Here is a 72089-nt window from a genome sequence, read left to right as displayed (position 1 = left end):
AGAATGTAACATATGCTTATAGCCTCCTAATTATAATGTGGCGAGCAACACACTTTTAAGTAGGACTCTACTAGGCACGATATAAATCCTTCAAAGATGCCCCAGTGTTGAGTTATGGGGACACTGGGGTGTAGAAAGGAATATGAGATTGTGAAAAGAGTAGATTTAGTAGAGTTTTAGCGGAGGATGTGAAAGAGAAATTAACCTACGTCTCACGTGTTTGTGGACATAGGCGGAATCGAGTTCGAGAGTAGATCCGTGACCTTTGCTTGTGAGTTTGGTATTCCTCTTCAGCAAATTTTTCCCAGTTCACTGCGTAAGATAAAGTTCCACGTTGTGTTGCGTCCCTGAAGGTTGTATTTTCTGCCAAAACTGAAATTCATGTCAAAATTAGTAACAAAGTTGAAATTATAAAGAGTGTAAAATGATAGGAAATATGAGTGTGGGAATGAAAATGAAGCCGTGTGAAAAATGTTGTCTCTTGTTGTCTTCAGGGACTTGAATGAATGCGTGATGTGTATGCTGAGGATATGATAAGGTCTCTAGTTGCAGTTGAAGATGATAGTGATAGGGCCTCTGGCTGTCTTCCGGGACTCGATGATAAATGATATCTGCGAAATTTAAGGTAAATTCGTTAAAATAGGTAAAGTAGATGATGAAAACAAGAAATGAAGTAAGGAGTAAAGTAAGTGTATAGCCGTTTGGCTTATGCAGGTGAGGCCGTGTAGCCATGCGATATCTCCGGTTGTCTTCGGGGACTTGATGATATGTCTCCGGTTGTCTTCGGGGACTTGATGATGCGTCTCCGGTTGTCTTCGGGGACTTGATGCTGCGTCTCCGGTTGTCTTCGGGGACTTGATGCTGTGTCTCCGGTTGTCTTCGGGGACTGGATGTTGTGTCTCCGGTTGTCTTCGGGGACTGGATGCTGTGTCTCCGGTTGTCTTCGGGGACTTAATGTTGTGTCTCCGGTTGTCTTCGGGGACTGGATGTTGTGTCTCCGGTTGTCTTCGGGGACTTGATGCTGTGTCTCCGGTTGTCTTCGGGGACTTGATGTTGTGTCTCCGGTTGTCTTCGGGGACTTGATGTTGTGTCTCCGGTTGTCTTCGGGGACTTGATGCTGTGTCTCCGGTTGTCTTCGGGGACTTGATGCTGTGTCTCCGGTTGTCTTCGGGGACTTGATGGTGTGTCTCCGGTTGTCTTCGGGGACTTGATGCTGTGTCTCCGGTTGTCTTCGGGGACTTGATGTTGTGTCTCCGGTTGTCTTCGGGGACTTGATGTTGTGTCTCCGGTTGTCTTCGGGGACTTGATGCTGTGTCTCCGGTTGTCTTCGGGGACTTGATGCTGTGTCTCCGGTTGTCTTCGGGGACTTGATGTTGTGTCTCCGGTTGTCTTCGGGGACTTGATGCTGTGTCTCCGGTTGTCTTCGGGGACTTGATGCTGTGTCTCCGGTTGTCTTCGGGGACTTGATGTTGTGTCTCCGGTTGTCTCCGGGGACTTGATGATATTCCTGTAAAGTTCCAGGTAAATCGTTAGAGTTGATGATGTGTAGCCGTCTGGCTTATGCATATGAGGCAGTATAGCCGAGCGATGCCCGGTTGTCTTCGGGACTTGATGATCTGTCTCCGGTTGTCTTCAGAGATTTGATGATGCGTCTCCGGTTGTCTTCCGGGACTTGATGATGTGTCTCCGGTTGTCTTCGGGGACTTGATGATACATCTCCGGTTGTCTTCAGAGATTTGATGATGTGTCTCCGGTTGTCTTCGGGGACTTGACAATAATTCCTGCGAAGTTCAGAGTAAAATGGTTAAAGCTGGTAAAATATATGATAAAGGTAATTGGTAAAGTATGGAGCAAAGCGGTAGAATAGCCGTTTGGCTTATGATGTTGATGGTATCGTGATAGGCTGAACTAATGACGTGCAATCCTGATTTAATTCGCCTCCAACTTCGTCAACCTACAAAACAGGTATATAAAGTCATAATAAAATTAAAGATAGAGTTAGAAATAAAGTCGTTTGGCTTTTTTAGGCGAGGCCATATTGAGCCAGATGATGCTTTTCTGCCATGATTGATAGACTTGACTGCTGATCTTGCGGTCCTTTAATTCCTGCACTCAAAGAAAAATTCTTAGTTTGGGAGGGGGGAAGTTGATTCGTGTTGACTCGAAGCTTGACGTTGTTGGTGCTCCATTCGTCTTGTTTCTTGTAATCTCAGTTCAAGCCTCGGTAGGTGAACAGTAGTGAAACAATTGCAAGTGTTTGATTTGAAAGGTAGGTATGTAGGTATATGTATAAGGAGATGTGACTATATGTGTATGAGTTGTGAAATATGTAAATGTAAGTGTATTGTATAGATATATGTAAATAAGTTGTAAAATATTCTGCCAACTTCGGACTGTGACATTTCTAAAGCAATTGGTTTATAATATTTCATGTCTGGTAGCCTTAATCTTGTCAATGTCCCCGTTCTATATTATTTCCCAAAAAAAAATATGCCCCAGTTTTGGTTCTGAAGGGTGTACTAAATTTATGTTGCGGTGTGACCGAACCTTATATAGGTTGCCTACGTATCCGCAGAGGAACCTGGTCAGAACGTAGTTTGTAATGCTGAATGGTCTGAAGTTTTCTAATAAAGGGACCGAACCCGATGTGGATTGCCTACGTATCCCACCAAGGGAATCAGGTCGGCGTAGTTCTGTTATATAAATGGTAAAGGGTTTGTTGGATTTTATCTAGGTGTGACGGATCTGTATATTAATAGTGTACGAATCCCGCCGAGGGAATCAAGCCCATGTGTGGTTTTCTTTGTGTAAGGATTTTTTGATTTTCTGTTATAGCACAACTGAACCCTATGTGGGCTGCCTACGTATCCCCCTATGGGAATCAGGTCAGCGTAATTCGTACTGGTTGTTAAAGGAAAGGTTGCAAACTAGATGGTCCTACCTAATGTCGTCCTTTGATCTCTTCTTAGATTGCTAGCTTTCAGGCTTATGTCATCACCTATCGGCTATTTCAATTCTTTTGAGTGGGATCTTGTCTTGTCCCCTAGTTTCTTTGTTACTCTCTCGGGATGTATGTTGTGTATTTGTTCATTTCATGTCACAATCGTAGAGTTGGCAGATTTGATAATTATTGTAGAAAATAACAATAATAGATGATTAAGGAAAAAAAAATGCATTCATAGTTTCCGCGATTAAGCTTCCAAAAGATGAAGCAAAGCAAACAAAAGTTTTGAGCATGATTCAAGCCTTTAAAAAATAAAAGTTCACTACATGTTCAGTCTACCAAGACTCCTGGCGAATCAGGGACGGAGTACAAGTCCTGTTCTTCAGAGTCTCTCCAAGTTCTGCACCCTGGATGGTTGGTGTCTCAGTAGTTGTTACAGCAATCTTCACTGGCACTTGTTTTCGGATCATCCCCACAGGCGCAACGAACGTTGATGACATGCCTCTCTCCATCTTTTCCAATTGGCGCAACGGCCTCCTTCCGATTCTTAATCTTTCGATAATTATCATGTTCACGTTGGCGTTTTCGTGAGTAGGCAAAGGGATGGGGATCTATAATGGGTCGAGCTCCAGTGAGCTGGATCGCTCCTTCCTTAATCAAGGTTTCGATTTTGTTTTTGAGGCCATAGCAATCCTCAGTGGCATGCCCAGGAACTCCAGAATGATATGCACAATGTTTGGAACTATCAAACCATTTTGGAATAGGATTGAGAATTTTCCCTTCAATAGGTTGTACCACGCCTGCCGCTTTCAGTCTTTCAAATAGTTGAGCCAAAGGTTCAGCGAACCGAGTGTAATTACGGGTGTTTTTTACTACAGGGTTTGGACGGGCTCTATGTATGGTATGTGGCCGGTTTTGGTAAGTGGGAGTTAGAACAGGTGGGTTTTGATAGTGAGGTGCTCGAGGTTGGCGGTAATTTGCTTGAGTATTGTAGACAGGGTAGGGGAATAGCGGAGCTTGGTAGGGTTCAGCATAGTAGTAAGGGTAGAAAGGCTGTTGTGGATGGTCAAAGTATGTAATGACTTGGTTTGATGGGTTTAGAGGAGTAATTATAGGTGGTGGATTAGCGTTGGTGGGTAAAGGAATGTGAGGAGTATTACCTAGTGATTGATTTGGCGGGTTGACGAGTGGTGGATCAGGAGCGGCATAGGTAGTGTAGGTTAGAGGTAAGTTGTTGTTGGTAGGTACAGTGTTTTGCGGAGGAAAATGTTCAAGGACTGGAGATTCAAGTGATGGAAAACGAGGCGGGTTTGGTGCGACGTCCCTAGGTTCAGGAGGTGGACTTTGGAGTGTAACAGATGAGTTGGTCATGTTCCTAACCCGATTCAGTTCTCTACGTAGATCCTCAATCTCTTGAGTTAGGCGGGCGATATGTTCATCCCGTTGGATAGTAGTGCCATGTTCAGAAGTCTCAGGGGGATCATTAGAAACCATGATGTTTTCCGGACCAGTTGAAATAAGTGCAGCTGGATCAGACGTAATATTTGCCTTTTCTTGAACAACCCAGCTGCGTTGAGGTAACGATGATGTCTTTGACCTTGTGATGTAAGGATGGTCGGCCATCGAGTGTCAACACGAATCAACTCTCTTTTGGGAATAAGAAACATAAAGTATAAAACGATGTTAGTCTCGTGAACATATCTGGGTAAAGTCATGATCACGTAAAGTCAAGTAAGGCATGTGGCAAATAATTCATCAAATAGAGTCAAACAAGTTGTCAAACAGATGTAAACGATTATATCAAAAAATAATAACGCTTCCTAATATGCATTTGACCTCTTTGTGCCAGAGGTAGGCCTAACGTTTGTTTGAAGGGTAAAGTGTGCCATAATATATCATCCCGTTGCTTTGATTAATTAAACAGATTCTATTTCTCAAAAAATAAAGTACAAAATAATGTAATATTTATTACATGTCAAATGAATACAACATAAAGTGTTTCCTAATCTAAATAAAGTAAATAAAATTTCTATGCCTAACTTCTAGCTCCATTTGTGATGCCCTTGATCTTCGTCATTTGTTGTACTCCGATGCAAATGCATACCTGTCATAGAAACGTTAGTCATTCTCTCCTTCCTAAAGTTTAATTAATTAGAGCAAATAGTTAATATTTAGGCACAGTTATCCTTCAAACGTGCATATAAAGTATGATTGGTGTCACTCGGGGTCGTGAACCCGCTTGGACGTTCGGGTAAAAGTCATCTAATGGGCTTAATACACCAATGGTATTAAACCTCCTAGGTTATGAAATGTATGTTCTTAATAAAGGGTGTTGGTTTAGCTCTATCTTAGGCTGACTAAGAGTTGTTTTCCTATGACACAAGGTTCACCCAAGTGGACAACTTGGGAGTGGAAAGTCTGTGGCCGTCGACTGCACCGCCGATCGACTAAATCCACAAGATCAATCCAACTAAAGGGGTAATTTAGTAGTGCACGGGCGCGAACCGCGAAGCCGTTTTAAGTGTGTGAATATGTGTGAGTTTTCCAGGAGTGGAAGAAATATGAACGGAATGACAATTTTATCAAAGCAAGTAACACAAGCAGTTTATATCAAACAAACAGTTTATATCAAACAAATAATTAATAGCATGTAAAAACAGTTAACAAACAAATAAAGTAATTAAAATAAGCACACAAAGCCTATTTAAACTAAGTCTGTTATGGTTAGAACCTAATTGTCCCCAGCGGAGTCGCCAAGCTGTCACACCCCATTTTTAACCCCGGAGAATTAAGGTTAGAAGTATGACGTATTGGAGATTCCTGTTATTTGTTTGTTTATTTTTGTTTTAAGGAGTCGCCACCTAATTATTTTATGGTGAATTAGGACACCTAAAGTTTATTAAAATTATGTTTTAAAGTTAACTCTGTTTAAGGTCTGCGAAACTTAAGATTCTAGGTAAGGGTTCAATTAGTCTAAAGGGAAGGTATTAGGCACCCTTTAAGACCCATTAACAATGGTTAACCGACCGGACTTAAAATTAATTAGGCTAAATATAAACATAATATCATAGAAAAAAGGGAAAACAATTTTGTAAGTACGGCTAAAGTTATAGATAAATATGTACTAATGCTATTTAAAATAGAACTTGTAAAAAAAAAATATATATATAATAATAGTTTGTATAAAAGTACTTCTAGTGCTATTTTGAAATACGACTTATAAAGGTCGTTAAATTCTAAACGAGAGTATAATAGTTTGTTTAAGATACTACTTGTAAAAAAAACACAATAATTTACGTAGAAGAAGATTCTAAATGTTAAATGAGACTTAAAGATATTGCTAAGACCTTAAATGAAAACATAATAATGTTATTAAAAAAAAACATGATTTGCAGAAAATAAGATAATTTACCTATGAATAATAACCTTTTAAAATATGATTTGACAGTATGATATTTAGGTAAAGATGATATTATGTGAATATGGTGGTGTAAAAATGCCTAGACTTATATTCTTAATAGGAGGCAAAGGAGGTGAATTTTATTTCTTACTAACTTATTTAACTAATTCGACTAAAGATATGCATAGTTGAATGTGTCTTAAAAATAATGTTTATAAAGAATACTCAGATTAATAATTTACATATTAGTGACGTTTTGAGAATTCTAAGATAGTAAAATAAGGTATGATTTCTTTGACTTGAAATATGAATTTGCTATCGAATATCAATTATACTAAAAGTAAATATTATGGATTCTATAAATAATTAAAAAAAATGAAACTTCATGGAATTGATTATTATTAGTTTCCTTAAATTAACTACCCATTATCCAACTAAACTCCACTAATTTGCTAAAAAATTTCATCTAGATTAACAAACAAAGAATTAATCATACAATAAAATTAAATGCACAAAGATAAAATAGAAGAGCAAAGAAATTAAATGGGCTCAGTCCGTTAAAGAGTGATGTTGCCTGCTACTGTAGCTGTTCACATTTTTATTGGGCTTTGGCCCAGATTCTGCATTCTATTTGTTGCGGGTTGACTCGAGGGGAGGTTTGTTGGGCTTTAGCCTAACGCCAAGTGCGGAGGGAGAACGAGTCTCTCGGACTCGTATCGATAGTCATGCATAAAATAAAAATAAAGGATTAATATATAATCAATGAATAAGATAAAACATGTGAAATATTTTAAAACAAATCAATAGATTATGTATATATGCTAGATTATGTATATACTGTATACACTCGGGTATGTCTCATGTATACATAATCATAAAGAGAAGATTAAAGAAAACACATATGTACATATTCAGTCATAGGCCCAAACTGCCTTAACCAATTTTAAGAAAAAAGCACTCAATGTTCAGCAAACATAGTCAGCAAACAGCATCATGGATCAAATAAAATATTATGAGGCTGATTAAGCATATAACAAAAAAAAAACACTTAGAGTAATTATAGACAAGTATGGAAGCACTTATAAGATGTAAAAAAAAAAAAACAAATATTAATTGTAAAGGGACATAGTGGTTCTATATAACACTCAGGCAGTAACGCATACAGATTGAAACTAATATTGACCAAAGTTCTAATCCAATTTTCACAAAAGGATAAACACATCTTAGGATCCATTAGGCTAGTCCTTATATTGATCATATTTAGTTAAAGTATTGATAAAGAGGACAGCCATCCTCAGAGATCAAATGAACAAACATATATAGATTCAGGCAAATTCGAGGTGCATGATACACTTAATTCCCTATAATTAGTCATGTAAAACCAGAAGGAATCAGTAGGATAGAATAGCATGGGTATGCAGCAGCTAAGATGAAAGTGTACAAGAACATTAGAGCATGTTTGAACTAAGTTAACAGAGAGGTAAGAAACTTGTATACAGCAAGGAGACATGGGGAGGCCCGAACAGACAATATTTCGCTCAACAATCATGAATGATATTTTAGGAATAACTACAAGACTTTCTCCTCTGTGTTATGAACATCCCCAGTGGTAAAAGAAAGAAGAAGATGGAGGGAGGGAACAGAAACACATACATTTTACTCAACCTTATAAAAACAATAATCGATTTTGGACTTCAAATGTCACAGAGAGAGAGTTAAACAGTTTCAATGCTTAAGCACTTCAGCCTATCATATACTAGCCAAGATAATCAGAGAGCACCAACTGAACCAACGTAGCAACAGAAAATCATGCTGCCTAAACGAAGCTAAACACAACAGTATCCAAAATGACTGAACCCCGACAGTTCAGGCAAACTGAAATGAGCAGATGCTAATAGAGAAAGGTGGATTGAACAGGGGGAACGTCTTTATTGTGTTTTCGAATTAGGAGCAGGTCTATTCAATCGACGAAATGGATCAAAACTCATGCTTGATATACTAACTAATGCCTAAAGAAATTCCAAACCTACACAATGGCACAAAATGCAGGGGGGCAGTAACTAAGGGACTGATTTTACTTGATCTAGGAATAATAATAAAGATATACTAAATACTAAATGGCGCATGGTTCACAAGAAGGAAAATAAGGAAGAAATCCCTGTAAATGGACCATCATCAGCATTCACATGCATGCCTTAAATATCTCAAATCATAAACTCTTCATATGTTAACTCAAAGTAGATGCAAACACCAGTCTGAACTTCATCCACTAAACCTCTAATTCAAGATTCAGTTATTCCTTATCATGAGAAGGCCAATAATAAAATTAACACAGAGCATGTCGAAACGAAATCATCACTTACTAATAAAACTTAGAGGGACGACCAGTCTGAATTTCATCTTCAGCTCGCAATAAACATGAAGTTAAATCCAAACAGAAAATGGAAATAACAGACACTAATCATCTAACTTAAGGAGCTAGACAATTAGGACTAGAGAACATGAAACAAAATGCTACAAATGAAAGAAAGAGATATTACACTAAGGGATATAAACGAGAAATCTAAAAGTACCAGATTAGAAACAAACTAAACTAAACTAATCTAACTACATAAATTTACACAGAACAGAGCTGAACGCAGAAACAAGATAGAGATCAGATCAAATCAACAAACCACATCGACATAGGACATAATCATTTCATTATATCCAAATTCGAGTAAACTAATTATATATCAGAATACATCACTCAAGACAAATAGAGCAAAAGAGGGACAGTACTGACCTGCTTTAATTATATACATGATATACTTAAGATATACACAACCCAGTGTGTATATCGGACGTATAGCGAATGTATACATTCGCCTTATCTTAATAGTTCATTGTATACCATAGGTATATTTAGTTCTAAATGGGTTCTGAGTTTTGGGAAATCAGTCCAGACATCCGAATTACGGTATATATTTCCAAATTCATTTCGGCGATTAACGTTCTATCCTAACAGCACCCAAACATCAACAAATAACGCGACGACAAAGAAAATCACACAATCGACAAACGTATAGCGGTATGCGCCAAATTTTAGCCAAACAGAAATTAAAAAATAAACATGACAAATGTATCGAAATTTACCTCGTTTTTGTGCAGTGAACTGAGATCGTCGGAGTTCCGGATCTACTCGAGGACGACGAACAAACACTTCTTGCGATTAAAAAAAAGATTTTTGATTATGTGAAATATAGTGATTTAGAACGATGTCCGGTTAAAGTTCACCGGAAAGAATCCCCTATTTTTTTTCGATCTGTTCTTGTTTGTTTTTTTGTCTCCCTTTTCTGATCTCGTCTCCCTCCTCAAAACCCCGAATCCCCCCTTTGACAGAACAATTCGTCCTCAATTTATAGGGCTTCGTTTGGTTTAAGAAAGAGAGGAGCGTGGACAGAGAGTGGGGGACAACGACGAGTGGGAGTGGTGTCGGGTGAGTGGAGGCGGAGTAAAGGAGAAAAGGAAGAAAGAGAGATGAGGAGATGAGAGAGGAAAGAGGCGCGGCGGCGAGGAGAAAATGAGGGTTTGGGTGAGGGAGAAAGGAGGAAAGAAAAGAAGAGGAAAAGAAAAAGAGGCGGAAATGAAGGGGAAAAAGGGTTTCCCTTAATTTGCTGAAAAAATGAATTGGACCCGGTCCATTTGTGGACCGGATCAAATTTTAGACTGGGTATTTAAAAGAATGGACTAGTAAATTAAACATGGACTGATCTAAAAATTGAGATAAAAATATGGTCTAGTCCAAAAAATATTAGGAATTAATCGGACTTTGATTTGGGGTCCGGTAAGTCAAAATACGGACCGAGTGCAAGAAATAGTTTGGCTTCTAAATTTGAATAAGAGACACATTTTGGTTAACGATGTACTAAGGGTGCCAGAATATCACCTAATACGGAAACATGTAATTATAAAAAGACCCGGGTAAAAATTATATGATGTCGCAAATGACCGTGCAAATAATATTTAATAACAAACGCTATCATTTAAATGTGCTAAATAAATGCGATGTGTGTGCGGAAGTTGCAAATCTCAATAATACTAAATAATAGTAGCGAATAAATAGCGGTAGTAATACTGCTAATAATGATAACAATAATGACAATGGTAATAATGATAATGCTGATGATAATGGTGATAAAAAATAATAATAGATATAATAATAATAGTAGCTAACAAATATGGATAATTAATAACAAAATCACAATAAGAATAATTAATAATAATAATAATAAATAACAATTATTGATAATAACAAAAATGATAATAAATTAATAACAATAATACTGGTAATAATAAAATAATAATATAATAATAATAAAAAATAACAAATGATGATAATAATAATAATAATAAATAAAAATTATTGATAAAACAATGATAATAATTAATAATAAAATAACGATGATAATGATGATAAATAATTCATAACAAAAAATAACGCTGATAATAATGACTAGTAATTAATAATAATAATAATAATAATAATAATAATAACAATAATAATAATGGAAATAACAAGAATGATAATAATAAATGACAATTAGTAATAAATGATAATTTAAGAATAATAATAATAATAATAATAACAATAATAATAATAATGATAATAATAAACTACAGAAGAATAAAAGACTAATAATTATAGTAAAACTTAAATGCATATTTTTTAATTTCTCGAAATACCAGAAGTATAAATAGGTATTTCGGAGGAGACGCGGGACAAAATTAGGTGTCAACAGTATATAGAAAGTAAGGATTTATAAAATGTTTGTCTTGTAATTAATTTAACGATTCCAAACCCGAAAGTGAAATGACGATGAACATTTAAAATTTGTGATAAATTAATACTTGTAATGTTAAAATAAAAGTGGCGAATATAAATAGCAGTGAAAATGAAGTATCTAGCTTGTCAATAAATTTAGACGTCCGAATGAATAGAATTAAATAAAGGATGGACAAAATTGGGTGTCAACAGGTATCATTCATATCAATAAAATGACTTTGGATATCTATCAACACCATGGGTAGAAAAAGAAAAGGAGTAATAATAGAGCTTACTCATGTTCTTCGAGCCCACATCTAGAAAGATACTTTCCGCTACTTTTCCTGTGCAAGTGAACATCACCATCCATGATTTACAGATCTGTTAATATGCTACAGATATATGGGTAGATATATGGTGCATAGAAACTTCCCTGAGAAAAATAGTAGAGGAAGTAGCATAAAAATTACAGATTTAACAAAATGCTTAATTTAGACTTGTGTATAGTCCATCCAAAAGCATGATCTCTTAAAATTACATATGCTGAAGGAGAAATCACCAAGGATCATGACATCAATCAACAATGCTTCTCACTGGAAAAAAAAATATGAATTCTTTGGAAACAAACTGACGCTGAAATATTCTATTCCGTAATCACATTTTGCTCATGTACCAAATAAAAATTCAGCATACGTTGTGTTGCACAATTCAGCATTCTTTAAATATTTAGCTTCAAAAACTTTATCTTTGAATTATAATTTTCTTGTAATTAATTCTAAATTATTATTTGTTAGTGAATTTCAATATTACATTTCATTCAAATGTCAAAGGATAAGAGAACTTATTACTAACATTGTAATATTAAAGAACAATATTAATTAATTAGGATAGAAGATGATGGGTATCATTCATATCAATAAAATGACTTTGGATATCTATCAACACCATGGGTAGAAAAAGAAAAGGAGTAATAATAGAGCTTACTCATGTTCTTCGAGCCCACATCCATATACTTTCCGCTACTTTTCCAGTGCAAGTGAACATCACCATCCATGGTTTACAGATCTGTTAATATGCTACAGATATATGGGTAGATATATGGTGCATAGAAACTTCCCTGAGAAAAATAGTAGAGGAAGTAGTATAAAAATTACAGCTTTAACAAAATGCTTAATTTAGACTTGTGTATAGTCCATCCAAAAGCATGATCTCTTAAATTACACATGCTGAAGGAGAAATCACCAAGGATCATGACATCAATCAACAATGCTTCTCACTGGAAAAAAAAATATGAATTGTCCGGAAACAAACTGACGCTGAAATATTCTATTCCGTAATCACATTTTGCTCATGTACCAAATAAAAATTCAGCATACGTTGTGTTGCACAATTCACCATTCTTTATTTTTAAAATTGAATTATGAAATGAAACAACAATATAATGGCATGTAATAGTCATAGAAGCCAATCATTATTATACTTCAAGTTCGGCAATGCAAGATTAGTAAGGATTGTATTTGAGTATGGAGGATAAATATATTGTCTGTTACTAAAGACTTTAAGATCAGTTTTTGAAGGAAGTGGGAGACTGCACGTTGTTTAAGGAAAGCTATTCCTTGGGTAAGTGCATGCAGTTATCACAAATTGCATTATTTTTATTTTTATTTTAATTGGTGATTTTTTAAATACTTTTTTTTAAAAAATATGAATAAACTAAGGTAGTAACAAATTATTCTCCATAGCTCATATTTGTGAATAAATATTATTGCTATAAGTTAGGAGCAAAACGTGGAAGTTGCTTGGCTATATCTTGGGTATTTCATTTTTTAGATTTAAATTCATATTTTTAAATTTAGATCTTAAAAAATATAGATATTTAATTATTTTTAAAATTTATATAGGCAACTGCTCCAAACGTGCTTCATTTGACGGGATGTGATGGTGAGCAGGAAATGGGGGAAGTGGGGTGATTAGTTGGTGTTTTTTTTTTTTGTTTTTTTTTTCTATTTTTTTTTTTTTTTTCTATTTTCTTTTCCACTAGTTGGTGGTTTCTAAGTTTCCAGTTTTGTTGCAATATTGCAATTAACTGCTCCAAACGTGTTAAGATGTTGAAATGTGGTTTCTATGTTTTTAAAATTGTAATTATCTTTAAATTAAAATTTAAAAACAATAACCAATAACTAATTATTAACTAATTAACTAATTTTTGTCCTAAAACTATCCTCTTTTTAAAGATATATATAGATTTTGTTTTATTAAATTAATATTTTAACTACATTTTAATTTTTTTTTATAACCGGTACACTAGTATTCCATAATTTAAATACTATGAAAGTGGTGAAAGGTAAATAGTTCAATTTTTTTTTTTTTTTATTAACCCTAAATAATGGGGGCAAATTAGAGTTGAGCACAGACCAGAGAGTTCAAGAATGGTCAGGATTATCTAAGTGATATTGGTCTGTACATCCATTAGCATTCTGACCTAAAGTGCTTGATTCTGCGAATTTCTATAACATCAAGTTGGTTATTACTAATAACTAATTTTTTATACTATATATTTTAGGCATGGATTCGAAGTTCATACATTCGACTAATATAGATTCTTGTCGAATTAGACCCACTAAGAGGAGTTAAACTCTCCCTATCAAGAGATTTTTCATTTCTAGGCTCGAGCCTGAAATTATATCAAGATTACTTTGGAAATGCTAAGTAGTCATTTGGATAATATTTGGTTGAAAATGAAGGCATGTTTTCCTTTGTTTTCCAGCGCCGTTATAATCCATTTTGTTCGAAACACCAGTAGAGATACAATATATTTATGCTGGTGTTACTAAGTAGCATTACGCTTTTAAAATAATATATTCTCCAATGATTTGTGACACCACCTCACCTTTCGTGCCACCAGAAAAACTCCTCTTGTTTCAAAACAGATTTTTTTATTTTATCGAGGTGATGTTTCACGTTACAGGAAGCTCATTTTAATGGCAAAATTGTGTCATGCTCCAAAGCCTTACGATAATCTTTTCACATGCTTAGATTCTTTTTTTTTTTTTTTTTTTTACACTGGAAAAATACTAGAGTATATCTTGATGGAGTCATGACATTTTAGGACCGAAGCAAGAGTCGTGGGATTGTGAACGGTCTATCTATAACGGATTAGGTACGTGAAGTCGATTATGGACACGAAAGCACAAAAGTTTTAAGAATTAAAGGGACATTATATAGGTTTAAAACTATATATAGTCAAACCTCTGTATAATAGCATCGTTGGATTCGAAAATTTTTAGCTGTTATAGAAAATGGTTGTTAGACACTTATAACAGCATTGACATTTAAATAATATTTCGCTGTTATAGGCAAAAAAGATGCATAAAATATAATTTTCATTTATTAATTGTCAAATTCTAAGCTTAGTCACACTTTGTATAACGAATGAAAACCGTTTAATGATGAAAATATATATATTCATATGATATTTCTTGTCATAAATATTGTATTAAATGGTCAAATATTTGGTCAAAATCTCTACACATATTATTGGTAATCATATATATTCTATTTTTATAAAGATGGTTAATTATTATATTACCACAAAAAAAGAAATAGCTGTTATATGGGGGGTAATTTTACAAAGAGCGTACTGTAATAAAGTTGGTTGTTGCTATTATAGGTGAAATGCTGTTATAGAGAAGTAAAATATAACATAAAAAATCGGTTCCGAAAAAATTTGACTATCATAGAGAGGTGTTGTTATATGCGGGTGCCGTTATAGAGAGGTCTGACTGTATATAGTCTTAATAACTTGCTCATTGCAAGTAGTATCACTAACCAAAACAAATGCAGAAAAACATTACAACTGTCAAGAGTGAAATTGAAGAAAAACAAGAGGGACAGAACACTGGATCTTTAAAAGAAACAACAACAGCCAATGAGGTAGTTAAGTTAATTCGTGTTACATCCATTATTGTTGTGCTCCAAGTGCTTATAAGCAGTTTTGGCTAAACGTCAAGTCTTGGGCCATCAGAATATTGTAGTTGACTTGCCAATGAATACGATATGGATAAATGCTTTTAATCCCCTAGAAACAAGATAGAGACAATAATTGTAATTTACTTAATTGTTGCCAGTAGACGATTAATTTTGTTAACCACCATTCATTGTTCACAGATGATGACTAGAATTGCACTACTTGAAAAAATGTGCTCTTATTTATATATTCTTAGCTAACCTAAGTGCAGTAGTTATAGCTAGTGGAGGATAAATCAATCAATTAATTGATTACATCTCAATCCCAAACTAATCGAGTTTGTCTATCTGAATAGTACTCTATATCTATATTTCAATACTCAATAATTTGTTTTTTAAAGACAAATTAAAAAGTTTTGTAATATTAGAGGTTCTGTAAATCTGAATAACTCTAGTTACTTGCCTTTTTTTTTTTTCTTGTTGTTGTTGTAGTAGTTGTATACAAGGTCGATATCAGTATACATATGACAGCAATGCAGCACTCTTTCTTCCTTCACAAAAAATATACTTGTTTCCTCAGAGTGATTGACATGTCATGCAAGTCCAACTTATGCATAAATTATCCAAGTTGAATTAAAAATGATGATACCAAGAATCTGGAAAGAAGTCTGGAGAAATACTTCTAATTTTAAAGAAAGGGAAAAGGTGCAAATATACTCCTCATTTTTGCAAATTAGAACAGATATACCTCCATTACAAAAGTGGTATATACACACCCTTGTCATTATAAAATGATGCAAATATACTCTTTTTGCTAACAACTTTTTTTAAAAAAAAATCATTTAGTTTATATTTTAATTAAAAAAATACCACGTGGCTTTTAAAAAAAGTCTACCCATTTTTTCGAGTAGACATATTTTTCTAAGGCCACATGATAAATTTTTTTCTGGTGGGTCGGGTCTGGTTCTTTTAAAAAAATTGGCAGAATTTTTTTTTAAGCTATGGAGATATTTTTTTAAACGAACTAGACCCGACCCACCAAAAAAAATTTATCATGTGGTGTTAGAAAAATATGCCTACTCAAAAAAATGGGTAGATTTTTTTTTTTAAAAGCTACATGACATTTTTTTAATTAAAAAATAAGCCAAAAGTTTTTTTTTTTTTTAAATCCTGTTAGCAAAAAGGGTATATTTGCATTTTGCACTATTTGTGTAAGGGCAGAGATATATTTGCACTATTTTGTAACGGCAAGGATATATACACCACTCTTTAACGGGAGTATATCTGCTCTAAATCCCAAAGTTGAGGGGTATATTTGCACCTTTGCCCTTCAAACAATTCTACTGTCAGCAAGTAGCTAGTGTAGATTTTCCAGTAGTTGTTCAATTCGAGCACTAATACCTCCTTATTGCTGGCATTCGTCACTCCTCATATATAGTTGCCACTAGACAGTGTAGTGCAGCGGCTGCTAAGAGTTTCTTAATGTGCACAAGTGTTATAGGTTCTTCCACCATCTTTATTTTTTCCCCTTTCCGATCAAAACATTTATTGAAGTCCTCTTAGATGGAGCACTTATTAATTATGTACAAGATTGCATTCTGGTACTTTGAGTTGCTACTTTGGTATACGACTAGAACGAAAATCCTCGAGCACGGTTTACTAATACTCCTTCAGTCCTTCTGATGCCTTTTATCTATTACTTCGCAAAAATAAATTGGTCTAGAATATTTATCACCTTAGAAAACCAAGAAGGCAATAACTATCTCTTCGCAATTCTAGCCTTATTACTACAAAAAGGCAATATAGTTGCTAATTACTCGTTTGAGGGAGAGATAAAAGATAATTAAACCATGAACGGAGAAAAGCATGATCAGAAAAAAGCATATTGGCTAGTGATTGTGAGGCCCCAATGCCTTGAGGGGACACCGAAAGCCTTTGACTTCTGTCCCGTGGATAGATACAGAGGGAGGGAAGAGCTTTTGGTTTTTTTCATGTTGTCAAAGATTACGAAAATAGATGGTGAATGTCTGATCGAATCGATCAGGTTATGAAGGAACAAGTTCAAGTCTACCTTAGAAGGCCTCAGCTGCATGTATGATACATAACTGCACTTCCACTTGACACCTATTGTAATAATAAATGGCTCGTCTCGCCATGACCTTCTCTTGAATTCTCAAAAAAAAAAAAAAAAATTATCGCTCCATTCCATTAAGGGCAGAGAACTCGTCATTTGTCTCAACTATGCTACCTGAGGCCAAGGGAGTCAGAATAGGAGAGCACTCATTTTGGGGTGGGATATACTACTCAGATTCTTTCACCGCTGTGCACTTGGCTACCTAGCGTTTACTGTTGGCACGATAACTATTACACAAAAAGTGTGTCCTTCGTCAAATACATTATATGATTTAATGCTATTAAATGGTTTCTTAAAGGTATGACAAAATATTAAATAACTGGAGGAAGAAAGAAACTGTACTACCAAAGAAATGTATGAGTTCCAGTTGCCTCGCAGAAGTAGAGAAGTCAACTTGTGAAGTACTTTATTTCTATCAGTTTGCTCATTTTAAAAGGCTTGCCTCATCCTGCACTCACCTATACATACTGCTTTATTTTAGTATAGAGCAGCTGATAATTTTTTAAAGACACATGGATTAGTACCAAACTTAACTGAAAGAGACTTCTTAATTAATTCTTAGTGGCCCTGTCTCATCCTGCACTTATAAATAGCAAGTACTACTTACTCCTGATGTTATAGTGAAAAGAGCAATGTTTACTACATCTCCAATCATGAACACAAAAATCCATAAGCTTTTAACTTGCCCTTTGTTTTGCTTCTTGTTTCTCAGTTCCTTTGTGTATGGCCAACTTGATTACAAATATTACGATTCCACTTGTCCCAACCTCAAAAGAATTGTTAAATCTGGCATCTGGTCTGCTATTTCAAATGACACTAGAATGGCTGCATCTCTTTTGCGCCTGCACTTCCATGACTGTTTCGTCAATGTAAACAGATGAAATCATTTTATGCATTCAAAAAACTATAGTACTAAAAAGCAACAATATATTAAGAATATAGCTAATGCTAATTACTGTTTATGTTGTGTAGGGATGCGACGGGTCAGTGCTACTTGATGATACTAGTACATTCACAGGAGAGAAGAATGCATTTCCCAATCGAAATTCAGCCAGAGGATTTGAAGTCATTGATGCAATAAAAGCTAACTTAGAGAAAGCTTGCCCATCTACAGTTTCATGTACTGATATACTGGCTCTAGCAGCTAGAGAAGCTATCTATCTTGTAAGAACTTTCCTGATCTACAGTATATAATATACTTTGCCTAAACATTTACTCTTATCAAATTGTTTGACCCTATGTAATCGATCTAACTTGTATCTATACAAATGTTTTTAGTCTGCAGGCCTCTTTTGGTCAGTGTCCTTGGGACGTCGAGATAGTCTTACTGCAAGTCAGAGTGCAGCTAATACTCAGCTTCCATCACCTTTCGAGCCCTTAGAGAACATTACTGCAAAATTTGTTTCTAAGGGTCTTGATGTAAAAGATGTCGTGGTGCTTTCAGGTAAAAAATATGCACTGAAGTTAAACTGGACTTTTCCTACTAAAAGAGCCTTGTGGTTTTTCTAACTAAGAAACCTGGCTCTGCTTGCAAGATTTTATTGAGCTTATTCGTCATATACTGGAATCTGATTTTTCTCAAACTTTAATTCTTCCCAGAAATTGGTTCTCAATTGCCAAGATTAGTCGTTTACAAAGTTGATCATCCATATGTTTGGTGCAGGTGCCCACACAATTGGATTTGCTCAATGTCGCACGTTCAAGCGAAGGCTGTTTGATTTTGATGGATCAGGCAATCCTGATCCAACACTGGATTCATCATCGCTAGACAATCTACGAACCATTTGTCCGAACCAAAATGATTCAGATTCTAACCTGGCCCCTTTAGATGCAGTCACAATCAACAAGTTTGACAATGTATATTACAAGAACCTAATGAACAATTCAGGGCTTCTTGAATCAGACCAAGCTCTCATGAGTGACAAAACAACTACTGCACTGGTTTCAACCTACAGCAAGAATCCTTATCTTTTCTCTAAGGAATTTGCAGCATCAATGGTAAAGGTGACCAATATAGGTGTGCTAACAGGACAAGATGGAGAGATCAGAAAGAACTGTAGGCTGGTGAATTAGAAAGTGAGATTATTAGCTATGCTAGCTAATAACATATCTTCAATGTTTGTTTGATGTAGTATAAGAAACCATCTTGGATTTAGTAGAAAGTAATTCGTTGTCACATTTTCATTGCTTTAATCCGGAACTAAGTTATATGGATACAAGAACCTGGAATGCAGTATGCAGACAGGGCCGAATCCATATGTAAAATATGGGTCACGTGAACATATGGTCACCTGACTAAACTCGGTATGGTATGTATATAATTCTCAAAATATATCTAATATTAATTGAAGGAACACATGGTCAAACTAGACTAAGTGGAGCACTGGTTAAGTGTTGGGTTTAATCCCTCAAGGGTGTGGGATTGAACCCTACTAAATGCACTTTTGCATCTTTCTTTTTTTAAAAAAAAAAAATAAAATTCTAAGGTGAACTCATCCTCCTGAAATCCTGGATTCACCTCTATATGCAAATATGCAGGGGCGGACGCACCCTATGTGAAGGGGTGTCATCCGACACAGCTTTGTCGAATCGTTTTTGTAAATATTTGCATATATGTATAATCTGAAATCTAGAACACGTGCATCTAAATATAATACAAATGACACTACTTGACTGAAAAAGCTTTGTGGTTCACTGGTCAAGTGCTCAGCTAGCGTGGAATTTTGCCCGAGTTCCAAGCGCAGTATCATCTTATACTTTTAGTTTTTTCATAAGCTCCTGCCTTTGTCTAAAAAATTAATGTTGCTAGTAATGTTCGAACTCCCGAATTCCTATCTACTTAGGACAAAATAAACCAAGTTAACTAAGACTCAGTTTGGAATTTTGGATAAATTGTTAGAAAATAACTTCCTTATTAGTCGCAACTGGATTACATAAGCTCAAAGTGATGGTTATTTACTTGAATTATATTTTATTAATTAATATGATTTGAATTTTTTTTATTATTAATACAACATTGTTATAGCAATTTATTCAATTATTAATTTTTTCAAATATCGACACCACTTACGAAAATTCCTGCTTATGACACTATAGATATGGGCAAATGTGTCACTTTGTGGAGACAACATATCACAATCCATGACATGAACTAACAGATACAAGAACGGCAGCAAATACTTTTGGTTGTCTTTGACCAAAATTGGTACACAATACATGAACAGAGCTATCTCCACTCGGACCAAGATAGAATTTTTACTTATTCAAATAAAAATTAGGTGAAACAGGGTCAGGAATAACAAATCTCTTTATAATAAATAAATTCATTTAGCATGTTTGTTATTATGGTAATTCACGAAGGATCGAGCTAATGACGTATACGATACACAAATTCTCGTTTTACACATGAAAAATGTTTTTTTTTTTGCTAGTAATGTTAGATAACAATCACTAGCCCTTACTAAATGTTGTTTTTATCGTTGTCTTTGAGGGTGTGAAATAGGCGGGTTAAAATGAGCTGAGTTCTTAAGTTGACCCGTCCAAAAGTACTTGAGCTGTAATGGGTTAAAAAGCGGATCATAACCGAACCCACCCAATTGTTATTAGTACTAAGTTTTAATCTTTTCATTTGTTTTTGATATTTTTTTTTAAAGTACCTAATAAAATATATTTTTTCTTTACATTGGCTATATAAAACATATCAAATAAATAAAAAATATCTTTTTGAAAATATTTTGACAAAATTTCTCATGATCAATTTGAGACATATTTTGGCCTAATTTTTAGATGGGTTGAAATAAAAAAGGAGCGGTTCCCAATCCCAAACTTGTAACGGTTGAGCGATCATGCTTTTATGGACCAATTTAGACACGGTTAAAAAAAAAAGAAGTGAAATCTTTTTCATAATTTTCAAATTAAGTTCTTGATCCTCAGCACAAAGAAATAATATTTGCAAAAAAATATATATATATATATAAAAAAAAAAAAACTTTTCTCCAAATTTTATTTTCACATAGGATGCGAAATGTTATTGAGCGACAGAATACAACAAAAAGCAGAGTGCATTTGGCGCTATTAATACTGACAACGTGGACAGCTGGCATTACGAAAGCAAATGGGCCTCGGTCGCTTATTAGTGGGCCCATGGGCTCGGCCCACAACTGCAGTTCCTCCACACTCCACTGTAATTGACAGTAAGCAACAAAATAAAAAAAGCGCATGCTACAGTAGCATAAACCGCTCTTTCAAGGGTTTTGTGTGTTTTCCATTGAAACATTTCTCTAAAAATGGCGAATCCAAGGTGTTATTTGGACATAAGTATTGGTGGAGAACTTGAAGGAAGAATGGTCATTGAACTTTACAAAGACATTGTTCCTAAAACTGTTGAAAATTTTAGAGCTCTTTGTACTGGTGAAAAAGGCATTGGACCTCACACTGGTGTTCCTCTCCATTACAAGGTCCTTATTTTTCTCTTTTTCCATTTTCCTAAGTGTAAATGCTTATTTGTAGTTTTTGTTCCTATTTGTAATCTTTGTTTATGGCATGTTGCATGTGTTCGTATTGTCCGGGTTGATGTTGGTTAGACTTCAAACTATTTTACTTAATTTTGTTTTTCCATTTTCCTACGCGTAAATCAACAAATGTTTAGGCATTTGTTGTTTTTTTTTTTTCCCCCTTAACGCGCAAATAAGTGAGTTTTGTAGAATGAAATGGGCCTAATAGAGGAATGTATATGGACATATTGATGATTCATGCAGTGGAATCCCAACTAGTTTGGAATTGAGGCTTATTTTGTAGATTTGTTGTAGTAGTTGTTGTTTTTGTTGGGTGTATTTTAGTTTTTCTTTGTTCCTAATTTTTTAGTTTCCTATTTGTAATCTATGTTTATGTTGTCTATGTTGATGAGTCAGATTAGGGCATGCTGCGTGTCCATATTGTCCGAGTTTATGTTGGTTAGACATTAATACTAATTTACTTGAAAATAGCAGTATGTGTCACTCTGTTTGATATTTATGAATCGTGTGTGCGTACACTCTACTCTCCCCAGACCCCACCCGTGAGGTTAAACTGGTAATGTGTTTGTTGCTGTTGTTTCTCCGTGTTATTTTATAGTTGCACAAGGAATTAGTGTATATGAATTTATTATTAAGCTTAGGGAAAGAATAAAGGAAAATGGGGCTCATCCCACAACTTCATGGATTGTTAATCAACATTCTCAGCTACCAAGAAAATGTGTGTGTCTTTGTGTGTGTGTATATATATATATATGAAAAAGGAGGAAAGAAAGACTTCTAAAGCAACTGTCTTTGTTACTTCATCCTTTATCCTATTTAAATCTATTTTTTTTCAGTGGCCCAATAATTTGATTCTTTGCATGTGAATTTCCATTTTAACCTTTACCTCTAGCTTTTTAGTTACATTCATTGTATTGTTGTTTGCTATGCAGGGTTCTTGCTTTCATCATGTCGTCAGAGGCTTTATGTTACAAGGCGGGGATATATCTGCTGGAAACGGAACTGGTGGGGAATCAATTTATGGCTTGACATTTGAAGATGAAAATTTAAAACTTAAACATGAAAGAAAAGGGATGCTTTCTATGGCTAATTCTGGTCCAAATACAAATGGGTCTCAATTTTTCATCACCGCTTCTCAAGCACATATTCTAGATGGAAAGAATATTGTGTTTGGAAGAGTAATCAGGGGTTTGGGGATGATTCGTGCAATTGAACATGGTAAAACAAGTGAAGATGGTTTTCCTGCTCTTCCTGTGACAATAGAGGATTGTGGAGAAATTCCAGAGGGAGCAGATGATGGCACGATTAACTTCTTTAAAGACGGTGACACTTACCCTGATTGGCCAATAGATCTTGACGTGAAACCAGATGAAGTTGCTTGGTGGATAAATGCTGTTGACTCTATCAAAGGCTTTGGCAATGAACATTACAAGGTATTAGTTTAATGGGTGTTTCCTGTTTGTTTCAAGTATACCTTGTCTTGTTGTATAAGTTCACACAGATATGTTTTCAAAACTAGCTTGATTGATAGCCTGTTCTTATCAAAAAATAAGATCTCCTGCAGAACATAACTAAATAAAATATGAGAGAGAGAGAGAGCACTCAATGTAACACCATTTCTTCTCTACTTTTGTGTAGTCTTTTATCCATGGGCTAAGACTTAGACGCTCATTTTGTCTATTTCAAAATGAGATTGTATGTCACCTTCATATTTGTCATTGACAGAAGGAAGACTATAAGATGGCTATCAAAAAGTACAGGAAGGCTGTTCGTTATACTGACTTGTGCTGGGATAAGGAAGACATTGATGAAGGTGAACTTTCTAATTGCAGCTATAAATGACTGTCTGATTTGCTGTGCTTCTATCATTTAGAGCTTCTCATAACTAGCACATCTGTCTGATGGAATTATTTGCCTCATTCTACAGCAAAAAGCGAGTATTTGAGGAAGACAAAGTCCCAGATACTTGCAAATAGTTCTGTAAGTAACCTAAATTCTCTTGCAACTATTTGGTATTACATAATGATTTTCTTGTTGTTAGAATCTTGTAGGCCTTAGTAGGACTTCAGTTACATAAAGTAAGAACTAGTCTTTTCTCTGAGCTTTATGGTGAGATGTAGAACATATCCTGAGGATATAACTTTCCTGAAGAAATCAGCTTTGTTAATATTACTTCCATATAAATATATAAAAAGCAGCTTTGTTTTAGTCTATATGCATTGAAGAACATCAAATATTTCTATTAGTTAGTTAGATGTCTTTGAGATGCCTTCAACTTCTTCTTTTTTTCTTTCTGTGATGCCTTCAACTTCTTCATTGTTGATCTTAAGTACTATGGTCTTTTTAACATCTTGAATTTCACTTACCATGTATATTCAGACTGATTAATCATAAATATTTAGACTTTGTTCTTGATTCTTGACTATGTAGCATATGCTTTCGTCTTGCTCAGCTAATTCATGTTCACATTCTTGTTCAGGCCTGTAAACTGAAGTTAGGAGATCTAACTGGAGCATTGTTGGATGCTGATGCTGCAATTTATGATGGAGAAGACAATGTCAAAGCTTTTTACCGCCAAGGCCAGGTTGGAGTTTTGAGTTATGAAATATAGTCGCAGTGGCTAGATTTCCCGAAGGAAAGAAACCATGACTTGATTTGTAAATGGAAAGAGAATAGCGAGTAGTATATAACATGATAAGGAGCGCCTTTTAACATCATTCTCCTCAATGTTCTTGGACTTAGAAGTCTAAATGTAATGAATTAACTTTCAATGTACCTTCCAATCTTCATCTTCCATAGGCTAAACAAACTCCATTTTCCTTTGCCTTCTATTTCTTCCTAGTTGGAATTGATTTTTTTCTTTCATGATGAAGGTGATTAGGCTTCACTAGGATATGAGCTTTGTACCATAAGTCCCTTTCTCAAGCTTGTCTCGCATTTTGTTTGTTCCTTTTAGTGTTGGAATATCACTTTGCTATGTATATTTAATACGGTTAGATATCAGAGCATAATTAGTACATTCCCTGCTGTGAACTGCCAAACATAAGTACAGCTTCTGTCAACTCCATGTTCTGCATCCTCTTCTAGTCCATTGAACAGAAGTTAGGCTTGCCGTGAAACTTTAATTTTACGACAAATTTGGCATAAATCAATCTGAGCTTCGACACCTGCTAATCCTCATTAAACAGCTCATAGCAATATATCTGTTATATTCTTCTAATCCCACTGGAGATATAAACGCTAGGTGATTTCTTCCCATCTGTTCGAGCCTTGGTAGACAGAGTTACCAGTACATGTGTTGTTTGGAGGTAACAGGTACCTTGTGGAATTTGTTGAGGTGCGCGCAAGCTGGCCTGGACACCACAGTTATCGTAAAAAAAATCTCTTATGTTTCTTTCTACTGCTTGCCTTACTCAATGGTGTAGGATTACTGATTCATTTCTACGTTAATGTCTTCTTACTTTAATGTACGGGGTATTATACATATCCAAAACTTTGAACCGTCATTTGCTCTATTTCAGGCATATCTGGCAATGAATGCTATAGATGCAGCAGCTGAAAGTTTTAAGAAGGCACTGCAGTTAGAGCCAAACAATGGTTAGTGATGTACAATTTCATCTTTGACAATTTAAGGGAAAGAACTCTGGCAAACGTTGAAGTATAAATAGTATATTTTGCTGCTATGGTTAATACATGTGTTGCCGTTCCTTTTTTCACTTTCTTCTGTATTACTTCTTGGCTACCTGTGCATCTATATATTTTAAGTTGTGTTATTCGATGATTCTCTCAGGAGCCAAACAAGGTTGCAGTCTTTAGCTGTGAATCTCAGGCTTAGTAACTTGGATATCCAAACTTGCATATAGAAGTCCTTTATGTCTGGCAATTAAACTTTTAATCCATAAAAGGAGAAGTAGGAGTTGAAAAAGTGTGTGTTAGATACTGTTTTGCCTAAACTGAGTATATAAATACCTCAGAGATACTCAGTTTTCACATTATACTCTGTTTGACTGGTTATATTTTGTACAAATAAAGGAAATAAATATCTTTCGCCTCTGGTCTTGGTATACATCCTTGAGTATCAGCCCCGAGAAAGTGTCATCTTATTTCTTATATTTTCACTTTCAGGTGGGATAAAGAAGGAGCTCGCTGCTGCAATGAAGAAGGTTAGTCATTATCAGATCAAAATATTTGATGCAACATCTTCACTTCCTTTTGCAATTTCAAGTATGTAAACACAATACATGTTTTCTAATTTTTAACAATTATAACAGATTACTTATAAACTAGACCAGGAGAAGAAGGGTTATGCTAAAATGTTTCAGTAAAATTTCCAATGGTATGCTGAATTCTTTCCTCAAACCTCAACCTGCAATCATTTTTCAATCAGTTATCCAAAATTTATGATGCTCTGAGATATCAAATGCAGGCTGTTAGTAATACTTGTTAGTTGAATCTTTTGGCACAGATCACAATAGACATATAGTGGTGCAGGTTTACATCCTGGCCTCAAACAAGCTAGAATCAGGTATTTGGCTCTGATGTGCTACCTGCAATTAACAAATTTGTTTTACCATTACTACTGCTGGTGCTCCCACTTCATCTTCTTTCTCTCTATTTTAGGCTATCACATCCATCTGTCAGTTTTTTGTATATCCTTCAATCTCATTGATCTTTTTTTTCTCTTGAATTTTGAGTTCTTGCAGGGTTTTTTCTCAACTTCTCATGGAGTACAAAAACTAACTATGGTGAATCAAAGTTTGAGCTGATTTTTGACTTGACTTCTAATTCTGCTAGTGGGAGTTCTTTTGTTGAATACGAAATATATAGGACTGAATATACCTCAACGTGTTTTGTACAGAAAGGAAAGGCAATTTAATGCAGGAAAAAAAGTATCTTTCCGTTCTAATATATATGGATGTTTGGATTACCCAACTTAGTTACATGTGGCTTCAGCAAAAGCTCTTTGTCTCAGCTTACTTGAATTTTTTTTTAACCTTTTGATGAGCAAATATATCTCTAGTACACAGTCAGTTTCCTGGGTAATTTTTTCTCACGCTTAAATTTGGAACATTACTCTTATTTGCATTCACTTTATATCTTGCTATGGATTTACTAGGAGCTGTAATTCAATTGTGCATGAATCTGTTCTTCCTTGAGGTTATGTATCAATTGGCACTTTACTATAAAAGGGCAGTGCACTAAGCTCTTGCTTTGCGGGCCAGAGCAGATAGAGCATATTATGGCACGGTTCGAAAAATTAGTTATTGCAGCGAGGTCTATGATAGAATTGATAGGAGCTTATGAAAAAAAAAAGGGGCTAAATTACATAACTTTTATTTTCCTCCTTGGAGGGTTTATTTTGATATTACAACATGGCATACTATTTAGGAGCTTAACTATTGGAGGTAAAAGAATATTTTTATAAATTGTTTGTCTTTTATTCATTGAATGAATTGTGTTAAATTCTAAGAGTATTTCCCAAGTGAGGGTGAAGTGTGAAAGCACTTTCTTAGTTGTCCATTCGGAGCTTCTTTTCCTCTGAAAGCAACTGAGCAAAGCGGACTATAGCAGCTTCATTGGTGCCTTCCCCAACAACTGGTTCGTATCGGCCTGTTTCTAAGTTGACCCTCGACACTGGCTTCTTCAATAGGTCATTACCAATCTGTATAAGTGTCTCCATGTTTTTTGTGGTTGCAATATCCATTGATGCAGCCTCCCCGGTCAAATTATCATCCTGAACCAATCAAAAAATAAAATAAAATTGTAGTTGATTTCTTTTCATCGTGTATATTGAATAAACTTTCCTTGCGGGTTGAATATACAAATACTAAGAAAAGTCGAGTCATTGTTACCTGGATCCTGATGTAATTCTTCTCACTGCCAAAGGTCTGAAACATGGTGGAAACGTGTATATCTACCATATCAGCACTTGCATCACCATAAACATCTATCAATGGGGTGGCACCATTGTTGAACACCCAGCCTAGCATTCCCCATCTGGAAGCCATTGTAGCGTTATACTTCTCTTCGTGCTTGCCTGTACCCGTGCCCAATGACAGAACCAACATTTTCTTGCAGTCCATATTTTCCATATCCTCGTATTGGAAGTTGCCCGTCATGATTTGTTTTGAAACGTGTGTTATTGCCATTAAGGTCTAAGATAGAGAAAAAATTGGATGTCAATACTAATAATATTTTATAAACAGTAAGATATAAATTTAACTTTTGTACTGACAATATGATTAATTTGCTAAATATAACGGCTACTCACTGGATTATTTGCTGCTACACCTCCATCGACAAGATCAAATGTACGTATTTTACCCTCAGCATCCTTGGTCTCAAAATAATGCACTGGGAAATAAGTGGGTGCGGCTGAGGTACTAAGGCAAATGTCTGACAATTGCGCATTCTTAGAGATATTTGCTTTTGCCTGTTGACAAATCAATTTGAATAAATTATATAGGATATTCCATCATGTTCTTTCAGCAGAACATATGATATTTAGATTAAACATTATTGTTCGGTTAAGGGTAGAGAAATTTACATCAGCAGTACTGAAGATAATTGGTTGAAGGCGTTTGATATCAAAAGTTGGTATGACTGTATTAGTCAACGTTTGCTTCATTGTAAGATTGCCTAATATTGAGTTGATTATTGTTCTCAAGTACTCGCCATCATACTTTGGCCCTCCAAACAAATTTGTGATCCTCCTCACGAAGCTGTTACGCCTGAATAATAAAAATACTAGCCTCTTCAGTATTAAGCAAAATAAAAAGGGAAAAAATAACTCTGGTTTATTCACTGTTTTAACCTGCTTTGAGGAAAAATTTGAGGGCCATGCTCCATGTAGAAATTGGAAATGTCTTTTGCTTGATATAAAGGACGGTTATCCTTGTTAGGAGCAGTAAGCATAGTGGTTACTAATCCACCTGTACTTGTTCCTGCTATCACATCAAAATAATCTGCAAGTCTTGCATTTGGTCCATCAAGTTCCTAGCATACATAGATAAGTTCATGAGAGAAGAAAGTAATCTACTACTTACTTACTTTGTTTTATAAGGCACCGCTTGGTATAGCTGGTTGGTGCAAAAATTGTTGCTATGTTTTGTAGCACTAGACGGGTGTAATAGCATTTGACTTCATTACTTTTGTCAGGATTAGATTCTTGGAAAGGAAATTCAAAACAAAGAAAGGGAGGGATAAAACTCACATTTTACTACGACTTCCGTATCTTTTGGCAGATTATTTTAGTTGATCGTGCATAACTACAAACTATATTAGGTATGGACTAGAAAATATAATACTTATAAAGAAATGTTAGTTCTTCCCAAAATTCAACTTTCATCAATTGAAAATAAATGATATTCCTTCAGTATAATTTATTCGGTAGCAATTTTTAGTATGATTTTGCTTTCCAATGATATACGTAATAGATATCAGTTACCATTCATGAGTTTGCATTCCTCTAACTTTAGTGTTACTCGCACAATACGCACATAGTCTAATAATATTTATGTCGTTTTAAATATTTATACCGATTAGCATGGGATACACGTGCAACACACGTGATCAGAGATTAATATATTTAAAAACTCTTTAACTTGAATTCTCTCATTTATCCAGGAAAATTGTAACCCAACAATGCCTAGACCCTATATATATATATATTCAGAAATCTATTAAATATTTGACTAAACTTAATTACATTATAATATTAATTTCAGGTTGTTGTAGAAACTCTTAAATTGAATCTGCCTCTGTGTTTACCCTTTTATAGGCATAAATTGTCATGATATGTTTAAGTCACAAAGTTTAAGTGTACTTTTGGTATGTGAAAAATGTGTCTTTTTAAAAAAAAAAAAAATCTTAATGTCCAGTTGAATACCGCTATATACAATAAAATGGACGAAGTATATAGTATAGATAATTGATAATAAATACCTGAAGTTTGGATTCAAGGAAGGCAAGAAGGGTGCCGGGAATAATTCCTCTAATACCACCTCCATCGACACTCAAAACTGTTACCATCTTTCCTTTGGTAGCAGCAGAAGCCATTAATGGAGGTTGTAAAACCTGAAGGGTAACTAACAAAGCCATTGCTGCAGCTATAATAACCATCCTCCCCATGTTGATTTACCAAACAAAAAAGTTTACTGTGTGTATTTTTTGGTATAATTGGGGGAGAGAGGGAGAATGGTTTAAGTTATGTTAAAAGAAGAAAGCTAAAACTTAGTGATTCGTCTCTTTGTAGGAGGCAAGTATTTATAATAGCCCATTGCCTCTCTTGGATGCGTAATATTTGCCAAGTGACTTAATCAAAGTCTTTCCTCATGTCCTGACTTTGAATGAGCACTTTTATTTCACATGTAATTTTATCCGGTTTTGGCTTTATTTTTTTTATTTTTTTTCCTTTATGTAAGGAGTCTCTTATCTCATCCTCGTTTATGGACTTTTGGGTAATTTTAAAATGTGAAATTTCATCCTCGTTTATGTCGTTGTATTACTTTTATCTCTTGGTTGTACTTATGCTTGTAATATACTCTTGCCATTCAATTCTGATTGTTAAGTATGCCTAAAGTACTTTTTTTTTTCTTTTATTTGATCACTTTAACCAATTGCAATTATAATTATTTTCCAAACTAATTGGAATACTAGTAATAGAAACTGAGTAATTTTGTCGTTATAAAAATAGTTTAGTATTTTTAGTACAATAAATTAAAATCTAAGTAGCAATCTATGAAATTAATCTCATAAAGGTGCACTGTAACAATAAGCATATAAACTAATTTAGCAAGCTCAAATCACTAAAGTCTTGTTTACCTAAACAACTCTTCTTTAAATTATTTTCCACCAACTACTTAAGAGTTCTTTCCAATAGTATCAAACTGTATTATTGTGGTGATAACGACAAATTACAGGTTGGTAAACGAGTCTCTTTTGGAAAGTTAGTTGCAGTTCACATATCCACTTAATTATTCCTTTTGCTTTGTAATAGTTGGAAATCCCACTTATTTCCTTTACTTTGTAAATCAACAATGTATATTAATACTACAGTGTGGTCATTAATGGGAATAAATTCGTAGTAATTAATTATATCCATCTTAAATAAAATATAGAGCATGGTCACCTGAGCATTTTTTTTAATCCAAAATCAGTTCGACTCTTCGTCTTAGTAGTACAACAACCCCATGGTCTAACTTTTCATTCATTCCACGCGTCAAACGAGAAAAAAATGGGATCAGAAACTTCCAAACAAGTGCCAGCCTCCTAACTTGAAACAAAGAGAATGGACCAATTGAAATATGGAAAGACCCCAGAATTTTGATTACTCCCTACGTCTCATAATAAGTATCATCTTAATAAAAAATATGCATATTAAAAAATCAATAATGTAATATAAAATTTACTAAATTACTTCTATATAATAAAAATAAATTATTTTTTCCTCTTGATTAGAGCATGCACATGTAGTAATCCTTTTAATATTAAAAATCTAATAAAATTAAGTTATTATGTGGCTTTTCTAATCATTATTTAGATATTACTTCAACTTGTCTTTTTTTGTCTAAGCGTAAAAAAAATTAGCTAATTTATATCTTATTTTTTTATTAAGATGACATTTATTATGAGACGGAGGGATTATTTGATCTTGCGCTCTGACTGCTTACAAATTACGCGTGTATATAATTGAGAAAATGTTGAATTCTTGATTATTCAATATTTAGACCAGCAAAAATTGTCAGGTCCTCTTTAAGAGTAAGATAATTCGTACTCTCTTTCTATATATTTTATTTGCTGGACATATCCAATGATAAAACGAAGCCATCGACGCTTTTTCCTCTTTTTCATTTTCCTTTTTTGTCCTTTTCTTTTTTCTATTCTCTTATTGTTTGTTCTTATCTAGAATCTATTAGCTACTAGATGCCCTATGCTCAGCGCACGGACCCAATACTTTAGATTATAGTATATTTATGTATATGTAGTTGTATTTGGATAATGATAATATATATATATATATATATATATATATATATATATATATATACACGAAACATGGATTTTGTGCTCCGTATCTAAAACTTTATTATATTCGTGTTTGCTACGAAAATTTATTAATACTTTTTAAAAGAGAAGACTTGTTTAAAAGAAAACTATTTTCCTCTCTTTGAGATAAAACAATAGCAATATTTAAGCATCAGTTGATACTTTCAATTTTAATTCGATTAATTTAAAGGTGTAAAATAGTTATAATTTTTTTATCAAATTTTGATTTGGATAATTCTAATTCTAATTATTAAATTAATTTTACATGTTTAAAACGAAACAAAGTAGAAATTGATTTCTATTTAAACGAAGAAATGTTATTTTTTAAGTTTGGTAAATATTCTCGGTTTAGTTCATTTTACTTGTCATTTTGTCTTTTGCATGGTTTTTTAAGGAAACGTGAATTAGAATTATAATTTGACTAATTTACCTTATTCATTATTTGATCTCCATTTGATATTAATCTCTATTCACATTTATTAGAGTAAGAATAAAAATGAAAAATTAATTAAATTCTATCTTATTTTAAAATATAAATATTTTAAGTATATTTATTTTAATAATCATAACAAATAAATGACATGGCGGAATAGCAAATACAACAATTAAATATCTAGATTAGATCTCAGACTAATATAAGAAACGAAAGGAAATTGTATGTATTTGCCTACTAAACCTTTTGAAGAAAAACAATAATATGGAGTCCATGTTTTTTGCTGTGCAATAATTTCATTTGCTCCCACTAATGGGTTAATACGCATGTAGCAATGAATCCACTATTATTGACTTAATGGGGATACTTTGAGAATTACATAAATATTGTTTGATTTTTTAATATATGGGGTGCACGTTTTTTTTTTTTTTTTTTTTTTTGACATTGCTTGTTTTTTTTTAATATGGGGTCCACCTTTTTTGTGAGTTTGGAGAGGATGGGATCCACTTTTTTTATGAGTTTGGAGAGGGTAGGGTCCACTTTTTTCCTTTTTTTTTTAAACTATATAGAAGCATTTTTTTTAAGAATGACTGACGACGAAACATGGGTAAACCGATGCTTCTATATAGTAGAAAAATAAAAATATAATAAAATATTTCTATCTACTTTTTAAAAGAGTTGGTAATATAAAGTATAAAATGTTATTTTTTTTTTGCCCTTAAATAAAAAAGTGGGTGGGACCACAAAGGATTTTTTTGCCCTTAAATAAAAAAGTGGGACCAACGGACGGACGACGATCTTGCTTATAAACCGGCTCTTCTATATAGTAGTAAAGTAATATATATATATATTGTTCAAAACACGATTAATATAACATTGTAGTTTGTGCTCCATATCCAAAACTTTATTATATTAGTGTTTGCTACGAATACAAAGTTGGCAAAAATTTGTTAATAGACTTATTTAAAAGGAAACCATTTTCCACTTTTTGAGATAAAACAATAGTAATATTTAAGCATCAGTTGATACTTTGAATTTTAATTCGATTAATTTAAAGGTGTAAAATATTCTATTGTTAATGTATGTAGATTGGGCCTAAACAATACCTATTATTTTTTATCAAATTTTGATTTGGATAATTCTAATTCAAATTATTATATTAATTTTACATGTTTAAAATGAAACAAAGTAGAAATTTGATTTTCTATTTAAATGAAGAACTACTATTTTTAAATTTTTGGTAAATATTTTTGGTTTAACTCATTTTACTTGTCATGTTTTCTTTTGCACGGTTTTTTAAGGAAACGTCAATTGGAATTATAATTTCACTAATTTACCTTATTAATTATTTGATCTCCATTTAATATTATTTTTTCTTTTATGACATTAATTTCTTTTCACATTTATTAGAGTAAGGAAAAAATAAAAAAGTAATTAAATTCTATCTTATTTTAATATATATATAAGTATTTTAAGTATGTTGTTGTACAATAATTTCATTTGCTCCCACTAATGGATTGATACGCATGCGGCAATGAATCCATCATTATTGATTTAATGAGATACTTTGGAAATTACATAAATATTGTTTGATTTTTTAATATGAGATACACTTTTTTTTTTTACATTGTTTATTTTTTTAATATGGAATTCTTTTTTTTTATATTGCTTGATTTTGTTAATATGGGGTCCACTTTTTTTTCCGTGAGTTTGGAGATGGTGGGTTCCACTTTTTTTTAAAAAATTGGTTGGTGTTTAGTTGGGGCCCACACTTTTTTTTTAGTGGAAAACGGACGACGAAGCATGGGTGCAATCCCATGCTTCTATATAGTTTAAATTTTGCGCTGCTGTTAAATCTCCCGTTTGGCTAAATTTTTAAAAGAGAAAAGACATCATTTGACCCTTGAACTTGGCACGAAAACTCTGTTTGACAACTAAACTTAACTTGTATTTATTTACCCCCCTTAACAACTTTCATCTAAATTAAATACAACCTCAAATGCTGATGTGGCAAAAAAAAAAGTAAAAAAAAAATTAAGAGAGTGAAAAATATAAAAAGGTGGGCCAACTGATATATATATATACTAGTTTCATCAGGCCCGTGCTAAGCCCGGGCCCAAACTCATGATGTAAAAGCAGACATTTTAATTAAAGAAATATAATTTGTGTTACACTTTTTACTGTATAATAATAAAATTTCAAATAAGTAAATTTGTAATATATAAAAGCAAGACTTTCAATTCAATCCTTTTAACATTTTAACTTTCATTGTTGAAACTATTTACTTCAATCAATCCGATTAGGAATCAGGCTTTGAAGTTTCTGTGTTTTGAATTCTAATCTTTTCAAGTTATTCGGTTCTATATTAACAATCAATACATCACCGATGAATTTTTAAGACAAACATAGAGTTTTAATCAAAGTTGCCAGATCTGATCAAACTCGCCGACTCCCTAACTTTGCCCTGCTTCAAACTCATTTTGTGCTTATCTTAAACCCATTTATGATTTTAATGATGTATTTTATTCTCACCTGTATTAGCAAGTACTCATCCTTTCTCTAGAATCATCTAACATAATAAATTCTTTCAATAACTCTGAATTTATACTACAATATTTATTACTTTAGTTTTGAGTTTTACACAAATTAACCTAATGGTCTTACAAGAATATTAATAAATAATAATTAAAGTAAATAAAGTAAAATATTTTAAAACTATAACTAAAAATAATTTTAGGACTTTATAAGCACGTATGAGCTCACTAAAGACACAAAATATGGAAAGTTTAAAGATAAAAAATATAGTAAGACCCAATAAATGCTACAGTTGTTAAAAAAAAAAAAAATTGGCTCCAAAGTTGCTTAAACTTAACCGGAATGTATAGGACAAATAATAAACTACCCCCGCCTAAAAATATTTGTCACATTTCATTTTTTGAAAGGTAATTTGACTAATTTTTAGAGCTAAATTGAATTAGATTAATTTAATATTTTAAAATTAAAATTGAGATATTCGAGAATTACATGGAAATAGTATCAATATAGTGGTTTAAAAAAAAGATATATTGATTAAAATTTATGTAACTTGACCATCGATAAGTGAAACGTGACAAATATTTTGAGATGAAAGTGTAAAAAATATCTAAGGAGCTAAAAAAACAATAATCACAAATAGGTACTACTCCAATATTGACCGATTACAAAGCCACATGTGAAAATGTCTTGAGAAAGGGAGTGGTAGCAAAAGTAAAAAAATTGCAGGGGAAAAGCAAGCAACAACCACGTGACAGCTTAATCCCCAAGAATTGTGGAGTCAAATAGTTCAACTTTCACAAAATAATGTACAACAACAAATGCATAACTAAATTCCAATTCTAGCCAAATGCAAATCCTTGTAGTTAGCAAATAACCCAACCAAATGGTTGAGATGTAATCAGGGACGACAAAACCCATTTGATTCTCCCTTACTATATATATAGTAATATATTATTATATAATTAAAAAATAAAATCAAAATGCACCCCCACCCCCACCCGCTCCTTTCCACCCCACCCCACAGCCCCGGCCCTCTTCTTCACCAAACAACCCCGCCCCCACCACCATCTTCTTCTTCACAACCCCCCACCCCACCCCACAGCCTCGCGCCCTCTTCTTCACCCCACAGCCCCGTCCCCACCACCTTCTTCTTCTTCACGGCCCCTCACCCCACGCCACAGCCCCTCCCCCACCACCTTCGTCTTCTTCACAACCCCCACCCCACGCCACAGCCCCGCCCCCACCACCTTCCTCCTCCTTTTTCTTCTTCACAAATTCCTCTTTCTCTCTATATTCTCATCATTCTTTTCTTACCATTTTCACCATTTTTCGGTTTCTTGATTTTGATTTTTGTTTTCTTTCAAAAATAAAGTTATGGAATAATGATTATGGAAGAAATGGGGTTGCTAATAATAATATCCAACAATAACAACCAAAATAATCAATTTGGTTGAATTTGAGAAGGAATGAGATGAAATTTGGTGGGGTGATTGGATGAGGAGAAAGAAGAAGAAAGAGAAAAATAAAAAATGAAGGGTTGGTAATTTTTGACATGGCAATGACGTGGTGAGGATGACGAACTGAGCTATGTTCAATCATGGCGGCGTCGGCGGCGGTGCTGCGGCGGATGCAGTGGCGGCGGCAGCGGGAGGGTTGAGGAGAAAGAAGAAGAAAGAGAAAAAATAATAAAAGAAAAACAAAAAATGAAGGGTTAGTAATTTTTGACATGACAATGACGTGACAATGACATGACAACGATGTGGCAATGACATGGCGCGAGTGTAATACACCTTCCATTGTGAGAGTGGTATTATTTTTTCAGGGTGGTAAATAATTGAAATGAAAGCTGTTAAGGGGGGTACAAGTTAAGTTTAGTTGTCAAACTGAGTTTTCGTGTCAAGTTCAAAAGTCAAATGATGTCTTTTCTCTTTTTAAAAATAACTTATTTTAAAAAATATTTTTTCTAAAAGTACTTTTTAAAAAAATACTTTTGGCTAAAAGCAATTTGTGTTTGACCAATTAATTTAAAAAGTACTTTTGAACAATAATTAATCTTTGGTCAAGCTTTAAACAGTGCTTCTTTGTATATTTTTGTTAAAAGTACTTTTCAAAAAAGTATTTTTTGGGCAAAAATTATTTTTTTTAACTTTTGAAAAACTGCTTCTGCTATTCCGCAAAGCACTTATTTTCTCCCAAAAGCTTGACTCACCTCGCTTTTCTTAAAATAAGCACTTATTGTAAAAATAAGTACTTTTGGGGGGAAAATAAGCTTAGCCAAACAGGCTATTAATAAGGGTTTTACAGATTTTTTAAAATTTAGCCAGCAGTTAAAAAATACTCCCTCTGTTTCAATTTGTTTGAACCTATTTCCTTTTTAGTCCGTGCCAAAATAAATGACCTCTTTTCTAATTTGGAAACAAATTCACTTTATGAATGATTTACAGCCACATAAATTTTCAAGACTTATTTTGAACCATAAGTTTTAAAAGTCTTCCCTTTTTTTTAAATATTGTGCCCAGTCAAATGGGTTCGTATAAATTGAAACGGAGGGAGTAAATATTCACTTCTCTTCTTCTGTGCTTCTTATATGTCTTCTTATTCTTTACACAAACAAGAAAGAAAGTGACTGCACATACAATGTTTCAATCCAAACTTAACTTCAAGTACTTTCAATTTTAGGACAGGTAAATCAATAGCAATTGAAATTTCAGGACGGTTCCTGATATTCAAACTTCACAATCCAATTTTTCTGGATGATATGTCCGAATATGACAAGCTTTCATATTTGTCATACTCAAATTATATTATACAGATAATACAAAATTAACATTTAGTTTGAACTGAAAAAACTGAACTTCAAGACATTAAAACTGAAAATCCTAAAGTTTAAAGTGAAAAAACACTACTTAATAATATAGTGTCCTGAAAATTTGAACTGAAAAAATTGCATACAAATACACAGCGTCCTGCAATTATGAATCAAAAAATCTAATACTCTATAAGTTTTGAACTGAGTTTCAAGAAACAGTGTCCTGGAATTTGAGGAAGTAGAGAAGAAGAACAACAATTTATATTCGCCTTTTAAGTTGCAGTTACACTTTAAAGGCCAATTTGCACGAATGCCCCTATCTTGCGGTGGTCTTTAATTGTTGCCCCCTAAATCGTTTGGACTTTGATTTTTGCTCTTCGGCACTCTAAGTAACAAAAAAGTGGTCGAGAATATCTTTGATATCGAAAAAATAAAAAAAAGAAATTTGGTACAGCATAAGTTATGTAGGAATTAAGTTATTCAACATCACTTTATTTTTACAGAACTTATGCTGGGACAAGGTAGAACTTATACCACACAAGGGAAAGTTTCTATAAACTTATGCTGAGTAAATTAGTTACTACACAACTTATGTTGGATAAATTCATTTCTACAAAAGTTATGTTAGACAATTTATGAAACGTTACCTTGTGATTTTTTTTTCCGACTCTGCAGAGGATTGAACTCAAAATCTCTAATTTCGTAGACCAGCGAATAAAGGTACTTTGGATTAGGGGTGGAAGTTTGGTTCTTTGGTTCGACTATTTCGGTTTCGGTTTTTTCAATTCAATTTTTTGATATGATATTAGAGGCGATTCTATTTACACTAATTCATATTCTCAAAAGCAATAAAACATAAAATTGATAAATTGAAATCATAATTAAACAAACAGGAACATAAAACCATAACCATAATATAAGATTAGTAGGCGTTATATACATACAGTAAGAATAATTAAGAAAACACATAAATAACATACATTAATCCTAAAGACACATCCTAGTCACCTTCCTTTGATAAGAATATTATAATTGGATTTTTTGGGCTTGTTACAACTAGATTGTCTTAAACTTAATGGGCCAGGACTATTTTATTTTTTTTGGGTAATGTATTAAATTTCTATTTAAACCGAAACACCGAACTCTAAAAGCTGAACACCGAAGTTTCTGAAAACGTAAACCAAATTGAAAAAATGAATTAATTTAGTTCGGTCTGATTTTTTGATTTTCGATATTTATGCCTAGCCCTACTTTGGCTCACAAGTTTTCTTATTTGTGAAACGGGGCCAAAAATTAAAGACCAGCGATTTGAGGGATAAAAATTAAAGACCAGTCCATATGTAGGAATCCATGCAAAAAATAAAAAAACATTTTTTTTTTGCCCTGATTATCCTTCATTTGGGGTGGTCTTTAATTTTTGCCCTTCAAATTGGTGGTCTTTAATTGTTTCCCTTGGCCTAATACCGTAAGGTTCTGGGTACGAATTCCAGCTCAGTAAAAAAGAAGAAGAAATTCTTGCAATAAAACTCTGTCTTGCGAATCCAAACTTTACCTTGCGAATTTTTTAAAATTTTTTGACTGAGCGGAGGTTCGAAATCGAAACCAAAGAATTTTTAGTGAAGGCCAAAAATTAAAGACCACCAATTTGAGAGACAAAAATTAAAGACCAACCCTAGCAAAGGGAAATCCTGCAAATTGCCCTTTTTTTGCCTTAATGTAAACCTCTACTTTAAGGTTTGCAGTCACACTTTGCCTGATAAGAGAGAATTTGCTGTCAAACTCTGTTTGATAAGGTAGAATTTGCAGTCAAACTCTGCGTTGTGAATTTCAAACTCTGCCTTATGATTTTTTTTTTTAATTTTTGACTGAGCAAAGATTCAAATCCGAAATTCAAGAGTTTTATGCGAAGAGCAAAAATTAAAGACCAACACCTTTTAAGGTCAATCCGTGCAAAAATCCTCGAGCCTAGCCCAGATTAGTGTTCGATCCATTTTCATGTTACATTGGGCTAAACCAATCCACTGCCGAAGGTAACTGATTGAGCCCCTGCATTTTTCAAGCTTCCCATCAAATGGTAATTCATCAATCCTCTAATTTCATTCCTTTTTTTTCCCAATGTTTTCCGGTCAAGCGAAACTGATTTATCAGTTCGGTTCGGTTCTTACTCTTTTCAGTTTGCCGATACGTTATTTAACATTCTTCTCTTTTACATGGATCATTAATAATCATTCATTTCAATTGTAGTTTAAAATTTGATCCGTCGGTTATTTTGTTTCCGAAAAAACTTCGGCTTTGTTTTCTAAAGAGAGCAAATAACGGTAACCGAGCCACATTTTTTTTTTAATTCGGTTTGTTTTGGTTCATTTTTTTTTTTTTTTTTTTGTTAGCAACATTGCTAACATTCTTCTATTGCATGGATGTGGAATTGTTGATGAATTCTTAGCTTTGTGCATTGATCAGCCGGTTCAGTTTTGAATTTACATTTTCTTCTTCAATTTTATTTTTTTATTTTTTATTCTTATTTGTAGGGCTGGACATAAATTACCAAAACCCGAATTACCGAACCGCTTATTTCGATAATTCGGTATTCGATATAGTATTCGGAGTAAAAATTTAAAATTACGGTATTCGGGATTGAGTTCGGTACGAGATATTAGTACTGTTTGGTATTCGGTATTTCCCGAATACCGAATTATTTAGTAATACTATGGGGTTTCTTCATCTTTTTCCTCCCATTCCCTGCTCTTCTTCACTTCTTTTTTCCCTTTGTTCAACTTGTCCCAAAACTATACTTCTTCAACTTAAATATGAAAGAGACAGACATTTAGAATTATATGCATTTGCTTTTTCGGGAGCTATGAACCATAAATATTTCTCTCTATTCTTCTCTTTTTCAGTTTTTTTTTTTTTGCTTTCTAAGAAAATTATATCTAGCACACATAATGTTTAGCTGCCCAAAATTTTTGCAATTCCATTAGTTTGTCACCTAATTTCAAATACACAATAGGTGAAAGATGGGTTTGCATTCATGGCCTCTGAAGTAAATGATAATATCTTATTATTAATATTTGCTTTCTTAAATGGTAAATCCCGAATACGAATTTACCGAACCGAATTTTGATTACCGAACCGAATCAAACTTTTACGGTTCGGTATTTGATATCTACTTTCAATTATCGATTATCGAATTATCGAACCTGAACCCGAACTTTAAAAATACCGAATCGGATCCCGCATGTCCACTCCTGTTATTTGTAGATGACACGCATAAAAATAATATATGTGCGGTTCGTTTTTTCGTCTTCTCAAGCCGAAGGAGATAATTTCGGGTTTGGTTTTAAGGATAAACCAAAACCGAACTCTTAAATATGATATAACTGCGGTTCGGTTTGGTTCCTCTTCTTTTCAAACAAAAAGATATAAGTTCGGTTTTTAGGATAAACCAAACCGAATTTCAATAGATAATTTCGGTTCGGTTTTAAGGACAAACCAAAACCGAACTTTTAAATATGGTAACTGTGGTTCGGTTTGGTTCCTCTTCTTCTCTAACAGAAAGAGATAGGTTCGGCTCGGTTTTAAGAATAAACCAAACCGAATTTCAATATGATAACTGCGGTTCGGTTCTGTGCTTCTCTTATCAAATCGAAATAGATAAATTCAGTTTTTTTTTTTTTTGGTTCTCTCTCAACCCGAAATACGTTGTCGAGCATCTCTTTTCTCTTTTACAATCATTGATTTGAACTCTTGGCAGGGGTGTTTAATCAGTCGTTTGATTTGGATATTTCAAAAATTTCAATTCATTTTCCAGTTTGGTTCTTCATCTCTTTGGTTCAGTTTGGAAATTTTTAGATGGGTTCTTTTCTTCACTTTTTCGTATTTCTAGATGACACACCAAACCGAACTTAAATATCATATGTGCGGTGCGGTTTGGTTTTTCCTGCTCAAAGTGAAGCAGATAACTTCGGTTCGGTTTTAAGGACAAACCAAAACCGAACTTTTAAATGTGATTAACTGTGGTTTGGTTAGGGTCCTCTTCTACTCTATCCGAGCTTTTGACCAAAATTATCCGTGTTGTAGCAGCTAAACTTTTATTACATTTTTATAATATCTCATTTGACCAAAAACATCCCATAGTTAACTTTTCCAGCCATTTCTAATGGTGCTTTCTTATCTCATGCACTTTTTTTTTTTAATTAAATTCCCACAACCTCACTATAATACGATAACTGCGATTAGATTCAATTTCAAGGACAAATCAAAACTGGACTCTTAAATGTGATAACTGCGGTTTGGTTCGGTTTCCTCTTCTTGGCGAACCGAAACATATACGTTCGGTTCGGTTTTATGGCCAAATAGAAACCGAACTCTTAAATATGATAATTGCGGTTCGGTTCAGTTGGGTTCCTCTTCTCCTCTAACCAAAGCAGGTAAGTTGGGTTCTATTCGGTTTTAAGAATAGACTAAACCGAATTTTAATACGATAACTGCAGTCGGTTCAATTTCAAGGACAAATCAAAACCGAACTCTTAAATATGATAATCACGGTTTGGTTTGGTTCCTCCTCTTCTCTAACCGAAACAGATAAGTTCGGATTGGTTGTAAGAATAAACAAACCGAATTTTAATATGATAACCGCAGTTCGGTTATCCCTGTATACCGAATACCTTGCCGAGCATTTGTTTTTCCCTCTTTTACATGGAGGTCAACTCACTATTGTTTACCCCGAATTTGGTAAATCAATTGAATTTGTACGCGGATATAGGATATGTGTTTGAATCTCGATATATTTGATGGATACAAGATTCGTATGGTTAAGATGTGAAGAAAACGATGATGCTTAGAGGACCACTGTGGATTTATACATCTACTAACATATAAGTATTATTTGTTTGAACAAGTAATAGAGATGAACACAATGATTCCGGACCAAAATCTAATATTGAGAGAGAGATTTGTATATATCTTCTAGAACAAAAATGTTGTTGATCCCAGGGAGCCCGCCCTTACAAAGGAGGGGGATGTGCTCTATTTATAGTGTGACCTCCATGGGTCTCATATGATGTGAGCTAATAAAATAATAGCAATAAGGACAACTCTGCACGGATTTGGTGGGATTAGACTGACGGCGCCGTCTGACACACGCATGGTGGGTAGTTGACCAGGACAGGACGTTACTGGCGCTTGACCCGCGTGCAACGGCCACCCGGACCAACGGCTACTCGGACCAACGGCCACACGGACCAACGGCTACTCGGACCAACGGCCACACGGACCAACGGCTACTCGGACCAACGGCACATGGACCAACGGCTACTCGGACCAACAGCCGCGAATGCTCGGGTCACCGGGCTTGGTCGTTCGAATAACGAAGAAGACAGATCAGTCGGCCCCCTCGCTTCACCGGTTTGCCTCGCATCCGGTTTTTACCGTATACAACTATGTCAATCATTGATTTGAAATCTTGGCAGGGGTGTTTGATCAGTCGGTTCTATTTGGATATTTCAGAAATTTCAGTTCATTTTCCAGTTCGGTTCTTCATCTCTTCGGTAGATAAATGTCAAGCCGCTATGTGAGTACTAAAATCATTTATTCGAGTTCTGTAAAGTTCAATTTGGTTCTTCCTCTTTTCGGTTAGCCAATACCTTAGAATTTCTTTTTCTTTTTATATGGATGTCAGTCGTCTTATGTCATACTAAAATGTTGATTTTCGAGCTTCTTGTGCCCTTCATTTGGAAAATTTGCATGTGTGTATGACAGGGTTCTGCTGCAATCTGAGTTTAAACCTCGCCTTTAACTTGTAAGATTACACTGCCTAGTCTTATACTTTAATTTGTTGTTTCAATGTCCTTAATTTCCTTCATTAACTTCTGTTAGTAAACAGTTCATAATGCAAATATTAAACTGCCATCGTAGAGCACTATCAATCGCATGAACTTTTAAGTTTGCATTTAGGTTATATTTTGTTCTTTCATTACATTGTAAGTCGACCAAATTACAATTTATTAGTTATTCCTTCTTGTGTTATCGTTTGGTGTCAAGTATTGCAATGCGCCTTCTTATTTAGCTAGAAAGTGAAAATTTAGTATATATTTGCTTTGAAATATAGGTATTCTATTTTACTTTTCACCTATTATTTTTTACATGGAAAAACTAGTGACTGACAATTGTTTTTGTTCCTTTTCCTTTGGGTTAATGAATAAAACTCATTAACTTCTGTAGATTTTGAGCGTCTTTTCACTTTGTTATCCATATTTCTAGGATTGCTGTGTGTCATGTATACTAGACGATCTATGCCCGTGCTTCGCACGGGCCCAATATTTTAGATTATAGTGTATTTATGTGTATGTAATTGTTTTTTAATAGTGATAATATATATATATATATATATATATATATATATATATATATATATATATATAATATATATATCATGTTCAAAATACGATTAATATAACATTGTAGTTTGTGCTCCGTATCTAAAATTTTATTATATTAATGTTTGCTATGAATACAAAATTGGCAAATTTATTAATATTTTTTAAAAGAGAAAACTTGTTTAAAAGGAAACTATTTTCTTCTCTTTGAGATAAAACAATAGCAATATTTAAGCATCAGTTGATACTTTCAATTTTAATTCGATTAATTTAAAGGTGTAAAATACTTATTATTTTTTATCAAAGTTTGATTTGGATAATTTTAATTCAAATTATTAAATTAATTTTACATGTTTAAAACGAAACAAAGTAGAAATTGATTTTTTATTTAAATGAAGAAATACTATTTTTTATTTTTTGGTAAATATTCTCGGTTTAGCTCATTTTACTTGTCATGTTGTCTTTTGCATGGTTTTTTAAGAAAACGTCGGATTAGAATTATAATTTGACTAATTTACCTTATTCATTATTTGATCTCCATTTGATAAATTTTTTTTACGACATTAATTTCTTTTCACATTTATTAAAGTAAGAATAAAAATAAAAAGTAATTAAATTCTATCTTACTTTAAAATATAAATATTTTAAGTATATTTATTTTAGTAAACATAAGAAATAAATGACATGGCGGAATAGCAAATATAATAGTTTAATATGTAGATTAGATCTCAGACTAATATAAAAAGAGAAAGAAAATTGTATGATTTGACTATTTAACCTTTTGAAGAAAAGCAATTTCATGGATTGACACGCACGCGGATATTTTTTTTAATATGGGGTTCACTTTTTTTTTTTTTTTTTTTGATATTGCTTGATTTTGATAATATGGAGTCCACTTTTTTTTTTTTCCCATGAGTTTGGAGATGGTGAGTTTCATTTTTTTCTTCCTTTTTTTTTATTGCTCAGTGTTATTTAGTATTTCCCCCCCCCCCCCCCCCCCCCGCCTTTTTTTTTAAGGGACAACGGACGAAAACCCATGCTTTATATAGTTTTTTTTATTTTTTTTTTATATTGCTTGGTGTTGTTTAGTATGAGGCCCACCCTTTTGGACATTATTAGTTTGCACTATTTTTATGCATATATATATATACACACACTATATTCAGAACACGATTAATATAACATTATAGTTCGTGCTCCGTATCTAAAACTTTATTATATTAGTGTTTGCTATGAATACAAAGTTTGCACTTTTTTTTTTACATTGTTTTTTTTTTTAATATGGGATTCACTTTTTTTTATATTGCTTGATTTTGTCAATATGGGATACTATGTTCAAAACACGATTAATATAACATCGTAGTTTGTGCTCTGTATCTAAAACTTTATTATATTAGTGTTTGCTACAAATACAAAGTCCGCACTCTTTTTTTGACATTGTTTGTTTTTTTAATATGGGATTCACTTTTTTATTTTTTTATTTTTTATATTACTTGATTTTGTTAATATGGAGTCCACCTTTTTTTTTCTCCGTGAGTTTGGACATGGTAGCTGTACAATAATTTCATTTGCTTCCACTAATGGGTTGATACGCATGTGGCAATAAATCCATCATTATTGATTTAATTGTTTGATTTTCTAAGCACTTTTGTATTTTAAGTATGTTGTTGTACAATAATTTCATTTGCTCCCTCTAATGGGTTGATACGCATGTGACAATGAACCCATCATTATTGATTTAATTGTTTGATTTTCTAAGCACTATTTTTTTTTTAACATTATTTGTTTTTTTAATATGGGATTCACTTTTTTTTTTTAATATTGCTTGATTTTGTTAATATGGGATCCACTTTGTTTTTCCCGTGAGTTTGGATGTGGTGAGTTCCATTTTTTTTTCTTTTTTTTTTAATTATATTACTGGTTGGTGTTAATATGGGGCCCATAATTTTTTTCATTTGCTCCCTCTAATGGGTTGATACGCATGTGGCAATGAATCCATCATTATTGATTTAATTGTTTGATTTTCTAAGCACTTTTTTTTATAACATTGTTTGTTTTTTTAATATGGGATTCACTTTTGTTTTTTAATATTGCTTGATTTTGTTAATATGGGATACACTTTTTTTTTCCCGTGAGTTTGGATGTGGTGGGATCCACATTTTTTCCCGTGAGTTTGGATGTGGTGAGTTCCACTTTTTTTTTTTTATTATATTACTGGTTGGTGGTTAATATGGGGCCCATAATTTTTTTTAAAATATTAGTAGTTGTTTAAAATATGTGGGCCCACAATTTTTTTTTTAGTTGGTTGACGACATAGACGACGAAGCATTGGTGCAAACCCATGCTTCTAAATATGTGGGCCCACATTTTTTTTTTTTTTGGTTGGTTGACGACAAAGCATGGTGCAAACCCATGCTTCTATATAGTAGTAATTTCGTGGATACGTATTTTGCTATATACTTTAAGATATTGGGCTTTACCAAGCCAATTAACCATCATATTGATCCAAGCTCCACCAGACTCGTACCAGCAACATGCCTCAAAATTTATGAAATAATTAGAATGAGTTCCGGGTGTCTGAGACTATTAGAGAGAAATATGTTTCCAGAGATAATAGTAAGTTTGGATGTATTGAGAAAGGCAGTTGATAAACCCATAAACAGGTATAGATGCACATTTCACTAGGTAGCATCCCTTTGAAAGATCCAGTGGTTGTTTTTCGGGGGGAAGTAAAGTTTATTAGTGGTATATGTGCTATGCTATCTTTGGCGGACTATGTTGTTGGAGTTACTAGTTTTTGGGGACAATTATCCTTTATCTTTGAAGGTAAGCTTAACTTATCCTCTAAATATAACCCTGAACATCATGTGTCCTCTAAGTTTGTATAAAGCTTGAGCAACTTAGTCCAACTAACGAAATGTGGCTAAACCATTTAGAAAACTGACGGAACACTTACTACTCACATGACAAGATAAAAAGGAAGTCACTGCTTGGGTCTTCTTGAAGAAATTTCCAGGACATATCCTAGCACTTTCTATGAAGCTTCCTCCAAATGTATGAATGACAAAGGATGCTTTCTCACACCTAGGAGTCACCTTCCTCTCACCCACCATTGAAGCTTCCTCCAAGCTTCCTCACACCTTCCACCTACCTAGTTTTGGTCCTATAAATAGAGAAGCTTGTAAAGCTTTCTATCATCAGATATTAGATCATCACAGCACAACCAAGAAGAGTTGTGTAATATCCTTGAAAGATTTGTGAGGTGTCTTTTGAGAGTTTTTTTTTGTTAGAGCTTGTATGTCTCTTCTTTCTATTCTTGAAAGTAATAGAAGTATTTTTCTCTCATATTAGCTCTATACTTTAATTACCCCAAAAAGTGGTATCAGAGCCAATGTTCTGTCTGAGTATGCTCTGTGGTTGCAGCATAGTCCGAACTTCCACATCAGAAAAGAATTACCTTGGTGCTCCTGCATTAGCTGCCACGACACCGGTCAGTTTTGTAATTTTGAAAAATTGCAGTTTGGTCCCTCAATTTTTTTTTTTGAAAATTATTCAGAAGGTGAAAAATGACCATTGACGAGTCAACTTCATCTTCTGGAGCTATGATTATGCTCACAGCTACCAACTACACGCTGTGGAAACCTCGGATGGAAGATTTCCTCAGTTGTAAAGACCTTTTTGATCCAATAGAGTTGAAGGGTATTAATCCTGACCCGCCCAAGTCAATAGAGTGGAAGAAAATTAATAGAAAAACTATTGGTCAAATCCGACAATGGATTGACCATAGTGTCTTCCACCACGTTGCACAAGAAATCGACGCTTATGCCCTTTGGAAGAAGTTGGAAGACATGTACCAGGCCAAGACCGCTCGGAACAAGGCCCTTCTGATGAGACGCCTTGTCAATATGAAGCTCAAAAGTGGAACTTCTGTTGCCGAACATACTAGTGAGTTCCAGAGTTTGGTAAATCAATTATCTTGTGTAGAAATGCCACTTGGAGACGAAATGCAATCTCTACTACTTCTTAGTTCCCTTCCTGATAGTTGGGAAACACTAGTTGTGACTCTCAGCAACTCAGCCCCAGATGGCAAACTTACCATGTCTGTGGTCAAGGATGCATTGTTCAATGAAGAGGCAAGAAGGAAAGACGTGAGCACAGATCAGACTCATGCCCTTGTGACGGAGAATCGAGGAAGATCACAAGGAAAACAACAAAGAAACAATAGAGGAAAATGGCAAAGTAGAGGCAAAAGTCGAGGGAGATCATCGGATGGCCGGAAACCTTCTTATGCCTGCCACCATTGTGGTATAGAGGGTCACATGAAGAAGAATTGCTACAAATGGCTAGAGGAGCAAGGCAAGAGCAGTTCTCAACCGAAGAACAAGGGTGGTGAAACGCTCATCACAGTCTCAGGTGATGTAGCGTACTGTACTACCCATGATGAGACATGCCTTCACGTCTCAAGAGAAGACACGGAATGGGTGGTAGATACTGCAGCATCTTACCACGTAACTCCCCACATGCACTACTTCACAACATACAAAGCTGGAGACTTTGGAGCGGTGAAGATGGGTAATTCCAGTTCCTCTGGAATAGCCGGAATTGGTGATGTACAAATAAAGATAGGTACCGGGAGCACAATCACTTTGAAGGATGTCAGACATGTGCCAGATCTTCGGCTCAATCTCCTGTCAGTGGTATCTCTTGACAAACAAGGGTATGAAAACCATTTTAGCAGAGGCACATGGAAAATGTCAAAGGGCGTTTTGACAATCGCTCGAGGACATATTTGTGGCACATTGTACAAAACGCCTTTGAGAATTTGTACAGACAGCCTTAACATTGCAGAAGAGGCTTCTCAGGATTTATGGCACCAGAGACTCGGCCACATGAGCGAGAAAGGGTTGACTACCTTGATGAAGAAGAATCTTATAAATGTTGACAAGAACGCTGCACTGTGTCCTTGCAATCATTGTCTTTTCGGTAAGCAACACAGAGTGTCATTTAATTTCACTTCAACAAAAAGATCAGGGTTGTTAAGTTTGGTACACTCTGATGTCTGCGGTCCTATGGAGGTTGAATCACTCGGTGGAAGCAGATATTTTCTAAATTTTATCGATGATGCTTCTCGGAAAGTGTGGGTGTATTTCCTGAAGACGAAGGACCAGGTGTTCGAGTGCTTCAAGTCATTTCACGTCTTGGTGGAACGTGAAACAGGAAAGAAACTGAAATGTCTCCGATCTGATAATGGAGGCGAGTATACTTCCAAGGTGTTCGATGCATATTGCAGAGCATATGGCATTCGACATGAGAAGTCAGTACCGCGCACCCCTCAGCACAATGGTGTTGCTGAAAGAATGAACCGGACTATCATGGAGCGTGTCCGGAGCATGTTGAACATGGCTAAACTTCCAAAGCCATTTTGGGGAGAAGCAGTCAATACCGCATGTTATCTCATCAACCGATCACCTTCAGTACCACTCAACTTTGAAGTTCCAGAGAGGCTATGGACAGGTAAGGATCCTACATACTCACATCTTAGAGTATTTGGGTGTTCATCATATGCACATGTATCCAAAGAGCTCAGACAGAAGCTTGATGCGAGAACTATCCCATGCATTTTCATTGGCTACGGAAATGAAGAGTTTGGATACAGGTTATGGGATCCTAAGGAGAAAAAAGTGATCAGAAGCAGGGACGTTGTGTTTCACGAAAATTTGACAATAGAAGACATTGAAAAATCCTCGATGTCTCAGAAGTCAAATGAGGGTGCTCAAGTTTCAAATGAAGCACCAGAATTGTTCTTAAGAAATAATGACGAAGTACCAGAAGAAAACTCAGAAGCAGAAGAAGATGAGGAGACAGAAGAGAGTGCTGAGCAAGGGGAGCCACAACCCACCTCACCAGAACCATCACACGACACAGGTGATGGTAGTTCTTCTCAGATGGTTCCAACTGCTCGTAGATCTGAACGAGGCCATATACCATAAAAAAGGTACTCATCATCTGAATACCTTTTGCTTACTGAAGATGGAGAACCGGAGAGTTTTCAAGAAGCTATGTCTCATAAGGATAAAGCAAAATGGCTGATAACAATGCAGGATGAGTTAGAATCTCTATAGAAAAATCAAACTTATGAGATCGTAGAACTTCCTAAAGGGAAGAAAGCACTGAGAAACAAATGGGTGTTCAAGTTAAAGAAGGATGCAAGCGGACAAGTGGTGAAACACAAAGCTCGGTTGGTTGTCAAAGGGTTCCAACAGAAGAAAGGAATTGATTTTGATGAGATCTTTGCACCAGTTGTCAAGATGACCTCAATCCGAGTTATACTTGGCTTGGCAGCAAGTATGAACTTCGAGCTTGAACAGATGGACGTGAAGACAGCATTTCTTCACGGAGATTTGAAAGAAGAAATCTATATGCAGCAGCCAGAAGGTTTTGAGGTTTCAAGTGATAATCTCGTGTGCAAGCTATCTAAAAGCTTGTATGGTTTGAAACAGGCACCAAGGCAGTGGAATAAGAAGTTTGACTCATGCATGAAGAGTCAAGGCTACAAGAAGACTACTGCGGATGAGTGTGTATACATCAAGAGACTTCCAGACGGTACCTTCATTGCTCTTCTACTATATGTAGACGACATGTTGATCGTTGGGAAAGATCAAATAAAGATAAACCAACTGAAGAAAGATCTCTCTAAGTCTTTTGATATGAAAGACTTAGGACCAGCTCAACAGATTCTTGGGATGCAGATCACTCGAGACAGGAAGAATCACAAGTTATGGCTATCTCAAGAGAAGTACATTGAACGGGTACTTGAGAGATTCAACATGAATAATACCAAACCAGTTAGTGTTCCACTTGCGAATCACTTCAAGTTGAGCAAAAGAACATGTCCCACATCCAAGGAAGAGATCGGGGAGATGTCAGCGGTGCCCTATTCTTCAGTAGTTGGAAGTCTGATGTATGCCATGGTATGCACACGGCCAGATATCGCTCATGCAGTGGGTACAGTGAGTCGTTTTCTTTCTAACCTCGGGAAGGAGCATTGGGAGGCAGTCAAATGGATTCTCAGATACTTGAAGGGTACCACGAAGTTATGTCTTTGCTACGGAGGAGCTGATCCAGTCTTGGAAGGCTATACAGATTGCTGATATGGCCGGAGATATTGATAGTAGAAAATCTACTTCAGGATATATCTACACTTTTGTAGGGGGAGCTGTTTCTTGGCAATCAAGATTGCAGAAGTGTGTCGCTTTATCTACAACAGAAGCAGAATACATTGCTGCCGCTGAAGCTGGTAAAGAAATGTTGTGGCTAAAGCGCTATCTCCAAGAACTTGGGATCCAGCAGAAAGAGTACAAGATACATTGTGACAGTCAGAGTGCTCTAGACTTGAGCAAGAACTCCATGTACCATTCCCGTACAAAACATATTGATGTTCGGTATCACTGGATACGCGAGACGATTGATCAACAACTGTTGAGACTAGTGAAGATCAACACAAAGGAGAATCCATCAGACATGCTGACAAAGGTGGTGACACGAGATAAGCTAGAACTATGCAGAGACATAGTCGGGATGCTTGTTCTGAATATGCCTGGAAGGGGAGAATTGAAGAAATTTCCAGGACATATCCTAGCACTTTCTACGAAGCTTCCTCCAAATGTATGAATGACAAAGGATGCTTTCTCACACCTAGGAGTCACCTTCCTCTCACCCACCATTGAAGCTTCTTCCAAGCTTCCTCACACCTTCCACCTACCTAGTTTTGGTCCTATAAATAGAGAAGCTTGTAAAGCTTTCTATCATCAGATATTAGATCATCACAGCACAACCAAGAAGAGTTGTGTAATATCCTTGAGAGATTTGTGAGGTGTCTTTTGAGAGTTTTTTTTGTTAGAGCTTGTATGTCTCTTCTTTCTATTCTTGAAAGTAATAGAAGTATTTTTCTCTCATATTAGCTCTATACTTTAATTACCCTAACACTTCTTTCCCGATACTCACTTTCCTCTGTTCCATGTCTTAATTACTTTGGAACCTTGTTACCGCAATTAAAAGAAAAAATCATTGGCATCTTCATGGATCAAATTCCTTTTTGACCTGCTTTGTTTTTGCTTTATTGTGAGCCGAGAGTCTATCGGAGACAATCTCTCTACCTCCCAAGGTAGGGGTAAGGTCTGCGTACAGTCTACCCTCCCCAGACCCACTTGTGAGATTATACTGGGTATCTTCTTGTTGTAGTTGTTGTTGTATCTTCATAGATCAAATATGAAACTCTAATTTTTTCTTGTATTTAATGTGATATTAACCGGACCCTTTATTAACCACTGCATTATCTTAAGCTAGACGAATAGTAGTTGGAAGTTGGAACTTAAGCTTGTTTTGCTGTAATATCGTGACTAACCTTACAGTACTTGATACACTCAAAAAAAAAAAAAAACTGCTTTGGCTTATAATCTTATATTGTATGGTTTACAAGGTTTCTTTGATGTGTCAGCAATAATGTTTCTCTGACTGATAAAGCATAAAAATGAAGCTATCTTGTTTTCTTTTCTCTTTGTTGGCTCTTTTAATACCAAGCTTTAAAGATTTAAAGCTGTAAACATATAAGGCTGTATTCAAGCTGTAAGCTTTTGTACCTATATATTTCAGTAGATATAAGCTTCATGCACCAAATTTAGTTGCTGTCAACTCTTTTCTTTAGTCACTTTATAATTTAGCATTACAAAGTTCTATAATGAACTCAAAACTCTCAGAATGGTGTATATATATATTCATTTAAAAGCAAACGAACAAGCAAGGGGACATTTATGGAACAAGACACTGCGAATATCAAGAAGGCTAGGTAGAAGTGTTCTTGAAAAATGAGGAGGAAACTTGACTGACTTTGGGGGAGTGAAAGAGAGTTTTTTTTTTTTTTTAAGCAGCTGGTGGTATTTGTCTGTTAGTTTTTCTAACAGAAGTCGGTATTCTCAGTTAGTCATACTGAATGTGCTTAAATGTTGCAAAGTTAAAGGACCAATGGTACTTAAGACTATATTCAAAGAACAAAGTTAAACCAACCGTGGATAATTTTGCTAAAAACTCTTTGTATGACCTATTACGGTAAAATCCGAGTTGTCCCGGTTATAGTTGCAATAGAAAAGTTATGACATTGGCATTTGGATGATGTGAAGAGCTAAACAGAATAAGATGGTGGGGCACACTAGTTGTTTCTCTTTTTCTTTGCAATTGGGATATGGGACATGGTGCCGTCCTCCTGGGTGGAATTCAATCATGTAATTGCTTTGGTCGACGCTCACTTTTAAGGGGAAACTAAATACTATTATGCCTTTGTTATCTGAAATTTACTAGGCCGATTATAATTCAGATTTAAATTGCACAGAGACTAATTATAGGGAAAATACTTTTTATCAAAAGTTTTTCTATTCTGAATATTTGAACTTGAAATCTTAATTAAGAGCGAACGGATCATATATATTCCAATATGCCTTGATAGTTGAAACAAATGTACTTATCTATTAAGACATGACCCACTTTCTTAAGTACGGTGTCTTGAGGCAAGTTAGTGAGGTTATTTGTCAGTTTTTCCTTACACTTAATAGTTAGTTGCTTGATTATCAACCACAACCACAGCTAATTAACCTATTATCACGACCAAACTCCAACCATAGTCCTAATTAGATCATATAACTTACGTCATTACTCATTACACACGCGTTGTTACTCATGGCATCAAATGCCAGGTGACCAGGCAAGGTTTCTCTTTGCATCACAAAGTCAGATATTACTCAATATAGTACTCGCAAGTAAATCCTTAATATATAGTGTCATCTTATTTAATCATTTGAAGTAAAATAGTGAAGTATCAAAGCCTCACAAAAGAAAGCTTGTGCAATCTAAGATAAAGAATCCTTATTGGAAAGTGCGTTTCACCCATTCTATCGCCCATGCCCCCACCAAATGATTAAAGAAAAGTTCCAAAGATTTCCCTTTGTAAGAAATTTTATTAAAGAGAAACCCAGATTCACATACTGAGCTTGGTAAATGAATAAAGGAAGCAAACTCCGTTTTCAAATATCAAATACCGCTCTCAAATCCTTAAACTTTTTGACCTAATACGTTGATTAGTATATCTATATATGCTTTAATCCCAAAGTTGCTTTTTCCTACCAAGACATGCATACTTATGGAAAAAAAGAGAAATGAGAATGGAAAAATATAAAGAAGAAACTGTGCTATCCATAAAAATAAAAAGAGATCCTTAAGAAGAAAAAGAATAACAAAGCAGATGAAACTGAGAAAAAAGTGTGGGAAAAGGACAAGGAAGCAAAGAAAATCTCCCTGGACCACTTTGATTTGTCACAAACAGCACATATATTAATTTTAAATCGGGAGTTAGCGTAGCGGGCAGCAGCAATGTATCAATACTTGTTAAGTATTCCATCTTTTAATTTCCATAGAAGGTTTAATTAGGTGGTCTCACCCCTATCCATTTTTTGTCTTATCAATAAGAAGTCCGTAAAAAAGTCTGTGTCAATTAAGAAGTGTTTCTTCGAAAAGAAAAGAAAGACCAATAAGTAGTGAAAGCTAAGACATTTAGCACAAATAAAGCACTTGATGTAACTTAGAGAAGTGAGATAATAGATGAGGATTGGCTGAAGGTTGAAGGACGGTGTGCATAGCTATTTGTGTCGGATTCGGAAGTTATGCACTAAAAAGATGTATTTTGAGGAGATAAATTAGTCCCTCTTTTTTGGGGAAAAGAAAAGTCGGCACCACCACTTAATCATAACCACTATCGACAATGACATTATCAGTTACGGTTGTGAGTGAAACTGTTTTGAGTCAGAGACAAATCGACAATTTGAATGTTATAAATTTAAGTTTAAAATTCTATCACATCTCAGTTAATTCACTGTATTTGAATTTTATTATAGTTATATCTACTTTGACGATATTTTTAACAAACATACAAGGTTCAATCGAAACTATTGAGTTCTCATGAACTCTGACCCTATGTTCTTAATTATAATATTCACTAGTCGAACATCGCGCGGATTGTCAAAAAGTTAATGAAGTTAATCAAAGTTAAGTACTCGCTAATAAAAAAAATGAACGAGTTAAGATGAATGTGTAATCTCTAATAAACTATGACTATGTGTTAAATATTATATCAGTATTCGCCAGTAATATGTTAGAGAAAAATAGTCAAAGTACTCAGCCGGCAATAACAGTTCGTCCCTTTTTTTCTCTTTTTCTCTTATCCTTGTCTATCGGTCAACTTCCATGATCACTTTCTATTGCTGTCGCCTTCATTGCTATTACTCGCAAGTAGATTGAGAGATGTGTTCCTTTTTTATTTTCATTTGGTGGTTGATTCCATGCCGCATAGCTGAGATGGCGTGCCTTTTCAATTCAGGATCAGTCTCTACACTAAAAATAGTGGCGGAAAATCAAAATTTTCGCCAAAATAATTCAAAATATAAATGAATTTACATATAAACAAGGCAATTTTTTTTACCATTTACTATATATACATAAAAGATATAGTGATAATTTCATACATAAATAAAGTGAAGTATTTTTCACAGAAAGGATTCGGATGCGTCCCTTAGCTTGCGCCGCCCAGCTTCTCCCCAGAAATCAAATGGTAAAGATATGTTGCCTTTTGATGGCACTCAATTCAAGATCGCATCTTATTTATCGGGTTAATATACTTGATGGCATCTGATATTTATATCAAATCAAAATAGTTTAACATTAATAATTACAATTGAAAGTGATAGCAATATATCATTTAACATAGTTAAGTAGTAATTATATACTGGGAACAAACAACATAAGTTCTTATAGGGTTCCCTCAATGCAGGGACTTTAATTACTACTTGACAATGAGAGGTACTGTGGTTGAACAGATTAGATTTGTAATGTTACCCCAAAAAGATTCTGCTTCTAAACAAAGAAATACATATACAGAAGCCATTTTGATGTACATACAATAATGTTCATCTTGCTGTACATGCATTTTTTGGTTGTTTCTCCACTTCTCATAAGATGCTTCTCTCTCGAGAATCTAGGGAGAATGTGATGTTGATCACTGGCAATATTGACCATATCCATCAACAATAATTATATATATGGTCCAAAGTTTTTTATTGTTATTAAACAAATTACAATTATTTTTGGTCCAAAGCTTTATGTTTATATTAATATCAGCAGATTATTTGTTAATTCCTCTGGGTCAAGCCAAAGCCAGCTTATTCCATCCATTTCTTTTTGTGATTTGTGAACATGATACGATTTCATTTTCTTTTGACTTTTCCAGGGATGTATACTGATTGGTTAATTTTAAATTTGGCATCTGCGTCAAACTGCAGCTTATAGGATAGACATATACGAATAAAAGGAGGATATCAATTCATATACAAACTGTATTAACATAAAAGAAAAAGATCATGGAATGTTTTCAACTTTTAGGATGGCTTCCAAGCTAACGGGCGTTGATTGAAAAATTCAAACGGTGCATCTCCAAATTAAAGATAATACAGAACGCCATCAATATATATCATATATGCACTCAAGAAAACGCATGAACAATTGTGCATATTGTAGTCAACCCTTGAAAATTTCATATAGTCATAAGGTTATGTATATCTATCTATGTGTGTGTTTTAAGGTACTGACACCATCATTCGTGATTCAACGCTCCTATGACAAACCGGTTCTAAGTACAATGTATCAACAATTAGTTAAGCACGTATTAGTGATGAAAAGTTTATCGATTTAGTCCGCCAATTGCCACCTAGGAAATGATGATGGCAAGATAATGATGTTAATAATAAAAGATTTGAGTAGAAACTTGTTTATGATTCAAATGCCCAGGAGGGAAATGATTCAATCCATTTCTAGAATTCTGTATTTCTGTAAGAAAAGCTATCTAACTAAGAGAGTAATAAACAGTTTCAAAGTTGCTCGACCATATACAGTTAGTAACGCTTTAGTATCTAAGCAAAATTATTTAGAACGTCAAAATTGAAGTTCATGATTCTGCTGGCTGTGTCTAATTTTTACTGAAAAAAAAAACTAAACCAAAAGTCCTAAAAAACATTGATGGCATGACAAGTTTGCTTCGACTTGATTTAGCATATCGATTTATGGAACATCTTTTTTAAGTAGGCGTTTGGCCATAGAAACCAAAAACTTTTTCATTTTTTTTAACAAATTTTGGAGTTGGAGTTGGAGTTGGAGTTGTGTTTGGCCATAGTTTTTACAAATAATATTTTTTTTGTTGAAATGTACTTGTTTTGGTTGTGAAAAACTTGAAAAATAAGTTTTTCTTGTTTTTCAAATTCTAAATACAACTTCAAATTGTATTTGAAATTTTCACGGCCAAACACTAATTTTTTAAAAAAATGAAAAAAAATTCCGAAAAAAAGTGAATAATTCTTATGGCCAAACAAGTCCTAAGTCTATTATATACTTTATTACCTAAATTTCTAGATCTAAAACACATAGAATTTGTAAGACCGTAAAATCGATGTTTATTATAAGTTGCTTTAGACTTTTTTTTATTACACCTATCTAGTTATATACAATTCTCAAATACATCAAAAGAACTTTACTATAACTAGTAATGGTATTATTATATAATTACTTGCATAAATACACAGAGTGGAGGGTGATCAGTTGAACAACATTTATCAGGAAATTCTAATAAAATATGTACGGAGCATAAATTATACTTTATATATAAATTATAAATTAATTTTTATATACTTATATGTTAAACGTTGAAAATTCTTAGCCAAATTCCTAACTTGGACGTTGTGTGCAGATGCTACATAAGGGGCAATTTTGGTTCGTATTATTGGTATTTGGTAAATCAAATTCCAACACGGAGGAGTAATATTGGAAGGAGCTAGCTTGTAAATTCCTAGAAATTCAAAAATAAAGAAAGGCCATAAATGGAGTGCAGAAAACGAGCAGCACAAAAAAACTTGGAAAGCGTGGATTCTTTTGCCGCTTAACGCCAAAACAGAAGAATGGTCCCTTATTCCACATCTTTGGTTTTACCCAAATACTAAAAGACAAATTTTAAAACCTTTTAAAGACAAAATCGTAGGTTAGTTTTGTCTCGATCTCATCTCACTTTTGTTGTCTTTTTTTCAAATTCAATAATAATTCAAACAAGCCATTCGACGAGCTATGACCTGCTAAATTATGAATTATCAATCCTCAATTATCTACTTAGAAACCCTATCATCATTCGCTACTAACTAAATAAATAAACCCTCCATAAGATCGCCAAGTGGAGGTCAACAAGATGGCTTCGAATATTCCAATACAAGCAATCTTTTCTTTTCTCTTTTCTTAGTGGAGTAGTATTATTTTCTGGACAGCAATACTTTATCAATAATTATTTGTCATTGTTAATAGCTTTCGTAATTTTTTAAAATCAAACCTATGACTGGTTTTAGGTTCAAAGCTAGTTAATTAATTAAACCAATTGATGTGAGTGAACAGTGTTGGCAAATGGAATAAGATTAAATTGTCTATAAAAATAATATTTACCTCCATATTCAAATTCTAACGTTTAATAATTTTAAAACATTGGAAGCATAAGATATATACATACACGACACTTTATACAATTAATTGTCGTTGATAACGCAAGATCATTCAAATATGAATATACGATCCAATATATGGAGTTTCCGAGAAATCCTCTCCTATAACCAAATGTGAAGTATTCCAGGCTCGAGTTCTCTATCCCACCCAGTCAATATCTATTTGAATCGAGGTCAAACAACTTCTTGAAAAATATCAACCTTTACCTTAGATAAATTGTTTTGCTTCAATTCAAACATGTTACGTGACTTTTAAAGAAGAGAAATTTTTTCATTAAAATTCGTTATTAGATAACGTTACTTTCGTCCATTATAATCTCATCTTCTTAATATGGATAGACGACCATCCAGATAAAGAAAACTTCTAGATGCTAATTTGTAACTTAACAAAAAGAATAAGTATTTGTTGGATATAGTCAAATTACTAAACATATTAAAGTCTTCTACACCACATATATACAAAAAATAAAAATAAAAAAAATTTATATATATCAAAATTCAAGTACTTTTAAATTGATTAGAGAATTTATGGCCTTGGGCCTTGGGGATTTCTATTTTTCTTTTTTAAAAAAGCTAAGTGAAAATTACTGGCAACTTATTATTCAGACAAACAAAAAAGCGAACACATCGTCGTTTCCTCTTTATCGCCATCTACACTCTGCAGATCCATCTCTCTTCACAACAACCCCCAAATTCAAACTTCAAACTAAAACCCCCTCCATTATAAACAAACACACAAATTCCCACTAATTTATACTATATTTGCAATTCTCTCAACTCTTTTTAATTTGCATACATTGCCAAACAAAGCCCAATGGGTGCTTGCACTTCCAAACCCTCAAATTATCCCGGAGATAACATTAACAGTTCTCCAGTTCCAGTTAAATCCACACCAAACAACAATGAGGTCGACAGTACACATCAACAGCAAGAAAGGACAAAAAAGTCACCTTTTTTCCCTTTCTACAGTCCAAGTCCAGCACATTATTTATTCTCAAAGAAATCATCTCCGGCGAATTCCAGCTCTACTCCCCTGAGATTCTTTAAACGGCCCTTTCCACCGCCGTCTCCGGCGAAACACATCCGTTCTTTGTTGGCACGGAGACACGGCACCGTTAAACCTAACGAGTCTGCAATACCCGAAAATGAACCCGATGGAGTCGGGTCGGGTCTGGATAAGAGTTTTGGGTTTTCCAAGAATTTTGGGAATAAGTATGAGATGGGAGAGGAAGTTGGAAGAGGGCATTTTGGGTATACTTGTAAAGCTAAGTTCAAGAAAGGTGAAGTTAAAGGACAAGAGGTTGCTGTTAAAGTCATTCCCAAATCAAAGGTTTGCCACCATTTTGTTATACTCTTAATTCTCTTTCAACTGCTATGATCTATCATCTATGTGGTCAAAGTTTGTTGCATTTTTTGTTTTTTTTCACTACTTGAGTGATAGTGGTCAGATCTACTCTATAGATAGCAGTCTTTGACTTTTTATCTTTCTATTTTCAAATGAATCCATCATTTACTGTTTCCTTAGGCGGTATAGTTGATGATTTAAGTTCAGAGCTTAATTTTCTTGGTAATTAAGTTTAAAGGTTGTGAAGTGATGGAAGGAAGAAGCTAATTGCAGCTTCTGTTGGGTTTGTGATGCTGGTGACTGTTTCAAGGAAGCCATTCAATCCTTGCAGTGCATTAAAGTCTTGATTTTTTCTTAAAACTGTTTTTAGAGTCGGAAAATTACCTGTCTATTTCCACCTAAAATCTGTTAAATTGTCCATAAGATGCACTGAATTGGGATTAGCTGAGAGTAAACAGAGTATCGACATTATAATTGGGTGGGACGAAAAGAGGAAGAGCAGGTTAGGGGCCTAAAGGGAGTCAAGGGGGATGGGTAATGTTCATGTCCCTTTTTTTTCCATTGATCATTGATGTGCAAGAAGTTACAATTTGAGTTTGGCATCCCAAACTTTGTACACGATCATTGAGGTGAAACTACTAGTATTTGTCCTACCCAAAAGATTCACAAACTTTACAAAAGCTGGTTCATATATGATGTGGGATGGCTTGGTTTTTTTTGTTCCTGGAGGCTGGTAAGTTCCATCTGATGTTCATGTCCCTTATTTGGCTTAGAAGTAAAAAAGAAATCTAGACTAGAGTAGTTTTTTTTTTTTTTTTTGTGAAGTAAATGGAGAGATGGAGTTAATTTTTTTTTTTTTTTTTTGGCCTTCAAGTTGTACAAGTAACATGAAAAGGAGAAGGATTTACTTCAATAAGTTAAAAAAACAACCCTCCCCCAACATTTTGTAGAGTTTAAGGGCTCTTATTGCTGAGACATGTGCACCATGAATTTCTGTGATCACAGCAGCAAAATCTTCCTGCATAATGTTACCAGTTGCTCAGTCTGTCTAAACAGCATGTGGATGGACATTTTATCATATCTTTCGTTGGGCAGTCAGTCTTCATTAATAGTTGTGCTAATGAGAGCTTATGATGTATTTGGCATGTGTTTCTCTCCCCTTCGCCCTCCAAATTTTGGTGGATTTATAGCTGCTCAGTGAGCTGCTTTCTGATGTTTCTAGCTTGATCTTCTATTTTGCTTGAGTATTGCTTAATGTAAGTTAATGTATGCCTATTGTTGTTCTGAATGTGCATCAGTGGGTTTTTTAAATTCTCTTCTGGCGTTCTATCTGAAATATATGATCATGTTTTTTCTTTTTCTTTTTCAGATGACTACTCCAATAGCCATTGAGGATGTGAGAAGGGAGGTGAAGATATTAAAAGCTTTGACGGGACATAACCATTTAGTAAAATTTTATGATTCATATGAAGACCACACCAATGTCTACATAGTCATGGAGTAAGCTTCCTCACAAAACTCCCATCACATTTACATTTGCAATGGGGTTCAGTCTCAAACTTAGTATGAGATACTACTTTGTTAGTTATCAACCAGAGTTTCAAGTAGCATAACAGTTTGTTTATTTTCTCAAGTCAACATATGGTTTTGATCATTATATTTTGCTCTTATCAGGATCTTGATCTAGTTTTCCTTATCACTCTGATCTTTTGAAATGCTGCTGATTAATCTAATTAATTTCAGGTTGTGCGAAGGAGGTGAGCTTTTGGATAGAATACTCTCGAGGTAGTTCTTGGTCTTTGCTATGTTTCTTTTGAATTTGAACCTTGTGTATTGATTGATAGCATATCTTTTCTTATGGAATACCGAATATTCGTGACAAGGGAAGGCTAAATAGTAGTTTTCTTGTCCTGCAGAGGGGGAAAGTACACAGAAGATGATGCAAAGGATGTAATGATACAAATACTGAAAGTTGTTGCATTTTGCCACCTTCAAGGTGTGGTGCACCGGGATCTTAAGCCGGAGGTGGGAGGACCAAAATTCTCACTTTATGATTGCTTAGGGCGAACATTTCAGCATATCTAGTTATTTAACCCTGTGTAGAAGAGGAGATTTTTCTAAAAATCTTTTTTTTTTTTTTACTGGTTCTGGATTATGTTAATATTCCAAATGCAATGATTTCAATCAGTTTCAAGTTGCTTTGATTTATTATTCACCAGGCAGAGTTAATGTTCGTTTCATCTAGTTTTAGAGTTTAGGATTTGCTTTGAGCTAACAAGTGACAGAAAAGGTAAAAAATTCAGCCCATAGCATTTTGCTGTGGCTGAAACTATAACTTGTTATAGAATCTACACTATCTGTTTCAGTAAGCCTTCCTTTCTATCAGACTCTTCCTTGTCTAACTCTAGCTTTCTGATTGACCAGAACTTCTTATTCACGTCTAAGGATGAAAGTGCACAACTTAAAGCGATAGACTTTGGATTGTCTGATTTTGTGAAGCCAGGTTAGTCCATTACTCGTCTCTGGTACCACTAAATAGGAGGGTAGAAAAAAACTGCTTTTCGTAAAATTTGAGAGCTCACCAACTTGTTTACGTGCCTTGCTCATCTGCTCTGCAGATGAAAGACTTAATGATATTGTTGGTAGTGCATATTATGTCGCGCCCGAGGTTCTACATAGATCTTACAGTACAGAGGCTGATGTTTGGAGTATAGGTGTCATAGCATATATCCTATTGTGTGGAAGCCGTCCTTTTTGGGCTCGAACAGAATCTGGGATATTTAGGTCTGTCCTCAAAGCTGATCCAAGTTTTGAAGAACAGCCTTGGCCTACATTATCTTCTGAGGCAAAAGACTTTGTGAAACGTCTGTTGAATAAAGATCCCCGGAAAAGAATGACTGCAGCTCAGGCTTTGGGTTAGTTTCTTGAGTTATGTTGGAAAAAGAGAGTTATTTGTTCTTTAAATTTCTGCAAACTGCTGAACAACTTACTGTCTCAGGTCATCCATGGATAAAGAATAGCCATAACATAGAGGTGCCTTTGGATATTTTGATATTCAAACTTATGAAGGCTTACATGAGGTCCTCTGCTCTTAGGAAAGCTGCACTACGGGTGTGTATGATGCTAGTGTGAAGAGTTTTTCTCTTCCCATTTTATCTTCCGAGTCCAGTACTTCATGTCGAGTAACAAAAGTTTTGCTTTGTAGCTCATAGTATTTGCTGATATTTCTTACTTTATCTTTTGCATTGCGCTTCATGGCCTCCAATTGTCACTTCAGGCTTTGTCAAAGACGTTGACGGTAGATGAGCTATTCTATTTGAAGGAGCAGTTTGCACTGCTGGAACCAAGCAAAAATGGCACCATAAGCTTCGACAACGTCAAAACGGTTCGTCTTTTGCAAAAAAGAATAATTTTAATATTTTCTAGTAGTATTTAGCAAGTTTTTTTGACCTTCGTGATTTTACCAGGCCCTGATGAAACATGCAACAGAGGCAATGAAGGAAGCTCGCATCCATGATTTTCTTGCATCGGTAGATTATGAGACCCATTGACTTCAAATATCTAATTGATGTTATCATTATTAAGGATTTAATAAATTCTCCTTCTCCTTGTCATGCAGCTTAATGCGCTGCAGTATAGGAGGATGGATTTTGAGGAATTCTGTGCTGCTGCATTAAGCGTTCATCAACTTGAGGCTCTTGAACGGTGGGAACAACATGCACGTTGTGCCTATGAAATTTTTGAGAAGGAAGGCAATAGGGCCATCATGATAGAGGAATTAGCTTCGGTAATCATGATTGTTCATTTTCTATTATGAATATCGACTGCCACATCTTAGTCTCTTACGTAACAGTTCCTTTTTTCCTTTTACGGAGAGGGGAGTGTGTATTAATTGGGAAAGGACTCTAACTGAATGTAATTTTAAAATGGTGGTCCAGGAACTTGGTCTTAGCCCTTCGGTTCCAGTCCATGCTGTTCTACATGACTGGCTCAGGCACACTGACGGAAAGCTCAGTTTTCTTGGTTTTGCAAAGTTGTTGCATGGAGTTTCAAGCCGCTCAATTACAAAAGTTCAATGATTCAAGCCGCTGAGTCACAAAACTTCAATGATTCTTTTGGTGCATCCACGTTCTTGTTCTGAACGCATTGTTGGCAAACAAATGAGCTAGCGGTGAAGAAATGATGAAGATCAACTTATGTCCCTCGCGCTGGAGCTCCATAGATCTCACTGTTTCTCAGGAACAGTACGAGGTTCCGGGGAACGATTTTCCAGGAGAGGATGAGACGTTTGGCCGTGTGTTGTGAGAGCAGTGGCATCCTGCATATAGAGTTCTTACTGTAAAGGTGTAGTTAGTTTATGTTTGATTGCAGGTGAGAGTGCTTCTCAGCTGGTTTTTGGTCGCACACTAGATGTTTTAACCTGTTGGACATGCGCTGATGTCTACTATTGCCTTGTATAATGTTGTCTACATGCCTTTCTAGTTTAGAAGTTCCACCACTTTCTTTTCTCAACTAAATTGGAGATATGATGACTATCTGTGACTCGAAATGACCATAAATAGCCATTTGCCAAGGCTAAAGTTAGTGAAGGCTATTGAATGCAAGGTGAGTTATCCTATACCTGTGCTACCAGGAGGTAGCAAGTAGCCGGTGAAATAGTGTGGAAGTGCATGCTTTATTAAATAAAATTACTGCAGGCTATTAATGATAAAGTAGTGTGTGTTAGGTATGACAGTAAATGTTTTCCTAGAAAATAAATGGTTTTCTTACTTATTTTGTGTTTGGTTGATGAGTGAAAAACATTTTCTAGTGTTTGGTTGATGAGTGGAAAATAATTTCTACAATTTGGTTATTAGTAGAAAAATAATTTTCAAATAATTTGACAAAAATAGTTTCTTGTGCTAGCTCTTTACACCCACTCCCCTCAAATCCCCCCCCTCCCCCACCCCGAATCCTGATATAACTAAATATGAATGTATTTTTCGTAATCATTAAGTAGTCAGTACCCTTATGACAATCTATGTTCTCATTTTCTTGCTGCATTTACCACACCAGAACAAGTAAATCAAACTTGCTTGCAGATGATACGATATGCTTCACCAGAATGTATAGATCTTCATACTCATTAAAAGATGGTTATTGCTAAACATTAATCTGTCAACCACACTTAAGTGAGCCTCAACAAAACGTTTACAGATAATCATTGCTAATTAAACAGTTATAGAGCCTACTTGGATTGACTTATAAGTTGTTTTCAGTTTTTTTTTTTGTGTTTGGCTAGTCAGCTTAAAGCCATTTTGTGCATAAAATAAGTCAAAAAAAATAATTGAGTCCGTTTGACTTAGTTTATCTAAAGCAACTTATAAGCTGAAAATAACTTATAAGCTCAAAAAAATAAGTTAGCCTACCCCATTTTTTTTGGTTTATAAGCTGCTTATTTTAAGCCCATCCAAACAGGCTAATAGACACTACACAAACAGTTCATTTCGTTTGCAATCAGATAAACCATTCTAATTGGACAAACAACGCCATGATCGTTAAAATATAAAGCTAATCAAAAATTAATTTGGTTAACAACTTCATGGCATTTGTTTGAACTTTAACATCAAATTTAAATAAAATTCTACTGTATGAAAAGTAAGAGGACTTTTTAAAAAAGGATCAGTCATCTTTAAGATATAGTATGCTGCAAACAAACAAATTAATAAATATTTTTAATTCACTATTGCTAACTATAATATATATAACTTAAATACTAACATCGTATACGTATATACTGTTTGATGGTCCGAGGTCTATTATCTATATGAACTTCATGAGGAGAAGCAGCAGCATTGTTATGGTCATTGTCATATGGCTGAGAATAACTACAGTCTACAACGTCTTTGAATATCCCTGAAGTGAAGATCAGATATGCAGGAAGGAGGGTGGAAAATGGAATCACAAGGAGATCAAATAATAATATTGGCTTTCATAGATAGTATTAGATACTTTATATCTTTCATTTTTCTCATTTTAGCTAGCTCTTTCTTTATACATGATGGAATATCATTTTGGATTCTGATTATTGATAAAAATCACCACTAGGCAACTGTCTAGTGGCAATTTTTTTTTTTTTTTTTTTTTAAAATTACAAACTGTATGTGCAGGGGTGGATGCAGCATGCGGACACCTTCGACGCGGAGTATAATTAATTTATGTGTAAAAGTTTACTAATATTGCAATAAATAATAGATCTGAACCCATATTTTTAAAATTACAACAGGTTCAATGCCAAAACCTTAAAGATTGAACCCATAAATTAAAGTTTAAATCCTGGATCCGTCTTTGTGTATGGGGGACGACAGAGGGGGTGGGGAGTGGGAGGTCTGGGATGCAGGGTTTGGGGTTGGGGGTGGGAGTGGAGAGGAAACAATGAGCTTGGAATGCCACTTATAAAACTTGTTTTCCCTGCTGTCACTAGGGAAGTTATTTTCCTCATTTTTAAGGGATCTATTTTTCTAGAAATAAATGTTTCCCAAATATTGAAAAATTGGAAATTATTTTCCCCAAAAAATGTTTTCTTCGATACCAAACACACACTTAAAGGCTGCTCCAGACTGTCCAGTTAGTTTCCTGCTCAAAGGATCGAAATTTTGTTAATTAGAAGACAGCAATTGAGTAAGGACTGCAACGTCTTGAATGATCTTATAAGCTGTGCTATTGCACAATGAACTATTCTCTAAACAGTGATGACAGATGGAAATGGCCTTCAAAGTACAAACAATTCAAGAATAAATATGTAAAGTGACCAAAAACACACATTTTAATCAATTCAACATTTAAATATGCTTAGTGAAATATATCACGATGACTAATAGTAAAATTTATTAATAATCAGGGATCAAAATACAATCATTCCTGTAACTTTTCCCTGAAAAGTTACCTGTAAGAAACTATATTTAATTTTCATTATGAAATATATATATATATATATTAAATAGAATTGATTTGCAACTTAATGATAGAGCTACTGTCCTGCAAACTTAATTTGTAAGGTCTAAACAATCATTCTTATCCATATGGTCGCACCAAAGGTAAACCATACGGAATATGTACATGTGTGTATTAGTTACTTACAGTCTAGAGCAGTGTTTTAAAAGGTGTGGGCGTAAGGCGAGACATTTTAGATATGCCTCAGCAAGGCGTATGTTACGCCTTGGAAATTTCATGTCGTCGTGTAGTGAATGAACCAATGCGAGCTTAAGGGTAACAAGAAATTCTTAAGAATATAAGACGGATATTTAGTGGTCTTAGAATGCAAACGTTAAGATTTCGAAGTTATATGAATTGATGAAATAAGGATTGATAAGGACAAGTGGAGTATAAGTGGGGTTTAGGAAAGGTTTAGTAAATTATTGCGTTAAGGGCTGTTTGGCAAGGCCTTGAGGATGAGTTATAGGGATGATTAGATTGTTAATGAAGTATTAAACAAGTGTCAAGAAGGTTCCATAAGGATTGGAGATCAAACGAGTCGACGAAAACGAGTTTCGGAGAGCTGGGCATTATACGACCAAACATACTGGCCGTATAAAACATACGGACCGTATGTCCAACCGTATGTTCTGCCCAGAATGAAGGTCTTCACTGGACCAAACATACGGTCAGTATAAAATATACAGACCGTATCTTGGTCCGTATGTTTATGTCGGGTCAGATGTTAAAATGATATAAGGACCCTCTCTCTCATTTAATTCATTTCATTTCCACTCTCCACATTTCAAGATCCTCTATAATTCTCTCCACTCTTCATCCACAAGAAACCAAGAGAAATCTATGATCAACTACATCAAACCCACAAAAATTAAGTGTAAGAAACATATCAAAGTTCATCTAAGCCAAGAAATCCCAAGGGAAGTGAGCTAGGGTTTTGGTGCAAGAAGAGAATTCCCACTCAAGGCTTATTCTTCCATTATCTAAGGTGAGTTTTATTATCATTCCATATTGTTTAGGGTGTTGAAAAGTTAAAACACTTGGATTGTAGAACGACATAGAAAATGAGTCATGAATGTGGAATACTATCATTGTTGAATAGTAGTTTGGGGTGAATTATAAATATTGATATGCTGTGATAATAAGTACGCTATAAATGACATTTAGAACATGGGGTAAGTATTATATGTGAGAAAACGCGATAGTGAACTATAACCACAATTTTGGATAAATTGAAGTGAAATGGTGAAATGCGGATAATGTAGATGAATGATGATTGTTGCCTATTATATTGTGAATGTTGTTATGGATGTTTGGGAGTTGATATATGATATGGTGAAAGTAGTAGAAACAAAAGAAATGCTGCCCAATTTTCCCTAGAAATAGTAACACGTTCTTGTAATCGATTAACTAATGTTGATGCGAATCCTCTTGAAGGTAGAAAGGCGAGCATCGAAGGAGAACGATCAAGCGATAAAACTGTTAAACGAAAGAGGTATGTAAGGCTAGTCCCTTCTTTCTATGGCATGACTCCTATGACATGAATCTTCTAAATTTCCCATAATCTTCCTAAACAAAGGAACTATGAGTCCATGATTGTAATGAGCTATATATATGTATGAGGTAAAGAAAAGAGATACGACGAGCAAGATAATGCTGACGATGAGTTAAGTATAAAGAATCCTAGAGTAAAGTAAGAGGTCCATGAAGCTATTGATTCTAAGTATGGTTTCATTGATGCTTTTCCTTGTCTACACTCACCTTAAATGTTAGTTCCTTCAAGGTGAGATACGATGTTGATGATTACTCCATAATATAATCAGGGGTTCACGACCTTATGTCACCCCGACATAGCCATAGTTGCCTTCAAGTTCCAATGTATGTTTTGATGATAAATGTATAACGATGCTAAGTCATGATATGTCTATGAGATGTACAATAATGTAAGTTTATTATATACCTATGCACTGTATGAAAATGTTAAGTTTCTGATTGATCATATGACGATACGATTCCACCGCGCCTAGTTGGCCGAACATGTCACCGCTAAAGCGGGTTGCATACGATTCCACCGTGCCTAAATGGCCGGGCATGTCACCGCTAAGGCGGGCTGCTATGTTTACACCGAGCCTAGAGGGCCGGGCATGATCACCACTAGTGGGCGGCATATGATGGTTACCCGAACGCAGGTTAACGATAATGATCATGATGCGATGATATATGCGCTACGATGATACATGTACTATGATTATATAAAAATATGATATATGTATGAAAAGTATTCACCCATAAAACTCACGCAGGTTATATCTTCCTCCTATGACTTATGATTCCTCTATTATGTTCATTTCATTCATGTCTTACATACTCAGTACTATGTTCGTACTGACGTCCGTTTTCTTTGGACGCTGTGTTTATGCCCACAGGTAGACAGGGAGGTGATCCAGACTCGTAGGAGCTGTCAGCTGACTTGAAAGCACTCCATTGTTCCGGAGGAGCTATTTGGTTTATTCTTTTGTGTGTGTATATATATATATATTTTGGGCACGACGGGGTCTTGTCCCGTCCATATGTCTAGTACTCTAGTAGAGGCTCGTAGATACGCATGTGTGGGTAGTATAGTCTCACGAGGTTACTATTATATATGTATTATCATTTTGATAGCTGAAAGGCTTATATATATAAAAGAAATTATGTTTTCAAGAAAAATGGTTGTCTTATGATTGTGAGTATGATGAGTAACAGAACGAGTGGTGCTCGGTGGTTAGCCCCGGGTGCCCGCCATGGCCCCTAGTCGGGTCGTGACAGCGTAAGCCCCATAAGTATTTAAGTTTTTGTATTTTATAAATTAATAAAATAAACATATAAAAAATACATTGAAATTATTTAAAAAGTTAAAAAATAATAATAAAATTAGTAGAAAATGTATATATCTATTATTAACATGCTAACATGTGCACGAATCATTAAAAAAATCTTGAAAAAGTGAATGACGTAAAGATGCATTACACCAATAACATGACTATGATGAAACATAACTAGAGTTGTAAAAATGATACTCTACCCTAATAATCAAATATAAAATAACAATAATATAAAGTTATTGTTTTAAAACCTAAAACTAGATAACAAATTAATACTCATTTTGATATAATTACATTATCTAAACTAGACCAATACCAAAAGAAATTATAAAACTAAAAACTATTTGAAAAAAAACAAAATGAAGATTGCTAAAAAGATTTTGAATAAAATAAAGCATAAAAAGGAAAATGCAAGCATGGAAGCATTGTAAGAATTGGAGTACAAAGCTCTTGCTTTATAATTTGAACTTTGCATGCAAAGGTCTAACGTGTATCTGTTACTCCGTAAACAACAAAGAGAAAATATTATGAAATTAGGATAAACAATTTTTTTTTTTTACTCTTTGAGATTTTTAGTTTGAGAATTTACTATGAGTTAACTTTTGGATATTTAACTTTTTTTTAAAAAAATTATTAAGCAATTTTGGCTCAAATTTGAAAAAGTTCTCGGGGCTTCCGCCCCAAATGAACGCTCAGAATGTTGGGGCTTACGCCCGGAAGATTGGGGCGTACACCCCACGATACTTACGCGCCGTACGTACGCCTCGGGATGTTTTTGTTACTCTTCGCCCGGAGACTCGCCCTAAAAACACCTTTTAAGACACTGTCTAGAGGTGTCAAAGAGAACACTACAAAACCTAAACATAAGGGGGGAAAATCGTCTGAAACAAGGGGAGAAAAGCTGTCTGAGACAGGGAATGAAAAATGAGATTTGAAGAAAGAGACCGAAAAATCCTAAAAAGGAGCTTGCTTGGAACCTCACACTTTAATCCGTTGGGAAGTTCGAAGAAAGAGAGAAGCATAAAAATAAATAAATTAAACTTTTCCTTAAAATCAAACTCCCACTTAATTATGAAAAATAGTCGCTCTTCCCCCTCTTATCCCATGCAATATCGATTTTACCCTTGTCATTTTCAAGCTTTATCTATGCAATGTTTTTTATATTACATATAATATTAATTTTTTTTAATCTAGGTACTTGTAAATTTTTATTTAAGTTCATTAACATTATAAGTAGAATAATCCTTTTATGATTTTGTCACAAAATCTAACGCTATTTCTTATGATTGTATTTTAATAGTACATCCATTAAGTATGTACATATGTATGTACTTACATGTATATATATGTATATTTAAGTTTCGCTTCTCTCTTATTCTCTATTGTCCTATATAGATAAACGAGTTTTGGTCGTCATTAATGGAATATTTCTAAATTATAATTTAAAATTCATTTACAATATAAATATATAACCTTTTAGAAATTTGTTATAAATTATACCTCTATTTTTGTTAACTATTTTAGTATTACCTATATTGAAATATGTTTATATATTATTATTATTACCTGTTACTATTTTTCCACTTGTATAAATAGATATTAGAGTTTTGATTATTATAAATAAAGTTATTTTTCTTTGTTTTACTAATGTATTTCATTATAGAATGTCATGAATTTATATACTCAGTCAATATTTTTCCCTTTTTTTTGTTTTAAAAAAATAATTTTTATTTTTGCGATAGAAAATTTGTTACATAGAATAAAAAATATCATGACTCTAAAGAAGTTAAAAGAATAAAGGGTGATGATAATGTGTAAAATAAAATTTTTAAGAAGTCAATAAGGATAAAGAAGAAAGAATGTTTATTGTTCAAAATTTTTAAGAAGTCAAAAGATAAAGGAGTTTGATTATTTAAGCAAAGTTCAGGGGTGAAAACTATTTTCACCCATTAAACTGATATAAACATTCCCATGTAATTCCCAATGCAGTCTCTAGAAATAGAGACGTCATGTGTCCACCTTCATCATACCTTCGTCATTCTCTGTACGTCACCGTCACCCCATTTCCTGACACTCCGTAGTACTTTCCATTCTCCTTCTCTAATTTTGTTTTTGCTTTCTGGTTTTATGCTAACTCCAAAAAAGCAAAAAACAAAAAAATCAGGCATAAGTCAGAGGCGGCAGAATTTAAAGTTATGAGTTTGGGATTCTAGTTCTAAGTTATTGAGTTTTTAATTAATACTCATAATTTATACATACTTATTACATTTTTTAAAAAGTAAATATGAATTTGGAACAAAGCTATTGGATTCAAACCC

At 34.4% G+C, this 72089-nt stretch overlaps 4 protein-coding genes across 5 annotated transcripts; 3 read left to right on the top strand and 1 right to left on the bottom strand.

Annotated features, from left to right (window-relative positions):
- Positions 1-17880: 17880 nt before the first annotated feature.
- On the top strand, positions 17881-19410 carry LOC132622347 (peroxidase 10-like). The gene is made up of 4 exons (XM_060336951.1): positions 17881-18117; positions 18221-18412; positions 18527-18692; positions 18912-19410. The coding sequence occupies exons 1-4, from the start codon at positions 17881-17883 to the stop codon at positions 19319-19321; spliced, it is 1005 nt and encodes a 334-aa protein (XP_060192934.1). The 3' UTR covers positions 19322-19410.
- Positions 19411-21447: 2037 nt separating this feature from the next.
- LOC132622346 (peptidyl-prolyl cis-trans isomerase CYP40-like) lies at positions 21448-26733 on the top strand. 2 transcript variants are annotated; one of them, XM_060336950.1, is made up of 10 exons: positions 21448-21705; positions 22695-23195; positions 23488-23575; positions 23690-23742; positions 24242-24346; positions 25284-25359; positions 25888-25925; positions 26034-26098; positions 26189-26287; positions 26466-26733. In XM_060336950.1, the coding sequence occupies exons 1-8, from the start codon at positions 21535-21537 to the stop codon at positions 26085-26087; spliced, it is 1086 nt and encodes a 361-aa protein (XP_060192933.1). In that variant the 5' UTR covers positions 21448-21534; the 3' UTR covers positions 26088-26098; positions 26189-26287; positions 26466-26733. The 2 variants fall into 2 exon arrangements, with proteins under 2 accessions (XP_060192933.1, XP_060192932.1); XM_060336949.1 differs by having other exon boundaries at positions 21449-21705; positions 26228-26287.
- A 344-nt stretch (positions 26734-27077) lies between these two features.
- LOC132622345 (patatin-like protein 3) lies at positions 27078-30013 on the bottom strand. Its single transcript, XM_060336948.1, has 6 exons — positions 29707-30013; positions 28577-28758; positions 28310-28493; positions 28034-28195; positions 27615-27917; positions 27078-27496 (listed from the first exon to the last, which is right to left on the bottom strand). The coding sequence occupies exons 1-6, from the start codon at positions 29890-29892 to the stop codon at positions 27272-27274; spliced, it is 1242 nt and encodes a 413-aa protein (XP_060192931.1). The 5' UTR covers positions 29893-30013; the 3' UTR covers positions 27078-27271.
- Positions 30014-59169: 29156 nt separating this feature from the next.
- On the top strand, positions 59170-64433 carry LOC132622656 (CDPK-related kinase 5). Its single transcript, XM_060337301.1, has 11 exons — positions 59170-59920; positions 61305-61435; positions 61679-61720; positions 61852-61960; positions 62360-62438; positions 62554-62850; positions 62934-63046; positions 63213-63320; positions 63403-63465; positions 63555-63722; positions 63874-64433. Exons 1-11 carry the CDS (start codon positions 59405-59407, stop codon positions 64012-64014), a joined length of 1767 nt encoding a protein of 588 aa, XP_060193284.1. The 5' UTR covers positions 59170-59404; the 3' UTR covers positions 64015-64433.
- Positions 64434-72089: the final 7656 nt, after the last annotated feature.

Source organism: Lycium barbarum, chromosome 12 (genome assembly GCF_019175385.1).
Source record: "Lycium barbarum isolate Lr01 chromosome 12, ASM1917538v2, whole genome shotgun sequence".
In the NCBI taxonomy this organism is placed as follows: domain Eukaryota; kingdom Viridiplantae; phylum Streptophyta; class Magnoliopsida; order Solanales; family Solanaceae; genus Lycium; species Lycium barbarum.
Note: the sequence above shows the minus strand (reverse complement) of the source record. Positions and strands in the feature narration are given on the sequence as shown.

What these genes read in the sequence shown, in the direction of transcription:
- LOC132622347 (XM_060336951.1), top strand. Translation starts at nt 17,881, where the DNA reads ATGTTTACTACATCTCCAATCATGAACACAAAAATCCATAAGCTTTTA. An exon ending in TCCATGACTGTTTCGTCAAT is followed by an intron (nt 18,118 to 18,220) that starts GTAAACAGATGA and finishes TATGTTGTGTAG; the next exon opens with GGATGCGACGGGTCAGTGCT. An exon ending in CTAGAGAAGCTATCTATCTT is followed by an intron (nt 18,413 to 18,526) that starts GTAAGAACTTTC and finishes AAATGTTTTTAG; the next exon opens with TCTGCAGGCCTCTTTTGGTC.
- LOC132622346 (XM_060336950.1), top strand. Translation starts at nt 21,535, where the DNA reads ATGGCGAATCCAAGGTGTTATTTGGACATAAGTATTGGTGGAGAACTT. An exon ending in TTGGCAATGAACATTACAAG is followed by an intron (nt 23,196 to 23,487) that starts GTATTAGTTTAA and finishes TGTCATTGACAG; the next exon opens with AAGGAAGACTATAAGATGGC. An exon ending in GCAGTTAGAGCCAAACAATG is followed by an intron (nt 25,360 to 25,887) that starts GTTAGTGATGTA and finishes TTTCACTTTCAG; the next exon opens with GTGGGATAAAGAAGGAGCTC.
- LOC132622345 (XM_060336948.1), bottom strand. Translation starts at nt 29,892, where the DNA reads ATGGGGAGGATGGTTATTATAGCTGCAGCAATGGCTTTGTTAGTTACC. An exon ending in CAAATTTTTCCTCAAAGCAG is followed by an intron (nt 28,494 to 28,576) that starts GTTAAAACAGTG and finishes TTTATTATTCAG; the next exon opens with GCGTAACAGCTTCGTGAGGA. An exon ending in TTATCTTCAGTACTGCTGAT is followed by an intron (nt 28,196 to 28,309) that starts GTAAATTTCTCT and finishes ATTTGTCAACAG; the next exon opens with GCAAAAGCAAATATCTCTAA.
- LOC132622656 (XM_060337301.1), top strand. Translation starts at nt 59,405, where the DNA reads ATGGGTGCTTGCACTTCCAAACCCTCAAATTATCCCGGAGATAACATT. An exon ending in AATGTCTACATAGTCATGGA is followed by an intron (nt 61,436 to 61,678) that starts GTAAGCTTCCTC and finishes AATTAATTTCAG; the next exon opens with GTTGTGCGAAGGAGGTGAGC. An exon ending in GACTGCAGCTCAGGCTTTGG is followed by an intron (nt 62,851 to 62,933) that starts GTTAGTTTCTTG and finishes TTACTGTCTCAG; the next exon opens with GTCATCCATGGATAAAGAAT.